The sequence below is a fragment of the Pituophis catenifer genome, unplaced genomic scaffold (genome assembly GCF_029215685.1).
Source record: "Pituophis catenifer annectens isolate HBS135680 unplaced genomic scaffold, rPitCat1.0.hap2 SCAF_1, whole genome shotgun sequence".
In the NCBI taxonomy this organism is placed as follows: domain Eukaryota; kingdom Metazoa; phylum Chordata; class Lepidosauria; order Squamata; family Colubridae; genus Pituophis; species Pituophis catenifer.
In genome coordinates, this window is record NW_027256881.1 from 322988600 (window position 1) to 323047678 (window position 59079).

The window sequence follows — 59079 nt, forward strand, 5'->3', positions numbered from 1 at the left end:
AAAATGCAGAGCCAAAGTGCAGAAAATCAGGAAATCGTCACCCAGAACTAATCACTTGTTCATTAGTGTGTTCCTCAGACGAGATAAACCAAATGTCCCCAGGAAAAGGAACCCATTTTTTTTTCTTTCCTACATGTTTTCATCTGCTGCTAATCATTTATGCCCACATGGATGCTGGATAGGCTACAATTGTGTTTCTTAAGCCAAACTTGTTATTTATTTATTTTTAAACAAGCAACACTATTTTGTTTTCTTTATGTGCACATATTTCTGACAGGACACTTTTAATGGCCAAGTGCTTTGAAACTTTATTGGCTTGCCCTCACAACAACCCTGTGAGGTAGGTCTCTTATTCCTACCCAAAAGATGAAGAATTGGGTTGACCAAAGTGACTTACCAAAGGCCCTAAGCGGCATTCCCCAACCTGGTACACTCCAATTGTTTAGGCATATCATGACATCATCACTATAGCTTCCAATGGACACTCGGAGTTTGGACAATCCCAAACAACACACTTACACATCCAGAGGGTTCCAGGTTGTGGAAGGCTGGTCTATAGCTAGGTGACAGGACTAGGAGTCCTGAGATCCACCCCTGCTCAAGCTCTACCCTTTATCTACTTTCTACTATATTTCTCTTCCTAGTTGCTTTTTTTAGAATCCCGTTCTACACAGGTTAGAATGCTAACAAGACAACTCAAAATATTTCTCTTCTAGCCCTGAAATCTGTAGAGGTATCTTTCCCAAATTCAAAAGCAATTCCAGTTTTAGCCAAGCTTCTTGTCTTGTGAGATGCAGGGAGACTGAACCCCCATGGAAGAGGAATTACCTGCCATGCAACCGGGCTCAGTTTCTATCCCTGCCTTAACTAGAACTCCGCCTATCTTTGAGCTCTAGTCAAAGGCCCAAGAAGGAAAGGTCTCTCCCCACAAGGCTGGCTAAAGCAATCAAAGCTGACTTAAACATCCAAACTCTTATGCTTGGCATCAAGCATCACTCCCGTTCCTATTGGAAGGCCATGAATTTTGAGTCATTCTGTCCCCTTCTGGGAGTGAATCAGGAAGAGAGGGATCAGTCCCAAGCTCTGGCCTATGACATGGGGGGGGCTGCCATATCTGATCCAGCAAAAAGGGCCATTGGAGAAATTGCAAGGGGCAGGAGGACTGCTCTGCTTGGGCTCTGCTTTGAATGTGTTGTAGTTAGCCACTGGGTGGGTGGAGAACATGCACTAGTGCAGGGGTCTCCAACCTTGACAACTTGGAGACTTGTGGACTTCAACTCCCAGAGTTCCTCAGCCAGCTTTGCTATTGTTGCCAAGGTTGGAGACCCCTGCACTACAAGCTACAAAGAGGGCTTTGCTATTCCATACCGCTGAACTGGCAGGCATGGAGAGGAGGAGGGAGAGAGCATCTCTATTTTATTTTATTTATTCATTCTTGGGAAAAGAATGAATATCCCCTTGACATACTGGGGATAAAAGTTTTTATTCAGCCAATTTATGGTTGAGGGTGAGGGGTGGGAATTGGAAGCATCCAAAATATGATGCCTTTAGTCTAGAGCAGCTCAAGTCCATTCTGTTGCTTCCAGATCATCTTTGTCACCTCTACCATCTCAACTTCACGCTATCGCTGGGTGCATGCATGGCCTTCAGCCCTTATCAGATCAAAAAAGGCACCCAACATATTATGTGCTACACATCACTTTCTAGCACTTGTTGGAAGTCATTGGTCTTGGGAGCTTCTGGTTTGGCCATCCATGGTCCCAGTTTGCTGGTTCTTGCAGCCATATTGCTTTGCTTACAATTGGCTGGAAGTCTTGGGCCCCCTCGTCTACAATCTTGGGATGCTATGCTAGGAAGCCACTCTTACTAAGACATTGTTTATGTAGTGTATATATGTGTGTGTGTTCTACAAAAATAGTGTTTAATATCCTTAAGATAACAAATTGCTCTCTATGGACTAGAAGCCTGAAACTAGAGACATTTCAACTGCTTTCGTGCTTCTTTCCTGCTTACCTACGATTTACTTTGTGGTGTACTGCTACTCTGAAGTTATTGACCAAAACTGCCCTCCTTTTTTCTCACCTTCACATAACCCTAAGGAGGGTCATTAAAAAAAAAATCCTCCAAAATGTTTTGGAAGATCAAATTGAAGCCCTACACGGAGGATATATTTACACATACTTCCATCAGGTAAACTGATTAGACAATGATTCCCAAAACATGTGAGCCAAAGAGGCAAAGCATTTTGGTAAAAATTAAGCTATAGTATATCAGAAACAGTAACCACTTAATTGTTAATAAAGCTAAAGATTTCTTGTTATAGCTTTCATTTCATCCTCTCTCACTCTTTTGAAAAAAAGAAAAGGCCAGAACACAGCAGAAGATCATTTGTTTGGTACGCAGAAATTCCCAATTTCTGGCTTTAGCCAATATTGGTGAGTGTGACCTCTTCCTGAAACCCCTAACAGTTCTAGTGGCTCAGGGTGGGTAATAGCAATAGCAATAGCACTTAGAGTTATATACTGCTTCACAGCTCTCTCTAAGCGGTTTACACAGTCAGCATATTGCCCCCAACAATATGGGTCCTCATTTTACCGACCTCGGAAGGATGGAAGGCTGAGTCAACTTTGATATAATTGGGAGTAGTAACCAAAGGTCCAGCTTAATACACGTCTCATGTCTTTTTATGGAAAGCAAGACAAGAGCTCTTACTAGTTTAGTTAACTGGTGTGGGAAAAGGTCAAAGTCAGAAGCACATTTTTATTCCCAAGGAAGTTGAACAATTAATTAGACCCGCCTTCCCCACCTTTAACTCTCTCCAGATTGTACAGAAATATTCCTATCATCCCCATTGACTGGGAAGAATGGGAATGATTGTCCAACTCAATTGGAGAGAATCCAGTAAATCAGACTGGGTTAGGCAATGCATTGGCTAGTTTGCATATTTGGAATTTTGAACATCTTGGAGGGAGCTCCCTTGAAATCACTGCTAGAGGCTCGCCTATTCTCAAAACAGCTTCTGCTGTGGACATGGCCAATGGGGATAGTTCTTTTTATGCTCCACAAAAAGTGGTGCCCAATTGGATCTTTTTTTCCCCTAAGCCAATAGATACATTTTTCCAAAAAAAAAAAAATTACATGTGGCCACCATATTTATTTTCCAAGAAGAGAAATGAAATATCTATTGAATCTAGAGATATTTTTGTAAAAAAATAGAATGTTAGAGGGTGGTTCCACAGAATGCCAGCTTTCACTGGAAGCGCTAAATTAAAAGGAAGTGAAATGGGGCGGGGTGCTTTATGGATGCAAAGATGTAGACGGAACTGTCAATCCTATTTATTTATTTATAAATTTTATATTGCCTCCTACTCGCTCACAGGTGACTCCACGCGGCTATATAAATTTTCCAAATAAATAAATAGGGCTGATAACTTTGCTCAATACCCAAGCTCTTGGCGTTTGTCTGAGCGCACAAAAAAAAAGTGTACTCTAAACTTTAACCCAGGTCAAAAAGTGCTTTGCCTCAAGGTGTCAGGAATTTGGGCACCACTATCACTGCATTTACCGCTGGTTCCTTGCCATCATTTGATGACCACAGCACCAAGTAATGATCTCTCACAGATCAAAAGTACACGGACCACTTCCATATCACTTTGGGAACACTGCAGACAGTAGAGAGGTTTTTTTTAGCTGTGGGAGCTGAGTAAATAGTCATGTGAAGTATGCCATGCATATGTGACAATTTGCTTAGTACTTTGATCTTTATGGGTCCCCCACTGAGCTGATGAAAGCATTCTCCCTACCATTCTTCCACTCCCATTTGTTTCACAATGAACAAAACAAAGCACATGTCTCTTGGGTATGTGACTATCTAGTTTGACCCTAAGCATAATACACTATATATATATACATGACGTGCTTGTTCATTGTATTCTACCTACATAGTTACTATCCTGTTTATGAGGTGGACTGCTTCTATATGACCCCCTTGTTAATTAAACAGAGCCAATTATTTTCAAAACCATGAACTTCAGCTCAGGAAATCCCACATCTTAGAAAATGGCATCCTAGTGGGAGATTGACAGGCATTATTTGGGTTAAAAAAATTCATCCTCCCCAAGACAATATGGGAAAGGGTGACATTTTGATTGCTAGCATCAACATGAAAATTAGAACCTTAGGACCATTAATGTCATTCAGCCTGTCTTGTCCCCCACTCTTAGTGGAGTGATTGTTAAGTTTCATCCTTAAGAACATGCAGTGCAATGGAAATGAAGTTGCACAAATGCATGGTGTTTTTTTAAAAGGCTGCAACATGCGGTGAGGGGGATGTGTTTGGTTGTGTGTGTTTCTCCTTTTGGGGACCAGTTGTGTAAAGCAACACTGCCGTGTGAACGCACAACAGGGGCAGGCCACTGGGATGCAGCAGAAAGACTTTTTTTTTTTACTTGCAAAACCTCCCTTTGCAAACAAAGTAAGTCACTGGAGAACATGACGTAGCTTTGCAGCCCGATTCAAAATTCATCTTCAGAGCTGTCTGCTAAAAGCATCACCCGGTCTTGCATGCTGTTGAATTCTCTCTGCTAGTTGGAGTGAAGAGTGAAAAAGAGAGACAGAAAGAGAGAAAGAAAGAAAGAAAGAAAGAAAGAAAGAAAGAAAGAAAGAAAGAAAGAAAGAAAGAAAGAAAGAAAGAAAGAAAGAAAACATCAGCTACAAGGAAGACAACAAGGAAGACATTGTTTATTTCTTCCCTGCCTTGAAATATTCAGCTGCTGCAGCTTTCTTCAACCTACTTTCTTCCACATATGCTAGACTTCAGCATTTCCAAAGAGCTGAAGTCCAATAAATCTGGAAGACACCAGAGAGAGGAAACTGGATTAGTTATAAACTTGGAGCACATCAAGAGTAGAGCGATCAAGACCAAAGCAGGTACCTCGTCTAAAAAGGTTAAGAAAATCTGACTCAGTTACACCAAAACACTATAGAATTCAAATTAAGCAGAAAGACATTAATTCTACATCACCTACAAACTAATTTGTGCATGTTCCCATTTTTTTACTTTTTTGGGACTGAGACTGGATTTCCATTCTATCATTCAGTCTTCTCCAACTTTGTGTGTTTCAGATATACTGAATTACTAAGCCAAGATGATGGAAATTGTGGCTGAACACTTCTGGAACATACTGGGTTGGAAAAGTCTGCATTTAATCATGCTTTATGTGTCTGTACATGTGTGTGTGCATGTGTGCCTTTGGGTCAGTTTTTGACTCCAAGCAAAAGTGGCAAAATTTTCCAGAAGTGATTTGCCATTTTTGCAAGCCTCCTTTCTGGGACCGAGAGAGTATGACTGGCCTAAGTACACCCAGTCTTCCAGTTTCTAGCCTGCTGCTTTCACCACTACACCAAAGTAGCTCTCTTCTAATAATGCATCTTACAAATCTAATTTCTCTCAGATAAAGCCAATGTACCCTCTTTTTATTAGCAGAAACACAGCCTATGTCACCATAGAAATAAACTTCGGGTGCCTCAAAGGAAAGGAGTGATACAAATACAGTAAATGGATACTTGCTTTGAACCATTCTTTATTCATGTCAAAAACACGAACTGAAAACTATAGACCTCCATGGCGTTTCTTTCGTGAGCTTCTGTTTCCCTCCAAACGATGAAACAGAAGCTCACGAAAGAAAAAGATCTTACCTCTTGCTGTGCTGCCGGTATTGGGATGTCCCACCTCCCACCAGCCAGCTGGTCTTTGGGTCTCTGCTGCGCATGCGCACATGTCCGCGCTGTCGCATGTCCATGCATGCACACAAACATGACTGCACATGCATGTGTGCAGGCATGTTGGTGCATGCACGCATTGTGCGCACACACACCTTTCCGTTTGGGCATGCGTGCACACACAGTTTTGGCATTCAGTGTCTAAAAGGTTCACCATCACTGCCGTAGACACTTAAGGGCTTTAAGCCATTGCCTGTTGATTTGAAAGATAAGATGGCACTTTTCAAGAGCAAGCAATCATTTGTGGCGAGGAGAGAACTCGAGCAATTTCACAGCATTTAAAAAAGAATACCAACCTTTCGCTTATGTCTTTTAAAGCCATTTCTGCGACGGCGGTTCATGATCTTGATGCTATAAAGCGCTCCCAGGATGAAAAGGGCTCCAGCAATGCCTACACCCACTGGGACCAGCATCCCAGACATGTATCCTGCCTAAGGATGGAAGGAAAATTGCAAGTAAACATCAGGTCAAGCTGGATTTTTATTATGCTTTTAATTATTTGGCCACTATTAATGTGTTGCAGACCTCAAACAATTGGACTATATTCTTGCAGAAGTGTTTCCAACTGTTAGCGACCAAGCTGCTACTTTTCTCTGCTGTCATTTAAACATAGAAAGTAATACTTAAGTTCTTAATTGTAACTCTGGCTCTATCTTGTTTTCTTACATCACATACTCTCGATTATTTAATTTTACAATCCTACTACTGTGATTTTTTTTTAATGGTACATTATATGTTGTGACCTGAGGTTACAACAATAGACTTATTTATTATGCTTGAAACTGATGTAGAGCTCTTTGCATTAATTGAATGCATTGCTTGGGACACTTGAAATAAAAAATGTGGTGCACAGGGCTATTCCCAAATTATGAAAGACAGCAGCATCTTCAGAGGACCGCAAGGGAGTTTGGACAGAGAGATGCCAGCAGCATCACAGGGTCAGAGTGCCATCCTGCCTCTTTTCCTCATGAATCATGATAACAAAGCCAAAAGGAGCAGAGCTTGTGATGCAATGCTGAAGGCAGAAAATTAAACATTGTGGGGGAAAGCTTTAGAGTAAAGGGCAGTACAGATGATTCGTGACTTACAACAGTTCATTTAGGGTTAGGGTGACTTATGTAAGAGCCATGGTGACGCAGTGGTTAGAATGCGGTATTGCAGGCTAACTCTGCTGACTGGCAGCAGTTCGATCCTGACCAACTCAAAGTTGACTCATCTTTCCAAGATCAGTAAAATGAGGATCCAGATTGTTGGGGGCAATATGCTGATTCTGTAAACTGCTTAGAGCTGTAAAGCACTATGAAGCCGTGAGTAAGTGCTGTTGCTATTGCTTTTAGTAGTGATCATTGCTGTGTTATAGGGTAAAGAACTGAAAAACGCACACCAAGTTCTGACCATACTCCAACTTAAAAAATGAACAGCATTGGGCCAGAAGTATACACACAGTATCTTCGGCATATACAGCAGTGAACCCAATACATTTCCTCAATAAATCCTTGAAGAAACATGCTAATTTTTTGTCCTTCCAAAAGCTTTTGAAAATTAATTTCCATTTAATGACCTCAAATTTTAGCATTATAAAAGAGAGAGGGAAAATATCTCCTGTCTTTTCTTCTACAACTGGAATAATTTTTGGGGGGAAATCTGATATTTTACAAGTTGCTTTCTTTCCCAAGGCAAAACATAAACTTTTAAGCATTTAGGACTGTTTATGTTTCTTTTAGGGTGACACTAATTAGACTAGTTTTCAGCATAAAAGCAGATAACTAAGGATAAATATGAATGCTGATCTTGTACCATAAAACGAAACAGTATTAACAGTAGAATAAAATTAAAACAGAAGAATGATAAGAGCAATAAACTTATGGATCAACGTCTCACTTTATGAGAAGCATTTAAATGAATTTTGCTGATACCGAAGAAACACAAAGCTTAAAATAAAGGCACAGACACTCTGCATATTCCCGTTGCAAACAAGTATTTGCTTTAATGTCTTGGATTGTATGCTTATTTTCTCAATTCATCATGCTAGAAATGGGTGGTACATTTGTTGCACATAATATTTAGGAATAGGAGAAAAACATGTGACTATAAAACTGGTTCTTCCTAAAGCATACATTGGTTATCTGTTGGACTAGTAAATAAAAGTACCAACATAGCAAAAGCTGGTTTAAGCTATAAATTTTGCTCCACTATTTATTCTCACCCTCATTCTTTAGGGCAAGGGGGGGAGATAAGTATTCCTTAATTAGGCTTAAGCCTCACTAGCCAGGGGGTTCATTCCAGATTGTGGTTAAAAACAAATTAAAGATGGCACATGAATGTATGACATCCATAAAAAACAGGTCGAGTTTCCATTATACCATCGTAGCTACCACCGTGCCCTTTTTTTATCATTCGCCATAGACAGAGTTGGAAGGGACCTTGGAGGTCTTCTAGCTGAACCCCTGCTCAAGCAGGAAACCCTAGACGGTTTCAGACAAATGGCTGTCCAATCTCTTCTTCAAAACCTCCGGTGTTAGAGCACCCACAATCTCTGGAGGCCAGAACAGAGACACCCTTCTAAGTAGTGACACTGCCACATTTCTAAATGCACCAAGCTTAATGTAACATATATTCAGTTTGTAGCGAGACCTTCACGTAAGGGCAGGATTAGACCAGCTTCTTTCTACCCAGGAGCAAACAGGACAAGCTATTTCATACTGAATCATTACGTTTGAGGCAAGAACCTGGGTCAGTTATGTGACCAGGAGTGTTCACAGAGGACAGTCAAAAAGTCAAGATGGCAGCTTTGAGAGTGTTACTGAAGCTTTGCCTGTTCGTTTTTAAAATGTGTGTCGCAAACATGCAAGGCACATTAAAAAAGGCAAAGTTCAGTGACACTGTTGCAGCCACCATCTTGATTTTTTTTTACCTTACTCTGTGAACACCCCTAACGGTGATCGTGTCACTAGTTGATGTGCTACATGTATGGGGTATTTTGGAGACTTGAATGGGATGAAATGAGGCAGTCAAAAATGCATTCCTTATTCTCCAGTCAGAGGAAGAAAAATAAGGCTGAAGTTTGAGGATAACTTTATTATTTAGTTTGGCAAAACAACCAATTTTTTTTAAAAATGCTGATTTGTCTTCCAAATTTTGGTTGTGTGTGATCTCGGGTATGATCTGGCAGCTGAATGTAGGTAGTCTTCAATTTATATCTGTAATGGAGCCTGCCCATTACAGTCATAAGTTGTGATGGTTGTCAAGTCATCCATGTGACTTAACCCAATTTTGCAACCTTTTTGGTGGTTAAGCAAACACCACAGTTGTTAAGCAAATATACGGTGTTTCCCCAAAAATAAGACCTTATCTTATATTTTTTTGAACCCTGAAATAAGTGCTTGGCCTTATTGCCATGCACTCAAAATCCCGATTGGGCTTATTATCAGGGAATGTCTTATTTTGGGGAAAATAGGGTACATGGTTATTAAGCAAACCCACTATGGGCAGTTTTCCTGAAAACCAGAAGTAAAAGCCAATTTTCAGTAAAACCATTATAAAAACACATGACCAATTTGTCTGGGCCAAAATGATTTAATTTGATTTTAACTGGTTTTTAAATTTTTTGTATTTATGTATTTTATTGTTTGGCTGTTCACCGCCCTGAGTCCTTCGGGAGTAGGGCGGTATACAAATCAAATAAACCATAAACCATAAACCAAGGATGCTGCAAATGACCAATTGCCAAGAGCCTAACATGTGGTCATGTGACCATAGGGGATGGCCATTGAAACTTTAGAATGGGGTCATAAGTACACTACCCTTGGGGAGGCCTGCTGTAACTTCAAACAGTTGCTAAGCAACTGATTATAAGTCAAGGCCTATTTGAATAAGCTGCAGGTTATCCAACCTAAAGCATTAAAAAAATCAAACAGAGGTCTACACTAGTGGGGGTATTCAGCCAGTTCTGTCCAGATTGCGCAAACTGGTAGCTGTGACTGCGGGAGGCATCGCCCACCTGCCCGGATGTAATGCGGGATTACTGCGCACACATAGAAGGCCATGAGCATGCGCAGAAGGCTGTGCACATGCGCAGAGGTGGCACATGCGAACGAAACAAGTGTGTGTGTGCGCTCACTCGCATTTGCGAACCGGTAGGGAAGGTAAGTGAATCCCACCTCTGGTCTACACCTACATAAGTCTATACAGAGGTAGAAGGCATAGGGAATGACCTTGGTGGACAAGAGAAAGAGTTGTTACCAGGGAAACAATCAGATAAGAGGGCATTGTGTTCTGTCCAAAAAAAACCCAAGTCTGAAAAAAAAGTCTCAGACAAACTTTTGCCTGATTCACCCAAAGATAGGGAGGTTCAGTGGAGAAGCTCATTTAGACTTAATTATATTTAAAGGATTCTGTTATTATAGCTGTTACAGTAAAAGTCATCCTGATCTATATGGCATTGATAGCTTAGTCTGGTCTACCTTATAGGGCTGACAGTGGAGTTTCATTGATTCACGAAGCAGAAGTCAGCAGGGAGGAAAGGAAAGAGAGTAAATGAGAAACAAATAGGTGAGGATGTGTATACTGATGGGTCTAGCCCAATTCTGAACAATTAGCAAGGTCTCTTTACAGATTATTCAGCCTTCATCAGCCTAGTATCCACAAGGCATCTCAGACCTACAGGTCAAATATTCCCACTGCTTTCTAACCACACTGGCTGAAAATCCTAAGGGTGACATAGCAACTGATTCAGGAATACAGCACACAGGGGAAAGGTGAGTTGCATTTTGTCCATTAAAATGATAGGGCACTGCTTCTACATTCGTAAATACATTTATGCTGATGCATTTCTAGATATTCTGATGTATAATCTTCTTCAGATATTCCTGCTCTCTATGAGTAGGAAGTTGTGCATGCAGAAGGGCAGGTGATATCCTGGCCATTGAGCATTCTCCACAAGGACAGAGCCACATCTGGATCCTTGGTTATTTTTAGGTTCATATGGAAATGATCAGAGTCAATGGCCTGAGGCGCTTGGAAATGTGTAAATTTTTTCCTGCAATCTGCTGCCATTCATATATATGAGACTACAACCCCCATAAGATACCCTGCTTATCCAAAGTTTAATGATAATTCATCTAGCATCTGCAGATTCAATGGGTTTCGACTTAACCCAAGCAAGACTGAGTGGCTGTGGGTATTTGGACCTTCTGGGGACAAGGTTTTTCCATCTGGATTGTTCCAGATTGACCCAGTGCACAATCTAAGGATCCTCCTAGACTCGTGGCTCCTGCTGAAAGAGTAGTTGGTAGCCAGGCCTAGGACAGCCTTTGCAGGTGGTGAGCCAGTTGTGTCCATTCCTGGACCAGGAGGTTCTGTTCACAGTATTCCATGCCCTCATAACTTCTTGTTTGGATTACTGCAACATGGTCTACCTGGAGTTGTCCCTGAAGAGCATTCGGAAACTTCAGCTGGTACAGAATGAAGCTGCACATGTACTAAACACCACTTGAGCTGCATTGGTTGCTGGTGTGCTTCCAGGTGCAATTCAAGATGCTGGTTAACACCTTTAAAGCAGGGATGAAATGCTCCCGGTTTGAACCGGATCGCTCGATCCAGTAGCGATGGAGGCGGGTGGTTTGGAGAATCAGTAGCAAAAATCCCTGCCCCCCCCCCATTGCCCAGCTGAGCCGCGCAATCATCAGAGGCTTTTTTTCAATTTTTAAAAGCATTTTTTCTACAACCTCTTTGGCCGAAAAAATGCTTTTAAAAGTAAAAAAAAAAAGCCTCTGATGATCGCGCGGCTCAGCTGGTATCACCAGAGGCTTTTTAAAAAAGAAAGAAATCCTCTGCCGATCAGCCGAAGAGGTTGTAGAAAAAATGGTTTTAAAAGTAAAAAAAAAAAAAAAAGTGGCCACACCCACTCAGTCATATTACCCACCACCACCAAGCCACGCCCACAGAACAAATTTTACATTTCACCACTGCTTTAAAGCCCTACATTTCTTGGGACCATCTTATCTAAGGGAGTGTTTCTTCCTCAATAGTTTCTACCTATCCAATGTGGTTTGGCAAGTCAGGCACACTGTGGGTCCTCTCAGCCAAGGAACGCCAGCTGGCAGGCCCAGAAGGCAGTCCCTCCTCCCCCCAAGGAACATTCCCCCTTCCGAGATTGAGATGGCCCCAACCCTACTGGCCTTTTATAAGGCTTTAAAAGCTGGCTCTGTGACTGAACCTCATGGCCCAAATGCGTGAAGGGTCCTGTTTCTTGGCTTTACTGATAAGCAAGTTATTATGATAAATTATTACGATAATTTTCTCGGCTGTTATACATATATTTATTTTATACTGTTTTTAATTGTTTGGAATTGTTTGCTCTCTAGAGTCAGTTGAGATGGGTGGCTATAGAAGTTAAATAAATAAAATAAGAATAATGGGACTGCAGTCCAACACATCTAAAGGAGACAAGCTCAGCAAAGTCTATGTTAATCTACTAGATCAATGTTTCTCAACCTTAGCCATTTTAAGATGTGTAGGTTTCAGCTAGGGAATTCTGAGTTGAAGCACATTCACCATAAATGATGCTAAAGTTGAAGAATGCTGGTCCTAAAGTTTATCACATGTGGGAATACCCTGCATCTGCTGCAGATCACATCCTCACTTTTGATAATCCGTGCAGCAAAGCACTACTAAAGCACTGTAAAACACTCAAATTTCAGATCCTAGTTACAATTTGCTTCCTTCCTGGGAAGGAACATGCACTGTCCTGCCCTTGTTTCTGGCAATATGGAGAAGCTACATGCAAAGTGTTCAAACAACTTTACCCACAAAGGAATTGTAAAACCCATGTGAGGATTCCTGCATCTCACAGCTCTCTCCCCCTGTGGATTCTAACGTGGGAAACCTACTTAAAATAAATGTATCAGCTACACAATTTTTAGGTATACATTGCATATCAAGAAGACTGTGGAATGGCAAGGCTCCAGATATATAAGCAATAAATCCTTAGGGTGATTAGCAGAATTGGGGCATATAAAATATTTCCACACATTATTCTGCTTCTACTAATTCTTAGAGAAGAGGATAGAATCCAGGGCCTGTAGCAAAAATTACTCCTGGTAGTACCTAGGAAGAAAAAGGAAGGGTATGACAGACCAAAACAGTCTTCCCTTCGAAATGTGTTGGAACTACCGTGTTTCCCCGAAAATAAGACTTTGTCTTATATTTTTTGAACCCTGAAATAAGAGCTTGGCCTTATTTTTGGGGAGGTCTTATTATTTTGGGGCGTATGGAGCAAGACGGGGCTCCTCTTGCCGTCTTACCTGATTTCCAGCTCTGTCTCCCTAACCCTAATCAGAGGAAATGCCGGGGACCGGCTGCGCGTGCATTTAAATATTTTCGGGGAGGGCTTATTTTTAAGGGGGGGCTTATTAAGCGTATGCGCTCAAAAGCCTGATTGGGCTTATTATCAGGCGATGTCTTATTTTAGGAGAAACAGGGTATAAACCTCAGAATTCTATAGCACTCATAATACAGAAGATGCCATTATAAAAATTGAATCCAAGGCTCGAGAAGCACAAATGACCACAGGACTCCAGTAAGACAGCACGGGTATCTTGATGCCATCACATAGCGATGTGCAATGAAATCATGATGCACATGACACCACTTATGGAGATTCATGGTCATCATTCAACTCATAAAACAACTGTGCTCTCTGCTAACCATCCAGAAAGTGTCTGAGTCTTTATCAAAAGCTATGAATTAAAACAGGAGTCCCCAATTCTTGGGCCGTGGCCCATTACTGGGCCAGGGCCTTTTTGGAATCGGGCCGCACGAGATGCTGGCTGGTGCGCATGCACAGCTCCACGCATGTGAGCGGCGCCCCAAAGGTTTCTCTTCTCTCTTGCATGAATGGAGCTGTGTGTGTGTGTACATACTGGCCTGGCACTCATGCGGCCTGGCACTCCTCTGTCCCGCCAGGCATGCCACCAAGCCTCCTTCTCCCGATGCTCCAAAAGTGGAGCAGTGAGAGCAGAGGCTGAGTGAGACAAGCGCGCCCTGCTTAGCTTCACTGACTCACCAAGGCTACCTGCGCAGGACACCCAATCCGCTTTTGGAGCATCGGGCTTGGTGAGTCTGAAGTACCATGAGCCTGAGCCACCAAAGGCTTCTCTTCTCCATGCCAAAAGTTTTTGCAAATGGCCGAAAGGCTTTGGGGGAGTGATCTCGCACTGCTTCAGGCCTTCCATCCCATTGCAAAAACTTTTGGCGCGGAGAAGCCTGAAGGAATGCGAAACCGCATCCCAAAGGCTTCTCTTCTCTCTTGTGTGAGTGGAGCTGCATGGCTCTGTTCCCCTCTCCCGCCGCTCCTCCCAGCTGGGCTGCCAAGCCGCAAAGGTTGGGCACCACTGGATTAAAAGATCATCTCTCCATAGTGGATTTCTAAAAATATAACAAAAAATACAGTGCATTTTACAATAAATTATACTGAGAAGAGCTCCCTACCTTGTCTTTCAGTTTTTCCATCCAGCTTCTCACTAGAAAATTAACAACATAAAATTAATTGCAATCAAAAGTCACTGAACATTATGGTAGCATAAGGCCAACGTTAACCCAATTTTGTAGAGGATTAGAAGCTCCCCAACATCTAGAGAGCTTTCTCCATGGTAGAGTAGAGATAGTCCTCGAATTACAACTGTTCATTTAGTGACTGTTCAAAGTTACAACGGCACTAAAAAAAGTGACTTATGACCATTTTTCACACTTACAATCTTTCTAGCATCCCCATGGTCACATGATTTACATTCGGATCAGGGGTGAAATCCAGCAGGTTCTGACAGGTTCTGGAGAACCGGTAGCGGAATTTTGAGCAGTTCGGAGAACCGGTAGAGGAAATTTTGAGTAGTTCGGAGAACTGGCAAATACCACCTCTGGCTGGCCCCAGAGTGGGGTGGGAATGGAGATTTTGCAATATCCTTCCCCCAGGAGTGGGAAGGGAATGGGAATTTTGTAGTATCCTTCCCCTGGATGGGGTGGCAATGGAGATTTTGCAGTATCCTTCCCCTGCCATGCCCACCAAGCCACACCCACCAAGCCACGCCCACAGAACCGGTAGTAAAAAAAATTTGGATTTCACCACTGATTCGGATGCTTGACAACTGGTTCATATTTATGACAGTTGCAGTGTCCCAGGGTCATGTGATCTTTTTTTTGGGGGGGGGGGGCGACCTTCTGACAAGCAAAGTCAATGGGGAGGCCAGATTCACTTAACAACCATGCTACTAATTTAACAACCACATCAGGGTTCGCTTAACAAATGTGGCAAGAAAAATGTAAAATGGGGCAAAACTCATTTAACAAATTTCTCAATTAGCAACATAAATTCTGGGGCTCAATTGTGGTCGTAAGTCGAGGACTACTGCATATACAGTGGCCCCAAAGGCAGTGAACTCAGCAGCCCCGCCCAAGATTTTGGTGTGTGGACAAGACCCTTTCTGAGACATGGTTAAAACTCCCAGAAGGTGGATTGGATGACCACCAGCAGTTCTTGGGTAAATAGCTCTACCCCACAGCCTCTTCTTTGAATCCTTGAACAGGCACCTAAACAAATCAATGTAAATATCACAATGAGATGGTGAAGAACATATCATATTATAACTATGCAAAATATAGTTTGCTTTATTCTTGCAGTACTTTTAGAATTATGCCCAAAGTTGATTAGCAGCTTTCCTGCTACAACGTAAGTGATCATTATACTGCAGTTACAGTATGTTTAAAATGGGTTTTTGCACTATAGCGCGTTTTGTAAGCAAAATAACAATCTGGGATTTGAACCAAGGTCAATCCAGTTCAGATGAAGCTAGAAAACTACCCCGACACTGCTTTCTATAAGAATTTGCAAAAAAAAGTATCCTCAGTATGATAACTCAGCAGAAATGGCTTTGTTAAACCTACTGATGCCAAGAGACTATTAGGTTATTAAGTTTTGTTGTCCTTGATAACTGTTTCACTGAATAAACAGACTTATATCCAAGTTCCAGAGTATAATTGAAAGCAAGAGTCCCTAACCAATTCTCTGGAAGCATCTCTAAACCTGCAACTGATTGTGTATTGTGTAACTGACTTTCAGTGTATTAGATCTAACTAGGCAACCCATGACCCATCAGGTTATTGTTTCAGATGCATCATCATTTCAGAAATATTTACTTAACCTAAACAAAAGGCTAGAATGTCCATAGGGAGGAGGGGAAAAAAGCAGTGGAAATGGGGGCAATTTCCTGCCAGCTTCTCCACTGACTTTGCTTGTGGGAAGCTTTCAGGGAGAAAGTCACTGGGAAAGCCAGCAGGAAACATCACAAGTTGCTCCGGTATGTCTGCCCCAGGGATGGGTTCTACTTACCTTTACCAACGGTTCGCAATGGGACCGCTCACTTGCTCGTGCTTCTGCGCATGCGCAGAAGCTTCCTGATAACGTATGGGTCGGTGGGCGGAGCCTCCCACCAGTTTTACTACTGGTTCTTCCGAACCAGTCCAAACCAGGGGCAACCCACCACTGGTCTGCCCCTCCCCAGGGCCACTTCTGCACCCTCGTGCACCCACCCCAACCCACACCACACCCGTGTGCAAATTCCCCAAATTGGACTGCACTATGGCACACGCTCCCTGACCCTTGCCATGCCTCTTATGCAACCTTTTACTTCCTCCATACAGATCCTTCCTATGAAGAGATTGCAAAACAGTGTTCTCCAGGGGGTTGAGAAGGAATATTTATCTTGCCTAAACCATGCTCAGTGCTTTTCAAAGAATCACTGAAGTCGCCTCTACTCCCTCTCTTAATTTCTTTAGGAAGTTGTGTCAAGCACTGGGGAAATCAGGAGATTCAGGCAGTTCAAAGGAGTATAAAGATTTATTGCAAGCTTAAGTTCTCTACCAGAATCTAACCAACTGACTGTTAAGGGAAATGAGCAGGAGGTAAGAGAGGCATTCAAGGTGGGCTGGACTTAGACCACTTGTGGGCATGCAGGGACTCATGACTTATGACGTGTTTGACCCAGGGGTGAAATGCTCCCGGTTCGGACCAGCTCGGGTGAGTAGGTACCGATGGCGGTGGGCAGTTCGGAGAACCGGTAGCAAAAATCCCTGCCCCCATGCCCAGCTGAGCCACGCGATCATCAGAGCCCTTTTTTTCCTTTTAAATGGCTCTGACGATCCAAGCTCTGACGATCCAAGCTCTGACGATCCCAGCTGAGTTGCCTGCTAATCAGGCAACTCATCTTGGCTCGCCAGAGCCATTTAAAAGAAAAAAAGTTTTTTTCTTTTAAATGGCTCTGGCGATCCAAGCTCTGACGATCCCTGCTAATCAGGCAACTCAGCTGGGATCGCCAGAGCCACGTAAAAGAAAAAAAACTTTTAGAGCCTTTTGAAAGCATTTTTTTTACATGGTTTTACATGTAAAAAATGGTTTTAAAAGTTTTTTTAAAAAATTGGCCATGCCCACCCAGTCACATTAACCCCCCCCATCAAGCCACGCCCACAGAACTGGTAGTAACAAATTTTAGATTTCACCCCTGGTTTGACCCCTCCATCAGGCTCAGCCTGGTCATCTCATACAAGTTGCTTATTACTTATTTCTTTGGAGTTAAGATTTTTCCAACAGACAAGCTGTATTAAATTGGGAGATTTTTCCTTCCACTCTGGACAAAAGAAACTCTCAGTAAGTTTATGGAATAACAAGAGAAGGTTTAATTTTTGACAAACACCAAAAGGGAGAATAAAATGTTGATTTTGAAAAGTTAAGATGCTAGATGGACTTGAAAGAATATTTCCTGTGGGGTGCTTAAAAATTTATAAAACAGCATAGGAAGTCTTTGAAACTACTTGTAAGAGATCCTCCTGTGGGAAAATTTTGTTGATTGGAAAATAAACTGATGATCAGAGGGGACCTGAAGGGGAGAACAAAAGATTATTCTTGAAGGAAAACAAACACATTAACACAATGGATCAATACTATTTGACTATAGAAGAAATAAGCCTGTTTCGGAACGATTTACTCAGAGGTTGCTTACAAGAGCAAGTGATGCTTACAACAGCAAGTGATACTATAGCAGAGGATGTACAAGATCAACAAATTTTATTGGATAAAACAGAGAACTGACAGGGATTTGAAGTTTTAAAAAATGTTGATTAGGAATATGATATAGAAAAAGATATGGATCTCAATATGGATTTTAAAATGTTAGAACATAAGACCAGTATGGGAAACAATGCCAAAATGGATTTATCAATTAAACCAGCTGATGTGGAATGCAGCCAAGCGTGGCAGGATGGAATGAGCGTGGCAGGATGGCTCATTGGTATAAGGATTCCTGCCATAGGCAGGGGGTTGGACTAGAGGACCTCCGAGGCGCCTTCCAGAATCCAGTCCTATAATTCTATGACTCTACGTCGTAACAATAAAGGAGGAAATAGAAGTAATAAAGCAGAAGAGTGAGTTGGAAAGCCTTCTTACTTTGGATTTATCGAAGGAATGTGTGGAACAAAAAAAAAAAAACTCCTGAAAAGAGATAAAAATTGTTCAAGCTGTGCTTTGAAGGAAACAAAGAGAATGTGATAAGAAATCATCTTGTGAGACATTGTATGATTTATAAAGTAAACCTGTTGAATAAGAGTTAAAATGAATCTTTTCTTCATTTTTGATATTTTTCTTAGCTTGCATTAGTTTGTTATCTTTTTATTTGTAAGCTTTAATCAAATTTTGAGGGGAAAAAAGAAAATGATGATGGCATAACCATGGCTGAGTATAGCAGTGCTGAAGCAGCCACAATTCTAATCCTAATTCCAATCCCACAAGAATAATGGATCACAGATGTTGGATGCATTATGTAACTTAGTCCATTTGAGGTATTTTGTTGTTGCTTTGTGATTCACCTTTCGTCCAATTGCAGGTTATAAACAGACAAACTTGTGACACAAGAGTTTATGTATATAGATATACCGTGTATATATACAGTGTAAGCCATGGCACATAATTGTTTCACTATATTCTACATTGCTTAGACCAGGGGTGTCAAACTCAATTTCATTGAGGGCCACATCAGGATTGTGTTTGACGTCCGGGGGCTGGGGTAGATGTGGCCAGGGGTGACCGTGACCAGCTCGACATCACTTGTGTCAGGGGTGCCTATGATGACACAAATGATCAGCAAAAATGGGCTTCTGAGCTCCGTTTTCAGCTGCCACAGCTTCCTGCAACCCTCTGCCAGTGAAAACAGAGCTCAGGAGGGTCGTGTTTTTGTTGGCAGAAGCTCCACAAGCTGGTCCTTCGCTGTTTCCAGGGTGGCCCTGCAGGCCAGATTTAAGTACACCGTGGGCTGGATCTGGCCCCCGAGCCTTTAGTTTGACACCCCTGGCTTAGATCCTTCTTTAGCTAAGATTCTGAAATTTGGAGTAGTTTCAGAGAAGGGCTGTACAGGTAATCGGGGGCCTGAAATTGCAAAGATTTGAATCATTGTGTGCAAACTGGGCAATTGTTTAAATTTGTTTAATAAAATAATAAAGAAAACAACTGAGGGAGGTGGATGGGTTTAGCTTTTAGAATTATGTTACAGGAAATAGATTCCAACCGAATTTTAGAGAAAAATACTTCTTAAAAGTAAGAACAGGTCAACAGCAAAACCAATTGGTAACCGGTGATGGTTATGTCCCAAAAGAGGTCAAATAGCCTTTAATCCACATTCCTGCACTAAGCAAAGGGTTAGTCTTGATGGTGTAAATAAACCCTTGTAACTTCACGACTGTGATTTTACATCAGAGAGCTTGAGAAACTTAATTTAGCCTGGAAGAAAAACAGAAGAAGCTAATGCTTCATGTCCCAGTTTCTGTTCCATGAAGAAAGCTGCTTTTTTTTTTCTTTTATGAAATAAGATGACAGGATCTCAGCAACTTTAAAAGGATGAAATCCTAGAGGTGATGTTTTCCCTCTAACAGCATCCTTAGGGCTGAGAAGGCTATATCGGATTGATTTTTGCTTGGCACTTACTAAAATGAGGTGTATGAACCTGCAGACGAGAAAGCAGCCATCCCTCAGCCTCCTCCTGGTTTCAGAGTGACCATTTGGTAGCACTGTTCCAATATTTGAGAGGCTGCCACAAAGAAGAGGGGTCAACCTATTTTCCAAAGCACCAGAAGGCAAGACAATGGATGGAAACCATTCGAGGAGAGAAGCTACTTAGAACTAAGGAGACATTTTCTGACAGTTAGAACAATTAATCAGTGAAACGACTTGCCTCCAGAGATTGTGGGTGCTGCATCACTGGTGGCTTTTAAGAAGAGACTGGACAGCCATTTGTCTGGAATAGTATAGGGCAGTGATGGCTAACCTTTTTGCCATCGTGTGCCAGGACCAGAAGTTGGCAAACGGGCCATTTCCAGCCTCCAGAGAGCCTTCGGGGGAGTATGGAAAGCCATTTTCGCCCTCCCCAGACTCCTAGAAAGGCTCTGGAGGCTGGGGAGAGAGAAAAACGGGCCTTCCCACCCACCCCCCCAAGGCCCTCCGGCGGCAGGAAACAGCCTGTTTCCCTACTTCTGGTGGGCCCAGAAGGCCTAAAAATCAACTGGCCGGTGTACGCATGCGCATCGGAGCTGAGCTTGGGTGCCCACCGATATGGCTATGCATGCTACCTGTGGCACGCGTGCCATAGGTTCGCCATCACAGGTAGAGGGTCTCCTGCTTGAGCAGGGGGTTGGAACAGAAGACCTCTAAGGTCCCTTTCAAATCTGTTATTCTGTTATTATTCTGACCAGTACTATACTGGATTACTCTGTCCCTTTTCAAGCAGCTCATTGGGAAGGAAGGAAAATGAAGAGAGCAATAAACCAGACAAAAGGAGAGAAAGAGTAATGGCAGCAATCACTTCCTTTTAGCTTTGCTTGTTTTTTGCGATGCAATCCCTAATATATTTACCCTACCCCGGTTTCCAGGAAATATAGCCCATAATACCTAGCATTCTCCATCTCTCCTTTAAAGATGCAGCAGTTCTGGGAGAAAAAATAGGCACCTAACTTAATTCAGAGTACCTCCTATTTACATTCTTTCTTTCGGTCTCTAGTGCATTTAAATAAGTCTGCATTTTTCATAGTACTCTCAAAATAGTATTATTCTCTAAAACAGGTCTGCAGCCCACTATACCGCACACACCCCTTAAGCAACTTGTCAATCTGGTTCCCTGGGGACATTTTTTTTCCTAGCTCCCACTGATTATTTGAGAAAGCTGGAGGAGAGTAATTTTTCTATCGACTTGTGCTTTGTCAATTCTTCATATTGCTAATTGCCTAATTAGACCCTCCAGCAGGGTTAAAGCATCTTTAATGGAGTTCTGCATCCCCTTCCCTTCCCAGCTGAAGGTCTTCTTTTTTGGGGTGAAAGTTGTCTATTTTATAATTGGGTTGGAATTGGGCAGCTAAAAGAGACTGACTGTACTCTTGCAAGGTGCCTGAGTCACAGGTATGCACTTCCATTATGCAACCAGCAATTTAGCTATTACTAGACAACCCATGCCCCATTGGGTCATTGTTTCAGAAATATTTCCTTACTGTGAGTGGGCAAAAAAGCAATGAGAGCAGGAGCGACTTCCAACTTCCTGCCAGCTCCCCTATTAAATTTCCTTGTAGGAATCTGGCAAAATCAGAAATCTTCCTTCCTTCCTTCCTTCCTTCCTTCCTTCCTTCCTTCCTTCCTTCCTTCCTTCCTTCCTTCCTTCCTTCCTCCTCCTTCTTTCTATCCCTGCCGCCTTCCCTCTCTGCCTCCCTCTCTCCCTAACATTTCTTCCTTTCTTTCTTCTTTCCTCCCTCCCTCGAATTTCTGCCACCTTCCCCATTTATTTTGCTTGTGGGAAGCCTGCAGCAGGTGCAAAACAAGAAACATTAAGTTGTATATCTACCAGAGGACCCTGAGGTTCAACTAATACATGATGCAGAACATTCACAATTCTAGTTTTTTTAAATTTCAAAGCAGCCACACAAGGCTGTTGCTTGGATGGTAGGAATAATTATGAGGATGAGATTCATCTGTTTCCTCCCCCAAATGCTTCCCAGTCTAGGTTGCATTTGCTGCAAAATGGGATGGAGGTTAATATACCGGTATTTAAAACTGCAGATTTCTGTGAGACTAAATAGGTGAGAAGGTGATTCCCAGGAAAGAAACAACATAGGAGAGAAGAGTTAAACCCTTTCTCTTGTAGATCATCTACCCAGATAAATTATTGACCCATTCAAATGAGCAGATTTTAAGTAAACATAAACAGTATATATTCATTCATCTCTCCATAAATGATTCTGATCAAACAACAGCTTCATGTCTAGCTTGGATTAAAATATCCTTGTTCCTGTATTTTCCATCATGTGCTCAGCACAAAAACAATATGCCTCCACTCAAATATTTCTAAGGCTTAACATCTAATAGGACCTCTATGCCTCAGCTCCTGCCAACATAGCAGCTCAAAAGCATGCAAATGCAGCTAGATAAATAAGTACCACTTCGGTGGGAAGGTAACAGCGTTCAATGCACCTGGGTATATAGTAGTCATGCTGGCCACATGACCACAGAAGCATCTTTGGACAACACTGGCTCCCTCAGGTAGGAAATGGAGATGAGCACACATACACACACACACACATATACATACACACACACCGAGTCAGACACAACTGAACAAGGGAAGCTTGTACTTTTTTTTGTATTTTAGCTGCACAGATCTGACCAATAAAGGGCAGCAAAGAGACCACTGCACTCCAGTTATCAGGTATTCCAGAGATGGACCCAAGCTATATACCCAACCATGGTAAATCCCAACCCTTTTGAAAAATAGCTGATTTTTAAAAGCATCTCAGAGGTAGGGCTACTTTAAGGAATTTGGGAGCTCCCCTTACACATAGTCCTAGATTAACATGGCACATGGAAGTGGAGGTAGAAAAAAAAAGAAGAGGAAGAAACAGTGTACTTTAGGGGAAAAATAAACTTTTTGTGCAAAAAACATGATTTGGAAACAGAATAATGCATTTACCATGCAATAATTACTTAGGAGAATGACTTAATTGACTCAACCTAATCCACTGGCTAACATGGAGCTTTTGGTGGATTTGTCTCACCCCTCCACCTCCCACTCCTAAGGGCAATCTTCCCATTAGCTAATATGGAGCTGCTTTAGCCAATGCATAGACCTCCCCTTTCAAGAACTCTTGGCCTGGGATGAAGACGGGCGCAGCAGAGGCAAGCTGTCACAGCCTTCACATCCTGGGCTGATGATGAGGGCTATGCACACTTTTCCAGGCAGGTTATTTGCTCTGCAGGATGCTTTCTGGGAAAGAAGTGCAGCTGTGCTATGATGTCCCCAGTTGGCCTTATGCTAAGTTTTGTAGTCCTTCTATTTTGAAGTAGAGGCCCTTGGGTTCCTACTGTGACAGGTGAAGCGAAACAAACAATTACATTTTTTAAGATTGCTAAGTCTGTTGATCAGTCCAGCTAACTGCATGATTTCCCTTCAACTCACAAAGCCTTTTGGAAACTGAAGTGGCCAGAGCTGTCGAGAAGTACAAGGACTCAAAGCTTATTTTTAGCTAAGCAGGAGAAGGAGGAGACCTCAGGACTTGCATAGGAAGATACGTATATATTAGCTTACTGCAGAGATATTATCTAAATCAGGCAAACAGCTGGTCCTGCCCCAGCTCCTCATCCTTCTCCATCTGGACTGGCCCCATGGACACTCAGCCTGGATCTTGCCTAGTGGGGAACTGGGCTAACATTACTCCTGAACTGCAGCATTGTGCAAATCAAAGGAAGGGAATGCAGAGGGTGAGAATCAGGGGTGAAATCTAGCAGGTTCTGACAGGTTCTGGAGAACCAGTAGTGGAAATTTTGAGTAGTTTGGAGAACCAGCAAATACCACCTCTGGCTGGTCCCAGAGTGGGGTGGGAATGGAGATTTTGCAATATCCTTCCCCCAGGAGTGGGGAGGGAATGGGGATTTTGCAGTATCCTTCCCCTGGAGTGGGGAGGGAATGGGGATTTTGCAGTATCCCTGCCCTGCCACGCCCACCAAGTCATGCCCACCAAGCCACACCGACAGAACCGGTAGTAAAAAATTTGGATTTCATCACTGGCGAGAATGGACAGGTAAGCAGCAGCAGCCCAAACAGGGTAGATTACATCCTTGACTCAGTAAGTATTTGAATAACATGGTACCAAAGAGAATAGCAATATATTTAGAGCAAATGACAGCATTTATAAAATTATATATACTGCTCAAAAAAATAAAGGGAACACAAGCAGAAGACATCCGGATCTGAATGAAGGAGCCTGGTGGCGCAGCAGACTAAACTGCTGCTGTTAAAGTAGCACTTAGTTGCCAGCTGCCTGCAATTACTGCAAGTTCAATTCTCACTAGGCTCAAGGTTGAATCAGCCTTCCATCCTTTCGAGGTAGGTAAAATGAGGACCCGGTTTGTGGGGGCAATAAGCTGACTTTGTATAAAAAAGAACACCTTAGGGTTAGGGGGGTCTGAAAGCCCTACTAAGCAGGTATATACAAAAGTATGAAGGCTATTGCTTAATGCATTGTAAGCCGCCCTGAGTCTCCGGAGAAGGGTGGCATATAAATCGAACTAATAAATGAATGAATGAATGAATGAATGAATGAATGAATGAAATAGCCTTATTAAATACTTTGTTCTTTACATACAGTAGTTTATACACTGCTCAAACAACTAAAGGGAACACAAAACTACTGTATGTAACGAACAAAGTATTTAATAAGGCTATTTCATTCATTCAGATCTCGGATGTCTTCTGCTTGTGTTCCCTTTATTATTTTGAGCAGTGTATATACAATATAATTGTCTCTCTCCACACACACACTCTTTAGTACACATTCCCTTTTATTCAGAGTAACTTATACATCACATCCTACTCACCCTATTTATGCCATTCATGCAGCGTCAGCTTGTCTTTATTTCAACAGACCTCTGCTCCTTTCTCTTGTGATTTATTTCATTATTTTAACCGCACTGTTATTCAACTGAAGGCAATATACATACCTAATGTCCCTGTCTCTTATTTTCCCCATAACAACAACCATGTGAGATGAGCTGGGCTCAGAGAGAGATCTGGCCCAAAGTCATCCAATTGGCTGTCATGCCTAAGGAAGAATTAGAATTTCCCAGTGGTGGGATTCAAGTAATTTAACAACCGGTTCTCTGCCCTAATGATTTCTTTCAACAACCAGTTCACCAAACTGCTCAGAAAGTTAACAACCGCTTCTCCCAAAGTGGTGCGAACTGGCTGAATCCCACCATTAGAATTACCTTTCCTTGGTTTCTAACCTGGTCCCTCAGCTTCTACACTGCTGTTTTTCAAACTTGGCAATTTTAAGATTTATGGGCTCCAATGCTCAGAATTCCCCAGCCAGCAAGCTGTCCCCAAGTAGTCTTATATCCTCGTATTATAGAAACACAGGTCCCATAATCCTTTGATATTGCCATACTAGTGATGGGAACTGGATTTTTTTTTATTCAAAAAACCGCCATGCTAGAGGAACATTATTCTCTGTCATACTGGCCATGCAGTAAAGCTGTCTTTACCTCAGAACTGTTACTCAGTCAAGAGCAGCTTTTCTAATATTCATCAGTTAAATGCAAACCCCACCCCCCCATAATGATTCCACATCTTACAGGATCTAATCTGGGTCGGTCTCCAGGACCAGGCATTTAACCTTTTCAGCTTTCGCACACTCTGCTAAAGAGAAGTTCCCTGAAGATGGGCTCCAGCACAAATCCAAAAGCTCAGAAGACTAAACTTCTCGTCCCGGTGACCGACCCAGATTGGATCCTGCAACATCATCCTGGGACATGCATATCTGCCTTCATTCAGGCCACATCTTAGTTTAGAGAAATCCATGTGCTTATAAACAAGGAATGGTGTTAATGGGCTCTTTCCCAGCAATGTGTAATAACAATGAAAACTATTCATTAAGATGCAAAAGGATAATGGTGTAAAATGAACTATAACTATGCTTATTGCAATTGAAGAAAATAAAAAGAAGATTTAAGAAAAGGAAAAGGATTTATTAACTCTTGGATGAAAGCTCCACTGTTGAAAAGATTTCTCAGGCTAAAATGCCTAAATTAAAAAAGAAATTGGCCAAAGGAGGCCAGTGTCATTATTTAGATAGGCAACTAATTCTTTTTGACAGCTCAACAGAGACCTGACAAGTAATTTTTTTTTCAGGGCACAGACTATAATAGTCTTGAGATAGAGGCTGACTGCTGGGTATTAGGAGAAACATGGTACCAGTAGTGAGACAATGTAACTGAAGATACGGCAAGGAAATGGGACAAGCTTTCTTAGATTTGCTCAAACTAAGACCGGATAGACATTTGCTGAGAATGCTTCCATCTGGATTTCTACTCTTAGTATCATTAGAGGCCAGTTGGGCCATCTAACCAAGGAAACAATCAATCATCAAACAAATCAACCCAGAGTTCTCACTCAAGGCAAAAATGTCCAGGCTCAAATGACCAAATTTTGGACACATTGTGGAAAAGGTGGAAGGAAAGAGAAGAGGATGATTACCATCAAAGTGAATGGCACCATTGGAAAACCTAAAGGATCCAATGGGGGGAAATCTATCTATGAAATTCCTAAGAGACAACACCAACTTGAAGGCACATAATCATTCAATCAATCAATCAATCAATCAGTTTTGGCTACCGAATCCAGTCCTGTATTCTGTGCAGCTAAAACATCTCTGAGATATCTTGACCACCTCCAGTGAAGGGAGCCTAGAATCAACCTTCTGATTGCTCATTGCTTTTCTGACTACATCTTTCCAGGAGTAAGCAGGAGCTGGGCTCAGGGGCTAAATCATTCTGTGATTTTTCTGAACCCAATTAATTCTACCATTTGCCCCTTTTTACATGACATCCCTTCAGGTATTTGGGGTGAATTATCATATCTGTCCCCCACTCCTTACTTTTTTCTATTTCATGTTAAAGATACCCAATACTCTCAAGTTTTTAACAGAACTAATTTTTCAGTTGGGTGACCAGTTTCACCATGTCCTTTGAACCTATTCCAATTCACCTACAATATGTTATAATGCTAAAAAAAATCAAAATTTGTTCCAGACCTGAGTTCTTTAGAATAAATTTGTTGCAGTAATTGCTAAACAGGAAACCAGAAGTAATTATATGTCTGATAGTACAAGGGCATTATTAATTACATTTATGTTACCATAATATATTAGCAAAATTTAGTATTTAAAGAAGAGAAACTTACTAAAGATTTTGTGAGAGTATGCATTCATTATCATTATATAATGGCTGTGTACTAAACTAATTAGTTCCACCTGCTCCTTTAAAAAATCCAAAATCCATAATTTAGTGCTTCATTTGCTAGGATCAACAGACAAGGCATTGTTTCTGTCTTTTGCTAATTTGCCCCATTGAACAAAGAGGTTGGCTGGGTAATTCTGGAAGTTGAAATTTACACATCTTAAAGTTGTCAAGGTTGAAAAATGTAATTTAAGGATTCCAGGACTATTGATTATATTAAGAAAGAAAAAAACAGCCCAAAAGAAGGTTATGGCAAAACTGCATGAAAACTGCATAGCAGCAAAGTCCCATGAAGTTGAGAAGAGGCATTTTTACCTCTTTTTTTTTTTTTTTTAATGGAGCAGGATTTTTAAATTGTACCTCTTACTGTTTTATTTATTTAGAGTATGGCATACAATGTCAGGGAAATCTACACATGTGAGACACAATGTAGTCCTGACAGCCTATATTACTAGTTCATTCCATTTGGCGCTTGGTGCACCACCGGGGGGGGGGGGGAACTAGGTTTACACCAAGTAGCTAGTAGTGCTTGTGTTGTTAGCTCTTCCAGGCTCCTCCGCCAATCTCCTCTCGCTTCATGTGGTAATGCCTTGCATCTGGCCAGATCCAGCACAGGCTTCTGCTCTCCGCACACATGAACACAGCTAGTTTTTTTTCCCCCACCGAAGTGATAACCATTTATCTATTTGCAATATTGCCTGCCTTTGAACTGCTGGGTGGGCAGGAGCTATGGATCGAGCGACGGCAGCTCACTCTGTCTCATGGAGCTGGGCTTGAACCGCCGGAGTGCACATCATTCCTGGCTGGCAGTTCCAGGGTCATTAAGCCTCTGCGTCATCACATCACATCCCCACCAATTGCAGAATCTGAAAGATTCTGGTGGGTTTACATTTTTGTTTTGCCAGAAGCAGAAACAACTCCAGAAAAAAAAAAAACTTTTCTTTAATCCTCACCTACTAATTCTATTTCCAGATTAATGCTGTTTTAAAGTGATTGGGTCATTTATGCTGCCACTGGAAACTGGAAACCGAAAACAGCCACAGATAGCCTAGCTCACATATCAAATCTATAAAGTCAAAATAAATGCTCTACTGTCTCGATCCTGGTGATTTGTTTACTGAAAAGTAGCATTTCTGCAGGAGTTTGGATTGCTTTGTCCTCATGTAGCCTTTTCCCTCCCCAAGCTCCTCCAAAGCAATTGCAAAAACTGAACAGATGAGAGCAAGACATCTGGATGGCAGATGTATTGGATTGTCATAATGCATCTTCCCAAAAGGCATTTATATCTTACACACCATCCCCATGATTTTCTGTTGTCCTCTGGAGACTAGCAGTGATGGCTGCCACTTTAGTAACCCCTTGTTCACTAAAAATACTTCTATGACACTGATGGTTAACCTTTTCGACACCGAGTGCCGAAATTGGAGTGCACACGTGCATGCACCAGAGCGCCATAACCAGGAGAAAGCAGCTGGCCGGTACACATGCATGCAGTGGCCAGCTGCACTTCCGGGTTCCATTGCACACATGCACACCGGTCTGCTGCTCCTTTCCGGGTTCCAACATGCGCATGCACACTGGGCAACTGGTCTTCATGCAAAGACCAGCTGGCCAGAACCCGGAAGAGTAGCTGCTGATGGCGCACATGCCCACAGAGAGGGTTCTACGTGCCATCTCTGGCATGCGTGCCATAGGTTCGCCATCACTGTTCTATGACATTAACACTGTTATTTTCTTTTTCTTTATATCATAGAGTTGGTAGAGGCCACCTCACCCAACTGAACCCCTCACTCAAAATAAAAATTCAGGTACAAGCTCTCACACAATCACAAAGTTGGAAGAAGCCATTTAGGTCATCCAGTTTAATCCCCTGCTCTGACTGGCTGAATTATCTCAGACAAGACGGCTGAACATACCCAGTAGGAATAAGAGTCCACCATCTCTCTGGGCGACCATTTCCACTATCAAGTCGATCTAAGGTTTTGTAACTTTTAAAAAACTCATGTTAAAGACTTATATACTCACTTCACTGTGAAATAGTCCAGGGCATAAAAGTAGCATCTAATCAATTCTCTACTCAGCTCACTCCCTCTGCCCAGGTTCCAACTCTTCTCAAAGGCTGTAGGAACTTTCCTTTGTTTTCCTTTTTAATTAAAGCTGAGAGTCCATGGATATCCAATGAAATCAGACACTCCAGCCTATTCTTTCTGGCTTTTTATTTGAAAGAAGCAAATTGCCTATTGATTAATTGAATGGTGGGGTAGCCATTAGTGTCCTCCCTTCCCAGTGAAATGTCATTCTCCTGTGTGTGCCCCCCCTCCCATCACCCCGACTCCTATATCTGTGCTTTCATTCCTCCTGAATTGGGTGCAATCCAGCTTCTTTTTCCTCCAAGAAAAACTTCAGAAAAATCCTGGAGATGTTCAACAAATGCAATCCCATGAAGATGAAGATCAGAAAAAAAAGGGGGTAGTAAGCTTCGATCTCTCACCAAGCATTATTTCTGTATTTTAAAAAATTATTTGGTTCTTTTTGCAAAGATTCATAAGGATACAACTGAAAGATGGAACCTCTGAGAATGTAACTGGAGTTTCATGTTATAAATAATATACTGAAGCGTGAAGGATGCAGGTGTTATAAGAGTGAAGATATAAATAAATCAATTTAAAAAAAAAGATCTTATTTGCCCTCCAGATATTACTGAATTACAACTCCCGGTATCCTTCATTACTGGCTCTCTGGCATTTGAAACAATACCTGGACCAGATATAAACCTAAGGTTTCAACAACCTTAAGATGTGTGGACTTCAACTTCCAGAACTCCCCAGGAAGTTGGCTGAGGAATTCTGGGAGTTGAAATTCACATATCTTAAAGTTGCTGAAATAAGAAACACTGACCTAAAGGAATAGAGATTCCATATACAGATAGTCCTCAAATGTTGTGGTCCGCCAGCAGCCTGCGGAGCTGGCAGCAGAGTCGGACAATGAGGAGGCTGATGTTGTGGCCCGCCAGCGGCCTGCGCGGATCATGGCTGATCCCGACGATGAGGAGGCTGGTGTGGTATCGCGCCAGCAGCCTGCGCAGCCGGCGCTCACGTCAGGCAGCGAGGAGGCTGAAGAGGATGTGGTGCCAGAGCCAGAGACTCAGCCAGGGCCTTCAGAACCTCCAGAGGCTGCTTCTAGTGGAGAGAGCGAAGTGGAGGAGCCTCTCCTCAATGCTCGAGCACACAGGGCTGCCAAAAGGCAGGAGTGGCTACTCAGGAGGAGGAGGTCTCCTCGAGAGTAAGACTTGAGGATAATTGGCCACTCCCTTAGCCTATTTAAGTCACACATGGTTAGTAAGTTTCTTGCTGGAAACAACTTGTAATTATCATCAGAGCATTTTTGGAAAAGTCTTATCGTATTTTGTTTTCTGGGCTGGTTGCCAACCTTTGCCGGACATTGGTTTATTCTTGCTACTTAATAAATTTGATAAGGACCATTGGTGTGTGTCAATATCCTCAGAAATCCGGAGCTAGGGCAGAACAGCTGGGGAGGAACATGGGCCAGTCCTGGAGTCTGGGGAAAGCCCAGACGAGGGCTCTGAGTCGGAGGCAGAGATGGAGCCAGGGCCATCTAGGAGTGATGCGCGGACTCTGGAGCCCCCAGAGCAGGGGTGAAATGCTCCCGGTTCGGACCGGCTCGGGCGAGTAGGTAGCAATGGCGGCAGGCAGTTCGGAGAACCGGTAGCAAAAATCCCTGCCCCCGCCCCCCATGCCCAGCTGAGCCGCGCGATCATCAGAGCCTTTTTTTTTCTTTTAAATGTCTCTGACGAGCCAAGCTGAGTTGCCTGCTAATCAGGCAACTCAGCTTGGATCGCCAGAGCTATTTAAAAGAAAAAAAGTTTTTTCTTTTAAATGGCTCTGACGAGCCAAGCTCTGACGATCCCAGCTGAGTTGCCTGCCGATCAAGCAACTCAGCTGGGATCGTCAGAGCCTTTTGAAAGCATTTTTTTACATGGTTTTACATGTAAAAAATGGTTTTAAAAGTAAAAAAAAAATGGCCACGCCTACCCAGTCACATTACCCTCACCACCAAGCCACGCCCACAGAACCAGTAGTAACAAATTTTAGATTTCACCCCTGCCCCAGAGTCAGACAGCAGAGAGGTAGAGGAACAGGAGGAGCCTGTTCCTAGTGCACACAAGCACAGAGCTGCCAGAAGGCAAGAGCAGCTAAAGCAAAAGGAACAACTCGGGAATAAGGTCAGGAGATGATTGGTCCCTCCTATAAGGCTTAAAAGAGAAACAAAGGCACTTGGGGCCTTTTGCAGGAAAGCAACATTGCTAACTCTGTTTCCAGTCGGCGTCTCTTGTTTGTTTCTGAACTTCAAGTAAGGGCCTTGGCAGGGTGTCACAGAAGATAAAGTTTGATGATTATCCCAAAGGACTTCTTCTGAAGGACTTTTTTTGCAACTAATTGGGACTCAGCTGGGAATGAACATAATTCTCAGCTGCTACAATAAAATAGGGTTATTTGGGACTAATTGTGTCTTGTAAGCCTAGGTTACAACATCAATTTATAACAGTTCATTTAATGACCGTTCAAAGTTACAACAGCACCAAAAAAAGGGACTTATGGTCATTTTTCACACATACATTTCTTACAGCATCCCCATAGTCATGTGATCAAAATTCAGATGCTTGGCAACTGACTCACTATTTATGACAGTTACAATGTCCCAAGGTCATGTGATCACGTTTTGCAACCTTCTGACAAGCAAAGTTAATGGGAAAACCAGATTCACTTACCAACTATGTTACTAACTTAACAACTACAGTAATTTATTTAACAATTGTGGCAAGACAGGTCATAAAATGGGGCAATGTTCACTTAAAAACTCACTTAGCAACAGAAATTGGGGGCTCAATTATGGTCATAAGTTGAGGACTACCTGCAATTTTCATGGCAACAAAAGATACATAGTTTGACACTGCCTTTTTCTGCTTTAGTTTGTTTTTAACGTCTTAATCTACCCTAAAGCCTTGTTCATTCAGGGAGCCTCTTATATAAATTTTACCCATTTTTAACCTTGCTTAGGTTTTTTTTCCCCCAAGATCAGCCAAGGTCAGCTGGGTGCTGCTGTCTGCTGCTTCTGGACTAGCCGTGCGATTGATCAAATGCAACTCCCAGAGCCACATGCAAAATATGTTCCCAGATCAATCAGTGAATATTCATCTCAGATTGGAATGAACACTGAATCCACTGATGGTTTTTGTCTTCCTAAAAAACTGCTTCAACTCCAAGCTCCTCAGAAGATTACAAGCTTAAAGAAGATTCAAGAAGGGGCCCGTATTTCTGCCTAATCCTTTCCCTTTCTGCTATCTTTTCAAATCAAATTCATCACTCCTTCTCCAAGCTTCCTACAAAAGTACATAGTCAAAACAAAAGGAATGCAAACAGATGAGTTCTCCCATTCCACTTTGCCAATTACAATAACTTTGTTTAAATTTGCAAGCCAACAATGTTGTTTATAGTTGAAAACAAAAACAATGAAGAAAAGACTCAAGGGAGTGCAGAATTATTCTGTCCAGGCTATGATAAGATCTCATGGTTTCTCCTTCGACAAGTGGGGTTCCCTCCCTCCCCCGAGATCATTGGGAAATTCTGGGAATTTAAGTCCACATATCTTCAGGTTGAGAAACATTGCTCTAAACCAGGGGTCCTCAAACTACAGCCCACGGGCTGCATATGACCCGTCGAAGCCATTAATTTGGCCCAGCAAGGACCACAAGGCTGATCCATCCACATCACCCCGTCTACCCGCCGGCCCCCACCCTTCGGCCGAGCGCAGGACTTACCTTTGCAAGCCCCGCAGGCTGGAACTGGAAGGTAAGGTCCACATTTTTGGCCCTCAGAGTGCTTCTGGAGGTGGGAGAAGTGAAAAACTAGGCGTGTGGATGCCCTGGGAGGCCAAATATGGGCCGTTTTAGCCTGTTTTGGGGCTACAGAGTTTTTCTGGAGCCAGGGGAGGTGGAAAATGGGGTGTACCTCAAGTAGCACTCTGCAAGCCAAAAATGGGGTGCACAGGCCACCCGGGGCATCACCACACCCTGTTTTTCACCTCCCCCACCTCCAGAAGAGAGACAGAGAGACAGAGAGAAAGAGCATGTGCAGAGCATCCATGATGACATCCAGGCGGGTGAGCGGAGCCTCCCACCACCACCACTACCGGTTCGCCCGAACTGGGGCAAACAGTTAGAAACCCACCACTGTTGAGGGGGTCACCTGATTATTTTATTTATTTATTTATTTATTTATTTATTAATCAAATTTCTATACCGCCCTACTCCCGAAGGACTCAGGGTGGTGAACAGCCAAGATAAAATACAGACAATACAAATATTAAAAATCCCTTAAAATTATTAAATATTTCGGCCGAAACACAGATTAAAACACCCAATTTATAAAATCACGAATTCAAAAATTTAAAATTTAAGAATTTAAAAGAGGGGAGTTAGGCCAGGCCATTTTGTTTTCTCATGTCAACAACAGCCAATGTACAGTAGTAGCAAAGATACAGAATAACAGAGTTGGAAGGGACCTTGGAGGTCTTCTAGTCCAACCCCCTGCTGAGGCAGGAAACCCTGCCTAGGGTTACATTGGACTAGTTGTGAGACCAACAGTTACAAACAATAAGTTATGCTACCCAAGGTAAACAATACCGCCTAATCACAATACCATATCAACAACGCTGCTTGTTTAACTTCTCTGCCCACACACCTGGGGAAACAGCTAGGCCTTCAAAATCTTAGGAAAGGGTAACAGGGTTGGTGCCACTGGATGTCCAGGGTGATGCTGTTCCACAAGGCAGCAGAAAAAGCACAACTCCTGATCCAACAAAATGACATTGTTCAATACAGGAGGAGGCATGCTCTCCCTGCTGGATCTGGTGAGAAGGAGCAGAAGCAATGGGAGAAATGTCCTACAAGGATCCTGGCCTTATGCCTTGTAGGCTTTTATAGGTAACAACCAGCACCTTGAATTGCACTCGGAAACCTACTGGGAACCAATATTATATGAGTACAGTGAAAATGCCAAAAATTGACTGCATAAATGCATTCCAGACTAGGTTCCCAATGCTTTTCAAGGGCAGCCCCATGTAGAGTCTGTTAGAGTAACACTGAAAGGGATGACAAAGGAATGGATTACCGCAAACAAGGCCTCTCAGTCCAGAAATGGGCACAATATGTAGAAGTCAAATCTTGCAAAAGCCCAGGTTATGGTTGGGGATAAACAGAATGAGGGGTCACTGAACTCTTCAATGAAAGATGGGATATACTATAAATTCAAATAAATAAATAGAGCTAAAACATCAAGAATGGAAATGTTTCTTCAATTCTACTTTGTTAGCTTGATCACTACCCACTAGCCACTACACTACATTTGATAACCAGCTAAACCAGGGGTGGGTTGCTACCGGTTCACCCTGGTTCGGGCAAACTGGTAGCGGCGGCGGCGGGAGGCTCCACCCACCCGCCCGGATGTCTCTGTGCATACGCAGAAGCTTCTGCGCATGTGCAGAAGTGTTGCGTGTGCGTGTGAGTGCACAAGCACGCAAGTGCCCATGAGCGCCCACGAGCAAACTGGTAGAGATTTGAATCCCACTACTGAGCCAAACCACTGAAGAATTGATAACTGCAATGAAAATAAGAACTTCCTTTTCAAGCATAGAGACTTTGCTGCCCAAACCTTCCACGTGTTACGTATTGCTTACCGAGCCCTTGGTTCTGTTGTTCCCATTCAATTGCGTTTGGTACATGATAGGATATTCCTGAGAGCTCTCCTGCAGGGCTTTCCAGACCTTCCAAGGGTTCCTGTGAGGTTTCCCCAGGAACAGTAAAACTGGAGAGGTCAGCATCATCTAAGTTTTCATCTATTAAACTGGGTTCTCTGTCGACGTCATTCTCTTCTTCATCCTCATCCATATCCTCCTCTTCCTCTTCTTCTTCTTCATCCTCCTCTTCTTCTTCTTCCTCTTCTTCCTCTAAAAGAGATAGGAATTAAAAGAAAGACGATACTGAAACAAACCATATTATGGCATTCATTGATGACAAGCAGGTTAATGAATTGATTTGTACTCCTTTTTTAATGAATTGAAGTAATGTTGGAAGATGCTTGAAATAGAGGCTATTGTCTTGGTTAATTAAAGTCTGTTTCTCAGCGAGTATCTACTGATAGCATCTGGAAAGTTCTAAAAATACAGATACTCGTCAAATACAAAGTAGTTTCTTTCTTCTTTTTCTCTTCTCTCATAATCTTGATGAAAACCTCTACCCACTTGTGAACTTAAGAGGAGGGCCTTTCCAGAGAGATACATTACAATCCTAATGTTGATTGGACCATTTGCCCAATGAGCGATACTCACACCACTAGAAGTAAAACTGTTTAACTTAATTGCAGCTTTTTAAAATTAAGTGAATGAATTTTTTGGGAAGCTTAACACACTTATTAGGGGACTTAATTTGTGGGAACAGAAAGGCAAATATTGTGCCACTGAAAATGATCACTTGGCTATATAATTCTGAATGCTCCACCTGAATCTGCAAAATGGATGCATGCAGCCTATTGGCCATAATGACTAACAATGATCTAGAAAATCTGCCCATGTTTGGTGACCTCCAGACCAGTGGTGGGTTGCTCCCGGTTCAGTCCATTTCTTGCGAACCGGTAATAATGGCAGTGGGTGACTCCACCCACCCACCCGGACATCATCATGAACAATCTGCGCACGCACAGAAGAGCATGCACACTCCCATTGCGAACCAGTAGCGGAGGTAAGTAGAACCCACCCCTGCTCCAGACATATTAAATATATTCTGTATATACAGTATATCCTACAACTCCTAGCCAGCATGGAAACAGCTTGTGGGCTGAGAATGCTAAGAGTTGGTCTAACACATCTGGAAGGCACTAGATTGGGATGCTAACCAAGCATAACAGTGTCTTTAAGAGACTCTTGCTCTTATGGACAGATGCAACTCTATTTGTACTTGCCCAATATCAGAATTTATTCATCATTATCCTGCATAATTTCTTCTTTCAATAAAAGCTTTTTTTCGTGCATACAATGAGGCTGCACAAGAGTCCATATTTTTAAAAATGAAATATGAATGCTATCCAATGAATTTTAGTACGTTCCTGTCCCCTTTATTTCAACCGAAAATAATTATATATCCTAGGTCAAACCAGCAGATATTTGACTGATCAATTCTCATACTTCCAGACATTGTGCAAAAGGATGAATGCAGTGATTTCATGCATCACAGAAAGAAATGCATTGGATTCTTGCTTGTCTCTAAAATATTTTGCTCTAACACTGCATTACCAATTACATTACATTCCTTGGTGTTAGAAACAAAAGGAAACATTGCCATCAGTTGGTCATAAAGAGGCCCTGCAATCTTCAAGAAAGTTCAGAAGAAAAATCCCAGTGAAGAAGGAAGACACTATAAGAGAAAATGCCAGCAATTCCATTTCCAGTATTTCCATTTTTTGTGTGTTCCTCTTGATAGTGTTTTAAAGTATCAAAATAAATACATAAATTTAAAGTTTACATAAAGTTACAGTTAAAAGTGATGGGATTAAAGTTGGTGTTTACTACAGATTTCTATCTTAGATTTTGGCAGAGCAGTATAGAACCCAATCAACATGGCATTTGTTTATATACTGCCTTTATTATTATTACAGCTTATTATTTATAAGGAATTATTATTTAAATAAAATATTTAATTTATAGCTTTTTTATTTGATAGCTTATTATCCTGATTTATTCAACTAACGAATTAGAAAAACATGTCACAGTAAAGGACAATATATGAATCTAGCCACACACTCCATCCAGCTCCCTCCACCCAAAGAAATAATTATTGCTCTATAATTAAGAAATATTTGATTTAATGAACAATTGTACAAAGGCTCTACAGATAGCCTTAAATAGCAAGATCCTCCTGACATTCCATACTCCTGGATTTTAACTTTTAACTTATTTTTGTTTCAACCTAGCTCCTTATACAGATGTACTGCATTTTTATATGGTTTTTATGTTTTTATATTTTGATTATATACCATTCAGCCACTCTGAGACCGAGATAGGTGGTGATTAATTTTGATAAATATTTTCAATATAAAAATCTGTTTATTTTTAGAAATGCATCACACAAAAGTATGAACTGTAATTAATGACAGAAAAAAAAACAACCTTAAGGACCCAGTTTTTAGGATGGTGGGATGGAGACATCAAGTCTGTTCTGTAGGGCAATAGATTCCAAATTGTTTTCATCCCTATAAATTCTACAGAATTACACCATCTTTGTTCAGATTCACAGTACAGTATGTGATGTCCATATCTAGATAAAATGTTAAATGATTTGTTCCAGGATTACACAGGCTGATATTCCTGGTCTCCAGAGAGAGGGAGGGAGGCATAATTGTTGCAAAATAAGACCACTCCAGTCACTGCTCCCATCCCTTTTTATTCTCCACAAATAAAACAGAGATATTCGTTTTGAAATAACTGATTATTTTTTAAAAAAAAAATACCAAATATGCTTGGCTATTACACCAGTGTAATGAAAAAACAGAAAAGCCTTACTGTTTTATGGTATAGATTTCCAATTGTAGCTGGATGGCAGCTGAGAACCGCCCTGAAGAAGTTTGCTCTTGTGAGATCTCACAGATGCCTGATGCCCTGTTCCTTTATTTTTCTTTTTAATATAAAACATTCTGGTACCTTTATCTCCACATGGTGCCTTCCAAATGTTTTGGGACTACAGCTCCCAGAAATCTTAACCAAAAACTTCCTTACATCAGCTGGTCACATCCTTGCCAAAACATCCACAACTCACATAGATATATGCCTTGGATATATACTCTTGGAGAAATATCCCTAAGAGTTAACTTCAGAATTTCCATCCCATTTGTAAGTTTTCTCTCCCTTCCCCGATTGAGGTTAATTTTTGTCTACTCAACCAGGACACTAAAATACCTCCAACTCCAAGATTTATTAAAGATAAAGGTTCCCCTCGCACATATGTGCTAGTCGTTCCTGACTCTAGGGGATGGTGCTCATCTCCGTTTCAAAGCCAAAGAGCCAGCGCTGTCCGAAGACGTCTCCGTGGTCATGTGGCCGGCATGGCTAAATGCCAAAGCGCACAGTTACCTTCCCACCAAAGGTGGTCCCTATTTTTCTACTTGCATTTTTTATGTGCTTTCGAACTGCTAGGTTGGCAGAAGCTGGGACAAGTAACAGGAGCTCACCCCATTACACAGCACTAGGGATTCGAACCACTGAACTGCCAACCTTTCGATCGACAAGCTCAGCATCTTAGCCACTGAGCCACCACGTCCCTTCCAAGGTTTATTATGAGATTGTAAATCCAAGTGATGCACACATGGACATGTTCAATAACACTGGATAGGCAAGACCCCAACGCTAAAAAAATAAGGAGCACTGATAATTAAGTGACAAGGAAGTACAAGACTACAAATGTGATCAGTTACAAATTAATTACAAAAAAAGAGAAAGTTTAGTCTTTGACTAAGCCTGAGTCTCTATTTTGTATCTGCTAAATGTCAAACCAGAGCTTCGGCTAGCTCTAATTGCCCTGATCAACTGCCCTGATCAGCTTAACCACGAATACTGTACAATATAGAAACTATTCTTCTTCTGAGCTCACAAGAACCAAAGAATCGTCACTTAAAATATTGGACGGCTTTGCACAACTGCAGGAACAGCAGCAGGCAGTGTCTCTGTGCTACTGTCCCATCGTTGCACCAAAATTTAATCAAACTCCTAGAAAAGTTCTCTCCTCGGAATAAATCTTGTCCAAAAAATCATTAATACATTAATTAAAACAGGTTGGTAATGATTACAGGAAAAGAAAAAAAACATGTAACTCAATTTAAAGAATGATTGCTAATTAAAAGTAGGAAGCTAACCCGATGTTATCCACAAGCAAGGAAAGCCATCTATGCCGCTTCATGTCCCCTTCTCCCTCCATGATTTATAAAGCATCTGTCCTTTAAGAGCTTAGTTAGGTACTTACTTTGTAAAAATGGAGAATCCAAGAGCAGAGGGAAAGGGCTCTAGGGGGTTATATGTTTAGGGGAGGGAGAGTTTAATCTTTCTACACTGTTCAGATTCACTTATGTGAAGTGGGTGGCCTCAAAAAATGGATGGATAAATGGATGGAGGGAGGCAGGCAGGCAGGCAGGCAGGCAGATATTCAAGCCTGGGCACTAGGTAGACTAAGAAAACTTGCCATTCATGCAATCTACTTTTTTTAATAAACATTACTCAGATCCATTTACCAGAAAATTAACTGATATGGATGTTCCCTGCTCTTCCCATCAGGCCCCTATCCTAATTTTTTCTACATTAGTTTACTTTTATTTTAGTCTGGTGGAAACATTTTTAAAGTTTTCACTAGGCTACAACAACCCTCCCCTTTTCATATTCTAAAACTTTGATCAGGCTTATCACCTTCTGGGATAGACAAGGTTCCTGTTATCTCCAGCTATCCCCCTCTTCTTGCCTCAGAAAGAATAACAAAGTTCAGAGTCCTTTGATTATGAAAAGACTTTGCAATAAGTGTTGAGAGTTTAACATCAGAATACAGAAATGAAGCTACTCCACTAGCATAGAAATATCTTGAGAGACATTTCCACCACGCTTGGAGATGCTGAATGTTATAACCATTAAGCCTTGGGTAAAGAAACAACTAAGATTATGGCATCCAGCCCTCTCAATTCCTGGCAAATAGATGGGGAAGAAATGGAGGTAGTGACAGATTTTATTTTCCTGGGCTCCAAGATCACCTCAGATGGGGACTGCAGCCAAGAAATTAAAAGACGCTTGCTCCTGGGGAGGAAAGCTATGGCAAATCTAGACAGCATACTAAAAAGCAGAGACATTACCCTGCCAACAAAAGTGTGTATAGTCAAGGCTATGGTTTTCCCAGTTGCAATGTATGGCTGTGAAAGTTGGACCATAAGAAAAGCTGAGCACCAAAGAATTGAGGCCTTTGAATTATGGTACTGGAGAAGACTCCTGCGAGTCCCTTGGACTGCAAGGCGATCAAACCGGTCAGTCTTAGAGGAGATCAATCCTGACTGCTCTTTAGAAGGCCAGATCCTGAAGATGAAACTGAAATAATTTGGCCACCTAATGAGAAGGAAGGACTCACTGGAGAGGAGCCTGATGCTGGGAAAGATTGAGGGCAAAAGAAGAAGGGGACGACAGAGAACGAGGTGGCTCGATGGAGTCACTGAAGCAGTAGGCGTGAGCTTAAATGGACTCTAGAGGATGGTAGAGGACAGGAAGGCCTGGAGGAACATTGTCCATGGTGTCGTGATGGGTCGGACACAGCTTCACAACTAATAACAACAAAAAGAAACTATGCAGTGTGAAATCTAGTCTAATTCTTATTTCATATGTTTACAGTTTACTCAAAAAACATTTTATTTACTTATTTATTTATTAAATTTATATGCTGCTCATCTTGCGGTTCAAGGTGACTCTGCGTTTAATCTGTTTGTGGCATGGTCATGCTGGATCAAGAATATTTGATTATTTTAAGAGATAGATGATAGGTAGGTAGGTAGGTAGGTAGGTAGGTAGGTAGGTAGGTAGGTGGAGAGAGAAAGAGAGAGAGAGACACCGAGGGATCTGCCTTCAAGTCAGTGCTTGCACAAGCCCATGCAACTTTCTAAGCAACATTTCCAGAACTAATTTATCATTGTCTTCTTCCTAGGCTAAGTGAAAATGACTACATATTCCAAAGCCATCCAGTTGGATTTTATGCATTAAGGCAAATTTAAGACTTACAACTTACTTACTAAATTTCAATCCCAAAAGAAGGTAGGTCCTGCATCTTGGACATGTTCTATATTCCTCGAAATTTGAGGAATTTCGATTCCAAATTGTTTCCCTATGATACACTCTTTCACCCAAGTTACAAACAATTAAACAGACATGAGAGTTTTAGTACTATATAAAGTAGATATTTGGACCATTAGACTCTCACAGTCAATTCCTGTTGGGGAGTATTCAGATTTTAAAGATCCCTGTTCAAATCATCTTACTTAAGTACCTTCTGATTCCAGCCTTTCCAGCCCATAAGTTGAAGCTGTGGTAATTCGGTGGGCAGCTAGAACTGTGGTTTGTCTTGTCGAAGATGCCAAAGAAGGCAGAGTCATTTCAGCTGGCACCCTCAGATCAGCCAGCGTTGCAGGAATATAGGTAACAGAAATGATCTCTTTATTCTCTAGGAGGGTGACAGGTTCTGGAAGCCAAGCAAGAATCACAAGTGAGACCTATAAGATTGCAAACAATGACTAAGAAAGAAGCTTCATATTATAATTTTCATCATCCTTAACCAATGGCTGGAGAGAAGAACCCCAGCTAATCCTAGCGGATGGAAATAGGTGAGAATGTATATTTCGTACATGTGGAAATTCTTAGCACATGAATTAAGGATGATTCCCAAATGTTTTGAAGCTGTTTGAATTGATACAAGAGAATATTTGTAGCTCAGGGTTGAGATGAGGGTCCTTGCTGCTCTCTGAGCTTCCTTTTTTCTTGCAGACATTTCATTACCCAAAAGGTAACATCATCAATGCTAGCTCTAGCACTGATGAAGTTACCTAGTTTGGTCTGCAAGAAAACAAGCAAGATCAGAGAGCACCAAGGACCCCTCATATTTGAATTGGTAAATACCTTTACTTCTCACAGTAAATAATTCCATGACTTCATTATGTGGTGTACAAGGAAGAAAAGTTCTTCCAGTGTACCTTGAATCTCTAACCCTCTCTTTCAATGGATGATCTTGAAATCTAATATTAGAGTTAAAAGAAAACTTCTACCATCTAGTTCAATATTTCTCAATCTTGGCAGCTTGAAGATGTGTGGACTTCAACTCCCAGAAGCTGTTCTGGCTGGGGAATTCTGGGAGTTGAAATCCACGCATCTTCAAGCCGCCAAGATTTAGAAACACTGATCTAGTTGATTGCAACTGTATTTAACATAATTTATTAATTTACTTGACAATTATCTTTCAGAATACATATCTCAAAATAGTTTATAATGTAAACTGCAAAATACAATAATACAAAAATTAAGAAAAACTACAAACACAAACATTATACAAATGCAAAAAAGAAATAAACAGTATAGCGTGCACTGATACATTAAATCTCCTAATACTCCAAAAGTATATAATTTGTGGTTTAAAAACTAATAAAAAGACTTTTTTCTACTCACCTCCTGCCTACTAATTGGGGTTATAAGAGCAGGGTTATTAGCTAGGACAGTCTTTCAATAGAAAACGTAATGTTTGAATGAACTGATATGAGATTTGGCATTCTTAAAACCATCCATTTTTTCATGACAATTAATATACTAAATTGCCTTACATTAGATCAGATTACAGATAGTCCCTGACTTACAACAGTTCACTTAGTGACCATTCAAATTACAACAGGACTGAAAAAAGTGACTTATGACCAGAGTGAAAACTTATGACTGTTGCAGCATCCCCATGGTTCTGTGATTTACATTCGAATGCTTAACAACTGACTCACATTTATGATGATTGCAGTGTCCCAGGGTCATGTGATCCCCTTTTGCAACCTTCATTGTTACTAACTTAACAACTGCAGTGATTCACTTAACAAATGTGGCAAGAAAAGTTGTAAAATGGGGCAAAACCCACTTAACAAATTTCTCATGTAGCAACATAAATGTTGGGCTCAATTGTGGTCGCACATCGAGGACTTCCTGTATTTCCCTCTCTAGCAAATTCGGATTTTTTTTCCTTGCAAGCATTAAACCATAGTAAACATAAAAATAACTCTTACGAGAGGACTGAAATTAATTCTGACTGTTATATGAAGGGGGTTCCAAGTTAACGCCCCCAATGAAAGAAGACTCTGAAGCTAGAACTTCCTCAAAGTTCCATTTTATTAGAGTTGTCATGTTGACACATCTGGGAAAACCCGAATCTGAGAGCTTCCAGGTTTTCCCCATCCATAGGAAAGTCCAAGTCCCTGCCCCAGCACCCACTTGTCCATCACATGGCCCAATCAATGCACCGTGAGCGGCGTGGTGGCCTAGCGGTGAAGCTAATCACCTCCCATTCAGAAGGTTGAGAGTTCAATCCTAGGTAGCGGTAGATGTTTCTTTCTCCCTGGGCGCAAAGAAAAACAATGTCTGCTGTGAACTCTACGTGTCGTCAGAAAGGGCATCCAGCCAGTAAATCTCAGCTCCATCCAGTCGCCCCAACTTACCCCAAATTAGTTCTGGGATGAGAGTCGTTAAAAGGGGAGGGTTGTCCATGCATGGCATAGCCCAGGTTGGGCATCCTATGGCCCACTGACTGTTATTGAATTACATTAAAATCTCCCAGAAGCTCCACTCAACTTGATGAATGGTGAGGGTTACCATGAGCAGTAATTCAGCCAGGCATGAAGTGTCAGACTTCTGCCTATCAGAATTAGAAGCAACCTTCCGAAGTCTCACATAGAAGGATCTCTCCCATCAACCATTCAACTGAAGTGTCACAAGATTGACTTAGAATTAAATTAAGGAGGAAAAATCCAACCAACCTTTATCTGCCACCATTTTCACTGGGAGATGGGTAGAAGGAGGAGACCCTGTAGGAGCAACTGTTTCTAATATCCTCAAGAGTTGGGCGGTGCTGGAAACTGTTGATATCTGAGTTGCCAACTCTATTTCTTTCTCCATCACGTTTTGTGATTCTGTAGTCTTCTGGGTAGGTAGGCCGGGTGATGGCACAGTAGCAGTACCAGGGAAGGCTGTGGCTGTTCCTTCAATAAAAAAGGGGATTGAAAAAGAGGTTGGAAACTATGGTTCTTGCTCATTTATTTGTTTATATTCTGTTTTTCAAAGGAAATTGTCTTCCCAATATATCTTCCATTATAATCGAACCATATAAATGTACATATATCACTATCACAGTTAATAATCACAAAAACAATTTAAAATATCAAATATAAGATATTTAAGACAGCAGCATTTAAAACATGAAGAAAAACAGAAGGAGAAGCTTTGAAGTTCCTATCTGACACAAGGAAAAGTGGATGCAAAACCCCATAGTTCACACTGCCTTCCAGATGTCACTGAACCAATTCTGAATATCCTTCCTATTAACCATGTTGATCAGATCTGATGTGCGCTCTAGTTCAACAGTGAGAGTTGAAGGTTCCCACTGCTGCACATGACTTCATGTGATCTCTGAACAATAACAATAAAAAGAGCATTTTGGAGTAGGTGGCAATAATAATTAGCAATAAAAGTAGAAAAGAGACACGGCAAGGCAAAGTATTATATGACTAGTACACAAAAACTAGCAGACAAAGCACATAGCAACTAGACCTGGCAATGGTTAAGAGCAGGAAAATTGAAGAAGACAGAAGGGTTAATTCTGGCTGCACAAGACCAAGCCTTAAGAAGAAATGCATACAAAGCCAAAATTTGTAGACAGCAACATAGAGCAAATGTCAACTCTGCATAGGAGCCGGGGGGGGGGGGACCTGGAAGCTTTCAGATTTGGGTTTTCCCAGATGTGCCCAATATGATATCTCTAATAAAATGGAACTTTGAGGAACTTCTAGCCCCGGAGTATTCTCTCATTGGGACATAATAGATATATATATATATATATATACAGGCTAAGAAAGGGATTAACATCCTAGATCTGCTTATTTCTAATTGTACAGGTAAAACTTTTGGAACCTTACTGAAACAAACATTCCCTGTCTAAAACCACTGAATGGCAACACAATATATTCAAACATTTGTTTAATTCTCAATTTGAACCTGATGTATTATCAGTTTATAATTATAAAAAGGATATCTATATTTTTGAGTACCGTGGATTAAATACAATTTTATTTAGAAGCAAAACAAACAATTCAGTTGTATCAACAATTGGGAAATGTTACAAACATAAATAATGATAATTATTAACAATTTCAAGTTTTCAAAAATATGTTTCTTATTATTTATTTATTTATTTATTGCGATTTATAATGAGGCTAATTCATCAAAACACCTTTTTTCAGGATTATTGGACTCTTCAATAGATGTTTAGAAGGGGGGTTCTATTCACAGGTATAATAAATCTGAAATCATCCCCTTTCTTAGGTATGAAACCCAGCTGGGTGACTTTGGACCAAATGTTGTCTCTTAGCCCAACTCACCTTACAGGGTTATTGTTGTGGCATTAGCGTTATGTATGCCATCTTGAGCTGTATAAAATAAAGGTGGGATACAAATCTAATAGTTATTATAATTTGAATGCACATGATTTACATATGTTTACATAAGAGCCATGGTGGCGCAGTGGTTAGAATGTAGTATTGCAGGCTGACTCTGCCTGTTGCCAGCAGTTCGATTCCAAGCAGCTCAAGGTTGACTCAGCCTTCCATCCTTCCGAGGTGGGTAAAATGAGGACCCAGATTGTTGGGGGCAATATGCTGACTCTGTAAACTGCTTAGAGAGGGCTATAAAGCACCATGAAACTGTATATAAGTCTAAGTGTTATTGCTATTGCTATATTTTCTTGTTGCTCTATACCGGATGAATGTTCATAACACTGTTAACAAGTTTTTGAGATAAGAATTAAATTATCTTAGCATGTTGTTAAAGCATATTCCTAACATTTGAATTCAACTGTTTATGAAAAACATTTGGGTTTATACATACATGGATTATAGCAAAAAATATTGTTAGGTGTTCCTGGAAATATGTAAATCCTTTTTATTTACATATATTTTACATATTTCCAGGAACACCTAACAATATTTTTACTAGGAAATTTGTGCACTCTGTATAAGGAACAGGTGCATGTTTAATTTGTGCAAAAGGGAACTTGACAATTCTGGAAAGAGATAACAGATGTGGCTGGTGCAGAAAAAATATTCTCAGGGTAACACAGATCACAGATTTCAAAACAAATTATGATGGAGACGTTGAATTTTCAATAACAACTGTATGTTCCACAATCTCAATTTTCTGATCAATTTTGAAAATTATCCACTAATTCTGGACAGCTCGGTAAATAAACTAATAGGCAAATAAGTTTGTTTTCTCTTATTTCTTTCCTTAGACTATTTGTGTGTAAATTCTGAGTTGTAAAGCGTACTGACTGAAAAGGAAATAACCTCCCACTTTCCAAACATCACATTTGTTTAATGAAGGGAAAAGAAACAAAAGATGATGACCCAACCCTTCCTGCCTCTGAAAAGCTCCCAAAATTTGTATTAACTCTTAACTCTTCTGAGATTCCAGACAAGGTGTATAATCTTGAATTGCTTATACAGTGGTACTTTGGTACTCAACTGCTTTAAAACTCATCAAATTTGGTACTCAACACATTTTGACATGAAAATTTTGTATTGTTTGTTTGGTACTTAACGCACAACCTAGAACTTGTCGGCGTTGGCTGTGTTGTGACTCACTACATTATTTCTACATAGGAATTATTGAGTCTGTCATCTGCACCTCTGTAACTGTCTGGTTTGGTTCTGCAACCCAACAAGACAGACACAGACTTCAGAGGATAATTAGAACTGCAAAAAAAAACAATTGCTACCAACCTGCCTTCCATTGAGGACCTGTATACTGCATGAGTCAAAAAGAGGGCTGTGAAAATATTTACAGACCCCTCGCATCCTGGACATAAACTGTTTCAACTCCTACCCTCAAAACGACACTATAGAGCACTGCACACCAGAACAACTAGACACAAGAACAGTTTTTTTCCAAATGCCATCACTCTGCTAAACAAATAATTCCCTCAACACTGTCAAACTAGTTACTAAGTCTGCATTACTATTAATCTTCTCATCGTTCCTATCACCCATCTCCTCCCATTTATGACTGTATGACTGTAACCTTGTTGCTGGTATCCTTAAGATTTATATTGACTGTTTCCTAATATGATTTGATTTCTTATTTGTTCCCTATGACTATCATTAATTGTTGTACCTTATGATTCTTGATGAACGTATCTTTTCTTTTATGTACACTGAGAGCATATGCACCAAGACAAATTCCTTGTGTGTCCAGTCACACTTGGCCAATAAAGAATTCTATTCTATTCTATTCTATTCTATTCTATTCTATTCTATTCTATTCTATTCTATTCTATTCTATTCTATTCTATTCTATTCTATTCTATTCTATTCTATTCTATTCTATTCTATTCTAATGGAAAAAAATTGTTTGGTACTTATCATGCCTCCTGGAACCAAATAACAATGAGTACCAAGGTACCATGTCTCCCCGAAAATAAGACCTGGTCTTATATTTGGGGGGGGGGGTTTCCAAAATAAACATTAGGGCTTATTTTCAGGGAAACACAATTTAAGGGTGATTAGTGCCACTGGGTGCCCCACCCCCTGATGTGCGCACAAGAGGCGGCAACTGCGCAGGGATTGACAATATCTGGTAGCAACTGCAGCCCACCAGTCCCTTAGTCAGCACATTCTGGGGCTGCACAGCCTGCGCTGCGCAGGTGAGTTGATTCCCTGTCCAAGTAGCAGACAGAGGCAGAGGTGCAGGGGGTAGGCAGGCGATCCGGATGCACCACATGGGCCACGGGAAAGCCAAAAGTCAGTAAGCCGGAGCAGGCAGCCAGCCACAGGAGGCTAGTCTTTGCACGGCAGCAACAGAAGTGCGGAGCAGAAGGAAGGTGATGCCAATGCACTGCATGGGCCGCAGGCAAGCCAAGAGACGTAAAGTTGAGCCTCCTGTGGCCGCCTGCCACTCCAGCCCACCAACTCTCGGCTTTCCCATAGCTCATGCGGCTCATCTAGATGGCATGCCTCCCGCTCTGAATCTGCCTCCACCTGCTGTTTGGACAGGTAATCAACTCACCTGCACTGTGCGGGTGGTGGGTGCTACTGGACACCATCAGCCCACGCGCGCTCGCCACTGCCTGTGCTGGCCACACCCACCCTTCATTAGGACTTATTTTGGGGGTAGGGCTTATAATGGGTGTTTAAAAATCAAGGTAGGTCTTATTTTTGGGGTAGGTCTTATTATTGGGAAAACATGGTAGCACTGTAACTTTAAAAACACTTTCTTATGACTGAAACAATTACAGAGGTGCAGAATTTTGGCAATTGAAATGTACTCTAGAGACTCTAAAACCATAAATTGAAAGAATAACTTTAGTGAATCTCTTGAAAAGTAAGAACTCTTTTGGTAGAACTCTAAGAGATAACTATTACTTCTCACAAGAAAGTAGAAATGAACCTGAATGCATTGATAATGTATTAAGAATTTTGATCGGCTTTTGAAAGGAAGTGAAGGTGAAATGATCCTTTTACAGGATTTGGTACAGTGAAATAACCTCAATTTTTATATCATGAATGTTCTTTATAGTGTAAGTCCATCTTTGATGCTCTGTATAGAAAAAAGCCCGCATGAGATGTTCTCACTATTACATACAGACTGGAGGTACAAGCTGCCCTACCAATTAAAACTAAAGTCCCAGTTGGGTGGCAAATTATTTTCTCAGATCCATACTGTTTACTTTTATTCAGTCCAGATGGTTCTTTCAAATGGAACAGAAAAGCAAAACATGGCTTCTTACTTGTGAAAATGCAGCAAACCTATTTTCTGGAATTTAATTTGATAAATATGGCAACTTCTGAATCCACCTTGTTGAGAATAGACTTTTTAAAATTACTTATAAAGAATTGCAATTGATTTGATTACACTGTAGTTTTCTCAATATTTGTTGATCAGGTAAAAATATCTTTTCTACAGTTTTAACTCTCAACAGCTCTATTTCAACAATATGAAATGAAACTGAAAAAAGATGTTTAATATCTTTACTGAAGAAGAAAGTCCAGGAGTTTATGGTGGTAAGGCTTTCAACATTAAAATCTTCGACTCAACAGTTACGTGATGGGGTAAGCTCCCATCCTCCTCCCAGCTCCCACCAACCTAGCAGTTTGACAGCATGCAAATGCAAGTAAATAAATAGGTACCACTTTGGTAGGAAGGTAAGATGATGCATTAAACTATGATGGCCACCTGACCACAGAAATATCTTTGGACAGCCCTGGATCAATGGCCTTGAAACGAAGATGAGCATTGCCCTCTACAGTCAGCAACGACTAGTGCAAGAGTCAGCAACCCGTGGCTCTGGAGCCACATGTGGCTCTTTCATCCCTCTGCTGTGGCTCCCTGTTGCTGCTCTGCTCCACAATTGATAAGTTTTCAGTTAGGACAAGTAGAGGAAAAAGAATGCAGGAGGAGGAGGAGGAGGAGGAGACTATGAGGGGGAAACTGGACTTCCGGTTGACTCCAGAATTGAACAGGGGCTTCCAGTTAGGACCTTTGTGGCTCTTTGAGTGTTTAAGGTTGCTGACCCCTGGACTAGTGGAATAAAATCCACAGGGGACTCTCTTGAAATAACTGGAAATATTTTGGGGTTGTGATGCAAAGAAAAAATGGACTAGAAAAAATGACTTTGTTGCCAAGGTTTAGGGAAGTAGAAGAAGGAAGAGATAACAGATGAGACAAATGGATGGGATTGGGGACACATTTAAGTTACAGGTTTTCACTGGGAATAGATTTGGATGGTGGATGTCTGTCCATACAGTCACCATGGATTGGGCCTAACTCCATAGCCCTAATTACCTTTCTGCATTTAATAACCTCGGTGTTTTCCAAAGCTCTTTCTCTTGTGGAACAATTCTACTCGGCATAAAACTTAATAACATGATAGAATGTATGCAGTTCAGAAAAACTAATATTGAAATAAATGTGTTAATTTTTAAAGTGCCTCAAGACTCCTTGTGGCTTTTGAAAAAATAAAGGAGGCACACCTTCTAAAGAACAAGTGCACTTTATTTTACTTCTCAAAGGTTAAGGAAGACTTTTCTCAGAATCTTCTGCAGTTTTGAAAAAAAAATGTAGCCAAAAGAGATCCTCATCTCTGTATCAGATTACTGAAAAAATGAGTACATAAGTTTTGGCTATATAGTTTATGACCCAGATGATCACACTCTGTTCTCTAGTATTGAGTACAAAGGGATATTTAGAGGGTATCTATCATTAAGTCCCATTAGGGTCTTAGGGGGTTCAGGCAGCCATCCTGCCACAATGCTTTCAAAGAGTTCATTCATTTAGGATTATTTTTGTTAAATTGGTTCCAACTTGGACTCAGGCCCATCCACAGTTCACTGCAGCAGCACAGAAGCAGCCAAAATATCCAAGGGAATCCAAACACTGAAGCGAGGCTGCAGAAGACAGTCTGCCAAAATTCCCAAGTAGCAGCAGAGCAACTAGAGGAATTGCTAGCTGCTAGCAATAGAAAGTGAAGGTTAATAAATGCTCTCCATCCTTTCAAAAGGTGTTATTATACAATGCAGTTATATAAAACCGTTTCAAATTTTTGAAAATAATTTGGAAAAAAAAAGAAAAGTCAGACAATAGGAAAATGGATTCAGTTCCCCAACTCTAGCATCATATACACTCAGGGGATAGGTTTACCTATTACGTAATGTGGTTTTGTTGGTTGGGTTTACAGTGTAAACTCAGGAAATACTGAGCCTTTTGTGGACTTTTCAATAAATCAAGAGTGAACCACCTACAACCAGCATGTCGGCCCCGGGCGGCATCTTTTCTTTGGATCTTCAGGGCTGCCACATTTAGCGCTGTGGGAACCTGGGAGGGGGGAATTGCATGGAGTGGTGGAGATATCTAGCCATAATAACATTCATTTCTCTGAGAGTCAAGGACTTTTGGGCTGCACCTGGAGGGGCGTGACTGGGAGGCATCTCCAGTTGTGACGGTGCTTTGATTGGATCAGGTGATGGACATGTGGGTGCAGGGGAAGGGATTTTGACTTTCTTTTGGGTGGGGAAAACCTGGAAGCTTTCAGATTCGGGTTTTCCCAGATGTGCCAATAAGGTAAAGGTAAAGGTTCCCCTCGTACATATGTGCTAGTCGTTTCCGACTCTAGGAGGCAGTGCTCTTCTCCGTTTCAAAGCCAAAGAGCCAGCACTGTCCGAAGACGTCTCTGTGGTCATGTGGCCCGCATGATTAAACACCAAAGGCGCACGGAACGCTGTTACCTTCCCACCAAAGGTGTTCCCTGTTTTTCTACTTGTATTTTTTACGTGCTTTCGAACTGCTAGGTTGGCAGAAGCTGGGACAAGTAACGGGAGCTTACCCCATTATGCGGCACTAGGGATTCAAACTGCTGGATTGCTGACCTGTCGATTGACAAGCTCAGGGTCTTAGCCACTGAGCCACCGCATCCCTAAATGTGCCAATATGACATCTCTAATAAAATGGAACTTTGAGGAACTTCTAGCCTCGGAGTCTTCTTTCGTTGGGGGTGTTACTTGGAATGTGACCCATCCTCCATATAGAATCCCTCAGCATGCCAAGATCAAGCTGTCAAAATGGAAGAGCAAAAAAATAATAAATCTAGACTTAGACTTAGATTTAGACTTAGACTCTTTGGGTACCTTCCAGAAATACTCGATTATTAGACTGGTTGGGAATGATGGAAGTTGCATCAGGAGGCTTTGTGTCAGAAAGAGCAGTTTCGAAGAAAGCCATAAACTTAATTTGGAGGGGGGGGAAATAATTGGAGCCACATGAAGTCCAGGGATTGTCTCCCCCACCCCTGCAAAAAAGTATATAAAGAAAAAAAACAAAAGAAACTCATCTAAAGAAAAATAAAACAAATGTTCCTATCTAGGCAGGATCTTAATTAGATGGAAGTAAAGAAAGTGCAGCATTGAGTCAAAGCACAGGACTTGCCAAGCTCAGCATATACATCAGGGGTGAAATCCAGCAAGTTCTGACAGGTTCTGGAGAACCGGTAGTGGAAATTTTGAGTAGTTCGGAAAACCAGCAAATACCACCTCTGGGCTGGCCTCAGAGTGGGGTGGGAATGGAGATTTTGCTATATCCTTCCCCCAGGAGTGGGGAGGGAATGGGAATTTTGCAGTATCCTTTCCCTTGGAATGCGGTGGAAATGGAGTTTTTGCAGTATCCTTTCCCTGCCATGCCTACCAAGCCACACCCACGGAACCGGTAGTAAAAAAAATTGGATGTCACCACTGATATACATACGATAATACAGTATAGGGAATCCTCAACTTACAATCACTACTGAGCCCAAATTTTCTGTTGCTAAATGAGACAGCTGTTAAGTGAAATTTGCCTTATTTTACGACCTGTCTCGCCACAGCTGTTAAGTGAATCACTGCAATTGGTAAGTTAGTGACACAGTTGTTAAGTGAATCTGACTTTGCTCGTCAGAAGGTCGCAAAAGAGGATTACGTGACCCCGGGGCACTGCAACCCTCATAAATATGAGTCAGTTGCCAAGCATCTCAGTTTTGATCACATGATCATGGGGATGCTGCAACGGTCGTAAGTGGAAAATGGTCATAAGTCAACTTTTTTCAGTGCTGTTGTAACTTTGAGCAGTCACTAAATGAACTGTTGTAAGTCGAGGACTGCCTGTACTATTTCTCAGCCCCCAGCTTTAGGGAATATAAATATTAAAAAAATATTTCTCTCCTTTTCTTATGTGTGTTTATTTTATCATAGCTTAGGTACTCCTCAAGTTATGAGCATACTGGAGCCTGGCCATTATAGTAATAAGTTGTAATGGTCATAAAACGGATTGGTCACGTGACCAACCTGATTTTATGAACCTTTTTTGCAATGGTCATTAAGCCAATGCCATGGTCGTTAAGCAAACCTGTTATTCACTATTGTGTGGTTTCGCCAAAATCCCGAAGTGTCAGTTTTGGACAAAACTGTTGTAAAATAACAGGCATGTTACCAGGGGGGCGCTGCAAATGACTGTGAATTCAGCCTTGCCAAGCTCCTGAAGTGCAGTCACATGACTATGGGGCAGGCGACCGTCAGAACGTCGGATCTGGGTTGCGAGCCCCCTTTTGTTAAGTCCATTGTAACCTTGAATGGTCGCTAAGCGACCAGTCGCAAGTAGAGAACCACCTGTATATGAAGTATCTTTTATTTTATGTACACCGAGAGCGAGCCTATGCACCAAGACCAATTCCTTGTGTGTCCAATCACACTTGGCCAATAAAGAATTCTATTCTGTTCTGTTCTGTTCTGTTCTGTTCTGTTTTGTTCAATTCTATATACATTGCATACCTTCTCATTGTGGGAAGGTCACCAAAATCATCCTCTCCAATTTGGGGTCTGACTAGGAATTTGGGGGATGGAGATGCAATCTCACATCAACTGGAGGGCATTAGGTTAAGGAAAGCCAAAGTACAGATGTTGCTTTGCCATAGGTTAGAAAGGAGAAGTATAGCGAAGGGGAAGAGAGGCCTTCTGGAATGTAATTTAACAGATTTGGCTTATCAAATTTGGCCTATACTGAGTTGTGGTGGCGCGGTGGTTAGAATGCAGTACTGCAGTACTTCTGCTGCCTGCTGGCTGGCTGCAATTTGGCAGATCAAATCTCACCAGGCTCAAGGTTGACTCAGTCTTCTATCCTTCCGAGGACAGTAAAATGAGGACCCAGATTGTTGGGGGCAATAGGCTGACTCTGTAAACCACTTAGAGAGGGCTGTAAAAGCACTGTGAAGCAGTATATAAGTTTTAGTGCTATTGCTATTGCTATTGCTATTGCTATTGCTATTGCTATTGCTATCAAGCAAAACTCAATCAAGAATGGATCATATGGGGGACCAAAAAAAGCCTAATAATCCAAAGGGCACTGGGGGTCAGAGTGAAGCTATGCTCAACCATTCTGAGCTACTCTGAAACTCTGCTCTGCCTGCATTTGGAAGTTTATAAGGAGCAGAAAGAAGGGAGCCTAAGCAATCTCTCAATTGCCCATCTGAAAAGGGAAAATATATTATTAAAAACAGGACTGTTATCAATTAAATCCCCGCTAAATATTTTAGGTAGACGAGGAACCTGAAAAAAGGAAGGATCATGTATAGCACCATTGCAGTATACACCATAAACTGAACAGTAGTCCATACTCTTAAGTTATCTTAAAACAAGAAGCATTGATGAGTGCAAATAGGGGGTGGGGGAGAGAATTACCTCTTAATTGGTGTCTTAAGGTTTGGAAGACATCTGATTTGGTTGCATCTGTTGTAGTTATAGTCTCAGGAAACAATCTAGACCTGATTATCACTGTTGGATCTACGTTTTCCCCTGGACTTTCAGACTGGGCTCCAACCTTCTCGAATGGATCAATCGTATGAGCAAGATTCAAGCTTGTATTGGCCAATTCCTCTACCTGCATGGGTATCTGGCCTGACCCATTCTGATTATCTTTGCTTCCTTTTGCTGTGGTTGCCAATAATCTTGGTGACGGGTCCTTTTTCACATCATCGTTCTCCTGTCCTGTTGGTTGCGCTATCTGAGGTTGGTTTATCTTCAGAGGATGCATAGCTTTCGCCTGGCTGGAAGGCTCTAATTTGGTATCATCCCACTCATCACTTAGCAGTAAGCCCGTAGTGGCCATCGTGGTAGGGCTTAAGATGCCTTTCAAGGGCCCTTGGTTCTCTGAGATTTCCCCTTCCAAATTTAAGGAGGCATCTGCAGGCAACGACCTGGGGTCTGTAGCAGCATCTGTGCCCATCCAGATTGTTGGGAAGCTATTTCCATCGGAACCTTTTGTCAAATCAACTGGTGGGCTCGTTGGAAGAAATGGATTCTTGAAGAGGTTGCTTGATGTTGGTGTAGCAGGAAAACTAATTATTACTTTGGGGATAGCTACCTGGGGATTGTCTGAAGGGTCAACATGGGCACTTTCCTCCAGACTGCCCAGTGTAAACTGATCTCCATCTAGTTTTCCTTCTCCCCCTCCTCCCTCCACTGTTTCTTTTGCAGAGCTAAGTGTATCATCTTCAACAAGAAGATCTGGAATTGTCACAACAGGGGCAATTAAAGCTTCCTGTGTCCCATTTTTATCCGGTTTTTCATTGGGCCCATTGAGACTGATTTTCCTTTCGCTTTCTGCAGCAATCTTCAGACCTGTGCTGGCAAAAGCATCCGTATCTGAGTGCTCCGAGGGATTGTGAACATGCAGAATGGTTGGTAAGGTTGTTTTTACAGTTGTGGCTCTGTTTAATGACCTCCTGGATGGCTCTACTGAGGCTCCGTAAAGGCTTTCAGATGCAGAAGCGCTGGCTATATTCATGGATGAGCTGAAGTTATCCTCTGGATTTGATGCATTTGTGTCTGCTAAGCTGTTCCCTGCTGGTGATGCCAGATGCAGTTGTCTTTCATGCCTTTCGTTCCCTTGTCTTAAAACAAGGCATTGCAGGCTGCCAAAGTTGAGTAGAATAAGGCAGAAGGCAAGGAACGCGTGATACCCCCTCACGCTGCTCATGTTCAAGGAAAAGTTTGCATGGAAGTGAGCAGAACAAATTATTTCAGTCATCAGCTCCTGCAGAATGAAGCAAAATAGAGCAAAACAGATTTCCATTCCTTTCAAATTAGTTTTTTTTTAATTAAATTGAAATATCATATAAAACTCTAATATTCATAGCTACTTTGCTATGATATAGACACATTATTATTGTAATGAAATTACTTTTGGTTTTTTTCCATCTCATTCAAAGCATTTCCTCTCTGAATTAAAAAGATGCATTTTGCAGAAGCTGGGCCTCAAAACTTCTGAACCAAGCTAATTGTGGCTGATTCAATAAACCCTGGCTAAGGAAACCATTGCTTTGTGCAATGTATGAACTCAATTATGATTGTCCTAACCCTAAACATCTTGATACCAGAATACTTGAAGTTTGTCTCCTTATATGAATCTCTCCAAAGTTGGAGAGCAAAGTCTCCATACATTAAAAAAAAATTCTGAGTGTCACTAAATAAAGTAAAAAAAAAGATGCTGTCTTGTGATAGAACCCAATTCATCTTTGACTGTTATGACAAAGAAAGCTTCTGATCAAAGCAGCTGTACATCATCTACGTAGATCAGAGGTTTCCAACCTTGGCAACATTAAGCCTGGAGGACTTCAACTCCCAGAATTCCCCAGCCAGCAAAGCCAGCAAAGGCAGCAAAGTTGAGATCCTCCAGGCTTAACATTGCCAAGGTTGGAAACTCCTGATCTAGAAAGCACATGCTTTAGATCAGGGGTGTCAAACTCATGATGAAACATTGCCATAATGTGATGTATCGCAAGTCCCCCCCCCACTTCGCTGTAACGGGGATGGGGATGGCCAGTGTGTGACGCAACTGGCCCATGGGCCGCAGGTTTGACACCCCTGCTTTAGATGGAAAAGAAAAGATCTTAAATTCTATCTGCAGCACCTCCAAGTAGGTTTAAGAAAACTCCAAGCTGAAATAAATAAGGGAAATGGACTATGACCTGACATGGTATGAGAAAGCATGCTTCTTATTTCATAGGAGACAAGTTGAAGCCTGCTGACTGAAAACTTTTAACGCTTGCTAAAATTTATAGTTTGAATGATATAGTTCCAACTTCTCCTTGGGATTTTATGTTTGTACAAAATGTGCAAACATTATTTTGCAAATACTGCTTTTGAATTTATTCATTTCTCAGTTTATTCTATTGATAGAGCCACCCAGTTTATAATTGTGTAAAATGCAGCAACATACACAATAGCTGAGAAACCAAACCAATCCCCAAAACAGTACATCAAGCTCTCACATGGCGCTCTCACCCCCATGCCTGGTTCATAACCAAGTCTTAAGGGACTTCCGAAAGCTAAAAGGGTTAGGCCAATCTAATCTCAGAAGGAACTGTATTCCATAAGGCAATGGTAGCAACCAAAAAAAGCTTGCTTCTTGATGACATTCTTTGACTGATGGGACCCACAGAATGCCTCTTCTGCTGAATCTAATAGGATGGGTAGAAACAAACTGGAACAAGAAGCCCCCAAAGTAGCCCGGCCCTATGCCATGAACAGCTTTCTAGTTGGCCATGAACAGCTTTCTAGTTGGCCATGAACAGCTTTCTAGTTGGCCACCAACATCTTGAATTGCATCTGGAAGCACATCTCCAACCAAGGCAGCTCATTGACAGAAGAGTAACATGTGCACATTAAAATACATTCATAACTGCTTGCATTGCCGCATTCGGCAGCAGCTATAGCTTCCAGATGCTTTTCAAATGAAGCCCCATGTACAGTGCATTGCAGTAATCCACCCAGCAGGTGACTAAGGTGTGAGTCACTGTAAGCAGAGCCTCCTGATCCAGAAAAGGGAGTCGCCGATGTATAAGATGAAGTTTGTACCAAAACCCACCTGGCCTTGTCTGACACCTGATCACTGAACAAGAGCTGCAAGTCGAGAAGGATCCTCAGATTTCACATCAGTTCTGCTTAGGGCAATGCAGCCACTTAGTCTTGCTAGGGTTGAGCTGAAGCCTGTTTTTCCCCCTTCCAATCTACAACCTCCAGACACTGAGATAAAACCATAGACAGCAGCTTCTTGTAGATGTTAAATGGGAGATGTTAAAAGCACAAAGTTCTGAGGGACCCTGTAAAGCCCTACCCCATCAACACTGACTAGAACTGACTCTGGATGAAAGAGGAGACCCAGCATAAGGCTATTCATTCCCAACCCCCAAAGTTGTTACAGAAGGTCACCATGGTTGCTGAGAGTCAAGAAGACCAAGGATGGATATGCTACACCTACGCATTTGGTCCTCTACTCAGGTATGAAACAGTATTGAAAGGAATCTAAATAATCCACTCTCTCCCGACTTCTCTAAATCTGCAGAATATAATTGGTTTACAAGTATATGAAATCAATAAAATAAACAACTTCAAGACGGCAGGTTGAAGCATTTCAAAAATGCTTCTTTGAGCAACATATCTTGCCTAGTCAACAGAGAAATCTTTCTCTGTTGTGACAGTAGTTCCTATCTTCTATACACTTCTGATTCCCATAAATTTTACATCCCTATACAATAGAGTAAACAACTGAAATTGACCCCAGAATATACATATATTCTAAAAATTAAAACATATCTATTGAGATATTTTTCCTGCTACAATATTCCATTTCCAAAGCAGCTGCCTGGAATTTCCTGTACTAGCAGGAATATGCTGAACTTTCACTGATGTTTAATATCCAAGAATGGGTAATGAATAATCCAAGATATTACTAGACATGGAATCTTCCTTTAACTACCATGATAGAAACTTTAATCCTTCTCCTCCATACATCAAAGAAAACCCAAATGTAGCAAGCCCATCCTTAAAGGGCAGAGATCGTCTCCTAGAAATCCCAAATATCAAGGAATTATTGAGCTATGGAACTCAGTTGCCTTAAGGGAGGGGGGAGAGAGAGAGAAAGAAACTGGCTTTTCAACATCATGAAAGGTCTCAGCATGGATGGAGCAGGAACAAATGGATCAGCACATGGAGCTAAATACAGGTCAATGATGGAATTGAAGGTAAAAGTTTGGATTAGGCTCTGATTGTTTAGAAAGGACAACTGTGAGTGGCACCCAAATTGTTCCAAAGCAACAAAGGCATTAGATACAGTCAGTGCAGACAGCTCCATCCTAACAGCTTGAGAGAGATGACATACTGTTGGCTTCATCTAATACAGAGAACTGCTTGAGGCTGCCAGCTGCCATTTTTCCATATGCTACTGCTTGCAGCTAGGTTTAGTCAGAAAGCCCCAATCAATGCAGGTAATTAAATATATTCAGAACAGTGTATTGAGGGGGTACTTTCAACTGTTAATGGTGGAGGAGTTAACTTAAGGAAAGTGGATAATGGGGAAACATTTTTAAAAAATGAAGTTTGAATGAGGAGACATCTCTTTAAAAAGGACATAGAGCAAGCAAGGGCATTTGAAAGAGAAGACTGCACCAAGAAATAGATAGCCAACATAATCATTTTTTT

At 41.5% G+C, this 59079-nt stretch overlaps 1 protein-coding gene across 1 annotated transcript; it reads right to left on the minus strand.

The window, feature by feature from the left end:
• Window positions 1-4514: 4514 nt before the first annotated feature.
• Window positions 4515-55627, minus strand: ARMH4 (armadillo like helical domain containing 4). Its single transcript, XM_070931654.1, is given in 8 exon segments — window positions 4515-4583; window positions 6078-6212; window positions 14272-14303; window positions 34904-35173; window positions 41280-41471; window positions 43792-44013; window positions 45409-45456; window positions 54280-55627. Coding segments are annotated over 8 exon segments (2316 nt in total).
• Window positions 55628-59079: the final 3452 nt, after the last annotated feature.